This window comes from Podarcis raffonei, chromosome 6 (genome assembly GCF_027172205.1).
Source record: "Podarcis raffonei isolate rPodRaf1 chromosome 6, rPodRaf1.pri, whole genome shotgun sequence".
Lineage (NCBI taxonomy): Eukaryota > Metazoa > Chordata > Lepidosauria > Squamata > Lacertidae > Podarcis > Podarcis raffonei.
In genome coordinates, this window is record NC_070607.1 from 97,020,809 (window position 1) to 97,078,729 (window position 57,921).

Here is a 57,921-nt window from a genome sequence, read left to right on the forward strand (position 1 = left end):
AAAGAGGGGAGGAGAAATAAGCAAAATAGCAAATTGTGATGGTTCCCACATATTTAAGTTTCATATTTAAGTTGGGGGCGTGAGTTTTCTCCAAAGGCTTTTGGGGGGCAGAGGTTTAAATTTAAAATGTGGTGTGAGTCCTAATATTCATGCCTGCCCCCAAACCCAGACATATAGTGCAAATAATGTGATCCCTTTTATTTGACTAAATTTCAATGCAGTCCTCAGCATGGCCATTCCGCAGTCTGTCCCACTGAGAGCTGTAGCCTCAGTCTGCAATCCTGAACATCAAGGGTGGAGAAACTTTGCCCCTCCATATGCTGTTGAACTATAACTCCCATCAACCCTGGCTGGCACGGCCAGTGGCCGGGGTTGATGGGAAATGTAGTTCAACAACATCTGGAGGGCCAAAGCTTCTGTTCACCTGCAATGCGTACTTTACTGGGAGCAAGCCCTACTGAATCCAGTAAATATGTTAAGGATGGTTCCAAATACAGCCTTTGAGCTGTACAGCATTCTTTGTCAAGTGCACATACAGTATTCGACAGCAAAAAAATGAAAACAAAAACTAGATGAAAGGACCTGACCAGACTGATATGAACCTCAGCAGGGTGTGGGAAAAGAATAAAAAGGTACCGTATTTTTCGCTCTATAAGACGCACCAGATCACAAGACGCACCTAGTTTTTGGAGGAGGAAAACAAGAAAAAAAATATTCTGACTCTCAGAAGCCAGAACAGTAAGAGGGATCGCTGCGCAATGAAAGCAGCAAACCCTCTTGCTGTTCTGGCTTCTGGGATAGCTGCACAACCTGCATTCGCTCCATAAGATGCACACACATTTTCCCTTACTTTTTAGGAGGGAAAAAGTGAGTCTTATAGAGCAAAAAAATACGGTAAATGTAAAGGGACTCCTGACCATTAGGTCCAGTCGTGACCGACTCTGGGGTTGCGGCGCTCATCTCGCTTTATTGGCCGAGGGAGCCGGTGTACAGCTTCCAGGTCATGTGGCCAGCATGCCTAAGCCGCTTCTGGCAAACCAGAGCAGCGCATGAAAACGCCGTTTACCTTCCTGCCAGAGCGGTACCTATTTATCTACTTGCACTTTGACGTGCTTTCAAACTGCTAGGGGGGCAGGAGCAGGGACCGAGCAACGGGAGCTCACCCCGTCACGGGAATTCGAACCGCCGACCTTCTGATCGTCAAGTCCTGGGCTCTGTGGTTTAACCCATGGGAAAAGAATAAGAGATCTTTAAAGGAACTAATTTGATTTGAAGTGCTAACGTTGCTCTTTGGGTTCCTATTGGACCTGTGTCATCCTTGGTACAGGCCAGATACATGATTAAGCATCCTTAGGTCTAGGCAGTGGTGGGACTGGCCTCAAGGGGAAGGAAGAATGTGGAATAAGGGGCTGCGCTTTTTGGCCAGTAGAGAAGGTGAATTGGTTGAAAAGGGTGGGAGGAAGCTATTTTAGCAGGGGCAGGGATGAGGCCTGTCAGCTGGGGGCAGTGATATTACTGTTGACAGGAATATGGCTGGTAAAAGATGGGAAAGGGGAACGTTCCAGTTTATTGAGTTGAAAATATTCTGTGCTGCCTTTTTTTGCTGCTGAGGCTTTGGAGGGTGAGCGAGATATTTTTAGAAACTGCCCATCAGTCCTACTGCTGACAAAAGCTCCCACCCAAATTAGTAAGCGATGTGTGCAAAATTGTCGGTGGGCATTTGCTGGGTGTGGAATTTGATTGTCCAGCCCATTTGAATTTGACGCTAAACTTTCCTTAACTGGATTAGAAAACTAGTCTCCAGCTCTAACTGAGCCTTGTAGATTCAGCGCTCAGTGCTCACGCATCCATATTTCTGTGATGAAGTAGCTTGAATTTTGTGATGTGGGTAGATTATGTAAATAGGAACCACTGGTTTTGATGGGGATATGCAGAGCACTCGAACCCATTCAGCCCCTGAGATGCCACCAGCCATTGCGCAGCCGTTTCTGAGTTTATCTCTGGCTCCTATAAGGGCTAGAAACTTGTTTTGAAGAGCTGACAACCTAGGGCCAATATTAAATTCTGCACTGCCGTGGTTCCAGCGCATGGAATGCACATGGCCCTGCCTTTAACTGTGCAAGACCAAAGGGCAGCTACACAGCAGCCGCTTAGAGTCCCCTGGTGCTACATTTACTGCAAAAATATCTGCAGCTGCTAGGGCAGGGATAGGAGGAAGAGAAAAGCAGATTTGTTGCAGAGAGGAGAGAGGTCCCTGGCCCCACCTTAAACTTCCCTGCAAGAACGACGGCTGTGCAAAAGGCCCGGATCCGTTCTGCTTCCATTTCCCCCACCTTGTTTCACCAGCTCAGCTGAAAACAGTTGCCCATCGCTTTGCTTCCGCCCAATGTGAAAAACTATCTACCTCAGGCTGTGATTAGCAGTGTCCATTGAAGCCCCCCACACTACCAGCAGCAGCGGGGGGGGGCCCTTAGGAGGGAGGGGGGCCTTGCCTGCATTCTCCCTCCCCTGAACAGCCTGTGCCATCATGCACAGCTTGGACCGGGCAATTAGCAAAGCATTCCCAGCTTCTGTGGCAGATCAGCTGAGGCCCCCAACGCCTGCCAAGGTGCCGAGACGAAGGGGGTCATTTGAAAGGGACAGTTTTGTCCCTGTTGCTCTACTCTTTGAGGCTCGGCTATCAGGGAGCCTTCCTTGCTGCTAGGGCTTTTTCGGGACTGGGGAAGGATCTGAAAGGCTGGCTCTCAAATCCAGCAGCAGCAGCGCTGTGGAAGCAGAACGGGTGGTGTGATTGTGGAATGACCTGTGTTGCAACGTCATCCCCAGTCTTGTGTCTTCCCATCTGTTAGGAGAGCAGCAGACAAAGTTTCCCCTCTTCTGCATGTGGCAAGCAAGGTGCATTTATGGCTACTAGCCAGGAGGGCTAGGCTCAGTTGGCAGCAGCAATGCTTCTGAATACCAGTTGCTGGAAACCCCAGAAGGGGAGAGGGCTCTTGTGCTTGGATCCTGCTTCCTGGTTTCCCATAATAGGCAACTGTTCAGCCACTGTGAGAACAGGATGTTGGACTAGATGGGCCATTGGATCTTCTTGGGTTCTCTGGAGATATAGGCGGTGGTGTTTCGCTTTTCAGCTTAGCAAAATAAGTGATGCTGCAAAGAATATGGGAGCCCCTGTGTTTTTTTATTACGAAGCGGCAAAATGCACATTGTCGGAAGGGTGGGGTGAAGGCAGGAGCCAGGCACTAAAGGCCCGTGATCTGCTCTCCTGTCCCTGAGAATCTATCCTAATTTATTCTCAAAGCAGCCAAACTGGATCAGGACTACAGCAGCAGGGGGTGGGGGGGAGGTTGAAATAGAGAAGTGAGTTGAAAATGGAGAAGTGGAGGGGTGCCCGGGGGAATAATAATAATAATAATAATAATAATAATAATAATAATAATAAAATTATTTATACCCCGCCCATCTGGCCGGGCTTCCCCAGCCACTCTGGGCAGCTTCCAACAAAATATTAAAGTACAGTAATGCATCAAACATTAAACAGGGCTGCCTTCAGATGTCTTCTAAAAGTCTGGTAGTTGTTGTTCTCTTTGACATCTGGTGGGAGGGCGTACCACAGGGCGGGTGCCACCACCGAGAAGGCCCTCTGCCTGGTTCCCTGTAACTTGGCTTCTTGCAGGGAGGGAACCGCCAGAAGGCCCTCAGCGCTGGACCTCAGTGTCCAGGTAGAACGATGGGGGTGGAGACGCTCCTGCAGATATACAGGACCGAAGCCGAAGTGGGACATCTGGTGGCTCAGGGGCGCTGGCATTTGCCAGACCATGCCAGGTGCAGATGTTTGTCCTGATGGAAGATCCAGTTCTCCTCTGGGCCCTGGGCTTTTCGTAGATATAAGCCACTTAGGAGATCACTCAGCTAAGCTAGGCCAAACAGCACAGTAATGGCTACGGCTGAGGCACGTTCTTTCCTTCTGAGAAAGGATAAGGGCCATAACTCAGGTGCAGAACTCTTGCTTTTCATGCAGGAAGTCCCCAGCATTGCCAGGTAGGTCTGGGAAAGTCCTCAGGCTGAAGCCCTGCAGAGCCAGCCCAAAACTGAGCTAAATGGACCAATAATCTGGTTCACCAGAAAGCAGCTTCCCATCTCACTGAGTTCCATGGTGCCAGTTGGCAGCACCCTGGAAGGGCTCACACAGCTGGAGGTTTGTGATGGGGCCGGGGGCTTCCTCGCCACCACGGAATCATAGAATGGTCGAGTTGGAAGGGGCCCTCCAAAAGCCATCTAGTCCAGCCCCCTACAATGTAGGTATTGCAGCGAAAGGATCCCTGACAGATGCCCACCTGACCTCTGCTTTGCCTCTTCCATTGAGGGAAAGCTCACTTCCATCCATGTGAGTGGGACACCACCACGCAGATGTGGGCATTTAAAAATGACCAAACTGGTTGTCAAAGGGCTTACGGTTTTAACCGAAGTGTGAAGGAAACAAACTGCTGGATGGGGCTGATGTGAGCTGTAGGGCGAAACATCTGGAGGGCACTGGGTCGGCAAAGGAGCTTGCTCGGCCGTGTGTTTGGCAGCTTGGTGATGGTTTCGTTGGCAGCTGCCATTGCTGTGCTCCAGACGTCCAGACGTCTTAGAACTTCTGGGTGCAGCTCATGTGAACCAGCTTCCCCTGGTTCTGTCTGAAGAAGGAAGGCTAAAGTCATTGGCTAATCCTCTTGTGTGTGAAACAAAATTTAAAAATTCCTTCCAGTAGCATAGACCGACTAAGTTTATTATTGGTATGAGCTTTCGTGTGCATGCACACTTGGTATCTGAAAAAGTGTGCATGCACACGAAAGCTCATACCAATAACAAACGTAAAGGACCCCTGACCATTAGGGCCAGTCGTGGCCAACTCTGGGGTTACGGTGCTCATCTCGCTTTTCTGGCCGAGGGAGCTTCCGGGTCATGTGGCCAGCATGACTAAGCCGCTTCTGGCGAACCAGAGCAGCACATGGAAATGCCGTTTACCTTCCCGCCAGAGCAGTACCTATTTATCTACTTGCACTTTGACGTGCTTTCAAACTGCTAGGTTGGCAGGAGCAGGGACTGAGCAACGGGAGCTCACCCCATCGCGGGGATTCAAACCGCCAACCTTCTGATCAGCAAATCCTAGGCTCTGTGGTTTAACCCACAGCGCTACCTGTGCCCCCTATAACAAACTTAGCTGGTCTCTAAGGTGCTACTGGAAGGAATTTTTTTATTTTGTTTTGACTACAGCAGACCAACACGGCTACCAACCTGTAACTAGAACCTCTTGTGTGTGTTAAGGGCGGGCAGGGGGCTGGTTATGGTTACACAGTTATTGGGAAAGGGATTTGGCATAGGATTTGGCACAGGATTTTGGGAGCTCTCCAATGCTTTGTCCAAGGGCTGAAACCTAGCGCTGAAAACGAGGTCCCTAGCATAGCTCTGAATCGGATCACAGCTGCCTCCCTGCACCTTCCTCGGCAGCTGAGCTTGATTTCGCTCCCTAGGAACCGAGACTCTATTGGGAGAGCAAGAAGGAAGCAATATCGGGCCATGTAGTCATAAAGGCAAATGAGACCTGCAGTATGGGGTGGTCCCATTCACTGTGCCAGCCAGCCAGCTGTGCCCTCCTGCGTATGACTCCATTCCATTCCTTTTCCCTCCTGGCTTTCTGTCCCTCCACCCCACCTGCAAGCATCAGTGAGCACCCCATAGCTACTTGGCCCTCAATGGGCTGTTTTCGGAGGTTCCTCCACTCCCCCATATTACTTCCCCAGCCCCCAGATGATTTTTTGTACCTTAGCATTCCTCTGAAGCTGCTGATTCCTGCTGTCCATATCCTGTTGATCCAAAGAGGTGCCTAAAAGGCCTTCTGGCAGCATCTATCAGAACTGCTTCCTCTGCAAGGCTGGTGCGAACCATCATTGTCTCCTGCCTGGTGAATTGGACCAGCTCTTGATGGTCTGGTCTTTTGCCCGAGATGTGCAGTTCTTGGGCTGAGGTCTTGCCACGGGTCCAATTCAAAAGGGCAGGATTCTGCGCTCTTTCTGAGGAGGGTGAAGTAACTGAGCTGCAGAGCATCTGCACTGCATGCAGAAGGTCTCTGGGTCAGGCCCCATTGGCATCCCTATGTGGGGCAGGGAGAGAGTCCACCTGGAGAGCCATTGCTGACAGTACTGAGCTAGAAAGACCATTGCTCCAACTTAGTTCAAGGCAACTTCCTGTGTTCCTGGAGTTTCCAGTAGAAAAAAGACAGTCACGGACCCGAGAAATTGCACAAAACAAATACCGGTATTTCATTTGTTTTGTGCAATTTCCTGGAGTTTCAGCTTCTGTCTGCAGGCTTACGGTTGAAGAGACACGACACAAAAGGGAAAAGGAACAGGGAGGGAAGAGGAAAAATAGCAAACTTGGGCGCCAATCCTTTAAGTAAATAGTAGCCCTTCTAAGCACTTGGGATGCTTACGCAGCCAGGTATGCAGCAGATGTGAAGTCCCTGCAATGCTACTTGTTCTGTTGAGGGGATGGTTTTGGACGGGCAAATAATCATCTCCTTCATCACCACCACCAGAAATCCAGGAGGGCTGAAGCGGAAAGAACAAACCAAGGCAGCTTTAGGTATCTGGTGCTACATGCCCTCGTCACCCAAACCAAAGGCACCATTTCCCCTGGTTTCACATCTCTTGGGTGTCCAGCTGCCCTCCTCCCCCACAATGGTTATGGGTTTTGATAGGGACTGAAGCTTCTGCCTGCTGGGCCTTTCTGGGAAGGGGAACATGAAGGACTGGACAGTCCTGAGCATGAGTGTGCGTGTGTCTTTTGCTCCCTCTCCTTGTGGGGAAAACGGCACGATTAGCAATGACCTTGAAACGCCCTTCTGTGGGTCTTTCAGAAGGGCTGGGGGGAGCCTCCGAGAGCTGAGCAAAGCCATTATTTTAAGATGTGCAGCATCTCTGCAGCATCCTCTACGTGGGGAGCTCTTGCTGGGGGAGAGGGAGATCCTGCTGGCAAAAGGAGGGGGGGTCTACTCTCTATGCACTCTCGCCACGGTCTTCTCAGCCTCTGGGCTGCGAGCTCTCTCAACCTTTGCAATAATCTCAGAGTAGATCCCAAGCAGACACTCCCGCAGCCGGCCAGCGTCATCTCTCCCCCTGGTGATGTGTACAGGTGCGTGAGTTTGGTGTGGGTGCCAGCACATGTCTCTACGTGCAAAAGGCAGCGATGGAAGGGAGATTAAAAGGAGAACACAATAGCATCCAGCCTCTCTCCCCAGACTGAGAGGGACCCCTTCTGAGTTTCTGTAGCTCTGCCATACAGCTCTCCTTGACCTGGGACAGGGAGATGGAGGTCTGCAAATGGACTGGAGCAACCCAGCCGGATGGGCGGGGTATAAATAAAAAAATTATTATTGCCATGGTGGAACATCCATCTGAGATTACGGGGTGCAGCTGGGAAATCAGTGGGGATCATGGGTGGCCAAGGAGCTTTGGAGTGAGAGAGAAAACAATTCCCATCATTCACAACTTTTTCCGTTACTGTTTTCGGTGTTTCATGAAAGCTGAAAATAGGGCTGACTTAACAAAACGGCGAGTGAAACCTTTGAAAAATGTATGCTTTGCTGTTACCTGGATCCTGAAGGAGGGATGCCACAATTCCCGCAAGAGTGCATCGTATCCATGAGGAAATCTATTTTAAAAACCAGACCTTGTATTGCTTCGCTCTTAAGCCGTCTCTCCCCAGTTAAAGGCCACCGTGCAACCCAGAAACGAGGATTTCTAGCCCAGGTTGAAGGCCCACGTGCCGAATTTTGAACCTGGGTGCTTCCGTATAGATTTAGGTCTCTCTGGGATGGTGGCGCGTGTGGAAGGAGAGTGGCTTTGCTTTTTAAGAGAAACACTGGTTTGGGGGTGAGGGGCAGGGCAGGTGTGTCTTCAGAGGTGCTACACACACACACACACACACACACACACACACTTTTCAAAATGAGGATGCTGAACTCCTGGCTTACCCTGGTGCAAATTAGAAGCAGGACTCCCAGGTCAGACTTTCCAAAAAGAGGAAAGGGAGGACAAGGATGCTCTGTGGCTGTGATGTTCTGAGATAAGAGCCATTCAGTATCTTCTGTGGAGTTATGATGCTCAAGGAAAAGCTGTTTTAGAATCCAGAGCCCTGTTTAGGCTTTTTTGGCGGGGCCACTCTGATCTATGCTAGGCCAAGGAACTGGCTGACTTGGGCCAGCCGCTGACCATGGAGGAAGGGGCGGAGGACCCCACATGGACACATTCTCCCCTCCCCATCCGTGCCTCCCTCCCCTTCTCCCTCTGCCTTCCTGGGATCTGGTCCTCTCCACCACGTTCTGTACATACATCAAACGCCTCTTTCTTCTCTTGACTCTCCCACGCAGACACATGTCGGTGGGCGGGAGGAGCCGAGGATCTGTACTGAGACTCTTTTGTATACCACAAACTTTTTGTATATTTTTAATTCTGCTGCAACATGATATTAAAATTCATTTCAATAAAGCCTGCCTGGGTGAGGCTCTTTCTTCTCCTTCCTCCTGCCTGCTTTCTCTTCTCCTCTGCAGGCAAACCACACTTCTAATTGCCATTGAGGAATAGCATGCAATTCACCTGTGGAACTCATTGACACAGGATATGATGAGGATCACTCGCTTAGATGGTTTAAAAACAGATCAGGCTCAGCGGGGGTGGGGCCCTCTGGACAACCTCTTTATTGACAATTCACCCAGATTTGTTTGCAGAAAACTTGCAGGGAGATTATACTCTTTTTTTGTTTAGTTGTTTAGTCATGTCCGCCTCTTCGTGACCCCCTGGACCAGAGCACGCCAGGCACTCCTGTCTTCCACTGCCTCCCGCAGTTTGGTCAAACTCATGCTGGTAGCTTCGAGAACACTGTCCAACCATCTTGTCCTCTGTTGTCCCCTTCTCCTTGTGCCCTCCATCTTTCCCAACATCAGGGTCTTTTCCAGGGAGTCTTCTCTTCTCATGAGGTGGCCAAAGTATTGGAGCCTCAGCTTCAGGATCTGGCCTTCCAGTGAGCACTCAGATTATACTCTACCCAGTGTTTATCGAGCGTTTATTCTTATTTGTTTGTGGGGAGGTCATACTACAACAGCATCTTAAGACAGCATCTTAAAAAGCAGAGACATCACCTTGCCAACAAAGGTCCGTATAGTTCAAGCTATGGTTTTCCCAGCAGTGATGTATGGAAGTGAGAGCTGGACCATAAAGAAGGCTGATCGCCAAAGAATTGATGCTTTTGAATTATGGTGTTGGAGGAGACTCTTGAGAGTCCCATGGACTGCAAGAAGATAAAACCAATCCATTCTGAAGGAAATCAGCCCTGAGTGCTCACTGGAAGGACAGATCCCGAAGCTGAGGCTCCAAGACTTTGGCCACCTCATGAGAAGAGAAGACTCCCTGGAAAAGACCCTGATGCTGGGAAAGATGGAGGGCACAAGGAGAAGGGGACAACAGAGGATGAGATGGTTGGACAGTGTTCTCTAAGCTACCAGCATGAGTTGACCAAACTGTGGGAGGCAGTGGAAGACAGGAGTGCCCGGCGTGCTCTGGTCCATGGGGTCACGAAGAGTTGGACACGACTAAACGACTAAACAACAACAACAACAACAACATACTACAGTACAATGAGCATTTCTCCTGGTGCAACTTCTTGTTGATCATTCATTCATCCCACACTTTTCAGTGCATCTTGGCATCGCTTTCCTCACTCCAAGAAGCCCTTTTTGGGAACGGAGGGCTTGCTTGTTTTAAAGTGGATATATTTTGCTAAAGTGCTTCAATCCATTTTAATTGCACAAAGCTAAATTTTTGGTATGGACGTGACCCTGATGGGTGAGAGCCACAATGGCTAAAGGTGAACCTCAGTGGTCCTAAGCAGTGTATCTGAGGGCAGGATCCTAAATACAGTCCGCAGCTCCACAAGCCAAACAGCCAATTCAATGCTGCTTCTCTAAAGGCCTAAGAAACCCAAACAGCTGCTTGCAGGGGCATTCAGAGTTTCAAGGTGGTCCAAAGTTTTAACATGTGCAAGCATTATTTGGTCATGCGCAACCGTTATTTGTGCATGCACAAACATTATTTGCACATGCATAAGCGTTATTTCCAGTGCACAACTGGGTCAGATGAGGCCCGTGCACATGCGCACAAGCTATTTCCAGTGCTCCTCCGACCCAGAAGTGCGCTGGAAATAGCGTGTGCGCACGTGTATGGGCACGCGCTCCCCTGCCCTCCGGCCCGCCGTGCGATTGGCGCTGGAGACACCGGCCCAAGGCATGTTAAGTTTGTTGACCCCTGGTGTAGATCTTTCTGGTGCCACCATAACTGAAGAGAATGCAAAAGGGGGGGGGAAGTACATCAAAACATAAGAGGCTGCTGGATCCGGCCAATGGCCCATCCAGTCTAGCATCCTGTTCTCAAATGCGGCAGCTGCATGCCTGTAGGAAACTGCAAGCAGGATGCGACCACAAGCGCCCTCTCTCCTTCTGGGCTTTCCAGCAACTGGCCTTTGGAATCATTGCTGCCAACATGACTAGCAGCCTTTGAAAGCCTTTTCTCCTGTACCCTCCTCCTATGCAAATGAGTTCTATAGTTTAAGTATGTACTTCATGAAAAGGTATTATTATTATTATTATTATTATTATTATTATTATTATTATTATTTATACCCCGCCCTTCCTGGTTCAAAAACCGGGCTCAGGGCGGCTAACAACAAATTTAAAACACTTAATTGTATTAACAATTCTGTCATAAGACAAACAAGCGGGACTGCAATGGCAAAAATTTAAATTTCCAATTTAACCAGGCGCCTGGGTTAAAAAAGCACAGAACACTTTGAAATAGATTAAATCACCAAAGGTTTTAGCAGCAGCTCCCATGTCATTTTTCACTTTACAGTATGCAGCTAGGCAGATTTGCCTCGGGTTTTCCTTTGGGGGGCAAATCCAAAGTCACTAGACAAAAAAATGTGAGATTGGTTCTGGCTGAGGGCAACGTCAATGAGAATGATGCCCAGGGATCTTGGAATCAAATCACATCTGCAACTTATGGTCAAGCCCAGTTTGGACAAGTCCCTCTGACTCCCAGCTGCCGGAAACTCCATTGCCTTTACGTCCTGCTTGTGGGAAGCGATGTGCTCTTTAAACAGTCATGGCTTCCCCCAGAGAATTCTGGGAGCTGTAGTTAGTTAAGGGCACTGAGGGTTGTTAGGAGACCTACAATTCCCAGAATTCCCTGGGTTGATTGTTAAACCACTCTGGGAATGGTAGCACCCGGCAGGAAATAGGAGGGACCCTAATTACTCTTTGGTGAGACGCGGGTGGCGCTGTGGGTTAAACCACAGAGCCTAGGACTTGCCGATCAGAAGGTCGGCGGTTCGAATCCCCGCAACGGGGTGAGCTCCCGATGCTCAGTCCCTGCTCCTGCCAAACTAGCAGTTCGAAAGCACGTCAAAGTGCAAGTAGATCAATAGGCACCGCTCCGGTGGGAAGGTAAACGGCGTTTCCAAGCGCTGCTCTGGTTCGCCAGAAGCGGCTTAGTCCTTCTGGCCACATGACCCGGAAGCTGTATGCCGGCTCCCTCGCCAATAAAGCGAGATGAGCGCCGCAACCCCAGAGTCGGCCACGACTGGACCGAATGGTCAGGGGTCCCTTTATCTTTTAATTACTGCACCTTTAACAAACTACTGCTGCCAGAATTCTTTGGGGTAGCCGCGGCTGTTCAAAGTAGTATCGTGGTACTTTAAATGCATGGTATGGCTTCAGCCAGAGCCGAGAGGGCTGTTTTTATGGTCTTCCTTCTTAGGGGTCATTTGCAAGGTCGCAGGCCTTTATTCCAGATTAATGCAAAGATCAGATGCCTGCGACGCAGGAGAGGTCTCTTGGTGGCTACTAGCCATGATTACACTTGTCATCTGACCGGCTCTTGGCCGGCACGCCGTCGTTTCTCATGTCCAGGCTTCCTGCCATTTCACGCAATTAAAAAGAGAGCGAGAGATAAGTTACCAGCTGCGTTCAGAGCTGTTGTCATTTCTGGACAAAGGGACAGTGCCGATCTGTTGCAGGAGGGGAGAGGAGGTGCCGATTCCCAACATTTCTCCCCAAGGAGAGAAAAACAAAATCATCTGTTGTTGTAGGGTGGGGAGGCGAGTGCTCAATGCCTTCTCGCATTCTGCCTCAGCGCTGTGAAAGAAGTCCCTGGATGAAATCCGAATGCGCTCTTCACATTGTCACAGCGCTGGCTCTTTGGCAGGGAGGGAGAGCAGAGTAGGGCCGTAGCTCAGGAGGAAAGGCTTTGCATGCAGAACATCTCCTTCCTGCACTCCCATTCCCTTCCTGGTACTGCTGCTTAAAAAAAGAGTTCAGGTAAGAAGACAGGGAGCCATTGCCAGCCGGAGTCGACAGCACACCAAGATCGTTTTTGCTTGGGACCTTTATAATAATAAAGAAAGAATAAATTTTTATTTATACCCTGCCCTTCCCGGTTCAAAAAACCGAGCTCAGGGCAGCTAACAACAAATTTAAATTGATGCAACAAAAAACAGCATAAAACGTGAATAACAATCATTTCAGAATTCAAAAATCAATTTAGGGGGGAAATCCATCCAATAAACATTAGAAAATCACCAGGGTTAGCTGGCTAAATTAGTCCTACTTGGGCCAGCAAGGAGGCCAGGGGAGAATTAGCTGTGGGATCCCAGAGCAGGTGATATTCATAAAAAGGGGAGGGCGAGGGAAGGAAGGGGAATAAAAGATTCGGCTAAGTTCAAGTTGAAAGCCAGGCGGAATAGCTCTGTCTTACAGGCCCTGCGGAAGGAGGTTAAATCCTGCAGGGCCCTGGTCTCATGGGACAGAGCATTCCACCAGGTGGGAGCCATCACTGAGAAGGCTCTGGCCCTGGTGGAGGATAGTCTGACTTCCTTAGGGCCTGGGACCTCTAAACTATGATCACTGCCTTCCCAACACACGCACAAAATAAAGGCAGCTTTTAATGAATCAAATCACAACAAGGGAAATAAGGGGTGATAGGCGTAGCTTAGTGCGGCATTCGCCAACCTGGTGCCCTCCAGCTGTTTTGGACTACAATCCCCATCAGCCCCAGCCAGCAGAGTGGATTCCCATGTACCTCCCACACCCAGGAGATTCCATTCTTCCTGACTTTTGCATTGTAGGAGGGTTGGACTAGATGACCCTCAGAACCCTTTCCAACTCTACAGTTCTGTGACTCTGTGACTTGACCGGTGTTCTGATCCCACTGGAAAACTTGTCTTTCTTGTTTCCAGGTTCGTCCTCACTTCCACCCAGCCCATGCCTAGAAAGCATGGGTCCAAGCAGCTTTGCTTTCTCCCGGAAAGCCCATTCTTTGGCACTAAACGGTAAAGGTAAAGGGACCCCTGACCATTAGGTCCAGTTGCGAACGACTCTGGGGCTGCGGTGCTCATCTCGCTTTATTGGCTGAGGGAGCCGGCGTACAGCTTCCGGGTCAGGACTAAGCCGCTTCTGGCGAACCAGAGCAGTACATAGAAACAGAGTTTACCTTCCCGCCGGAGCGGTACCTATTTATCTACTTGCACTTTGATGTGCTTTTGAACTGCTAGGTTGGCAGGAGCAGGGACCGAGCAACGGGAGCTCATCCCGTCGCGGGGATTCGAACCGACGACCTTCTGATCAGCAAGTCCTAGGCTCTGTGGTTTAACCCACAGCGCCACCCGCGTCCCTCTTTAGCACTAAATCAGAGCAAATGTCAATCTGGATAAAACATAGTTGGCATTTGCTGTGTTTCAGCAGTAAACAGTGGGTTTACCCAGGGGAAAGTGCCAGGGCAAGAGGAATTGTGGATGAACCCAGAAACTTGACCCTGCCTTGTTAGTCCACCCCCCCAATTGAGGTTTTTGGACAGAGCTTGGGTGGCAACCTAGCATGGATTCTTTAGCTGTGGTTCCTGCATTGCTGAGGGTTGGTATGGATGACCTTTGGGGGTCCCTCTCAATTCTACACTTCGATCCTTCTCTGACATCCAAAAGCCCCTCCGAGCCCCTTGCTGTTCCACAGCAGCTCCCATCTGCTTATCAATCCCAGGAGGGGCAGGAACTTGGCGACTTGACATCAGGGCCGGTTGCTTGGTGGAGTTTCCGACACAGGATGGAGGAAACAAAGGATGGCTGGCGTAAAGGAAAAGCCGCCTTCCTGGGGCAGGAGCAGAGCGAGGACGAGGCATGGAGCACGAAGCAAAGAAAGGCAAGAAGGTGAGTGTGGAGGGGGGCAAACGCCGTATGGGGGTGCTTTTCCGTGAGTGGGTGTTGGGTGCTTTATGGGGTGAAGGGACGACACACATCAGTTTCTACCTCTCCAACCTGACCTGATGAGGCAGGCTGAGTTGTGTTTCTGGGTGCAAAACAGATCCTTGGATCTCTTAAGGGAGCCGACAACAGCCAAGGTTATGGGTAGGCAATTAAGGCCCAGGGGCCGGATGCGGCCCAATCGCCTTCTCAATCCGGCCCGCGGACAGTCCGGGAATCAGCGTGTTTTTACATGAGTAGAATGTGTCCTTTTATTTAAAATGCATCTCTGGGTTATTTGTGGATCATAGGAATTCGTTCATTTCCCCCCAAAAAATATAGTCTGGCCCCCACAAGGTCTGAGGGACAGTGGACCAGCCCCCTGCTGAAAAAGTTTGCTGCCCCCTGGTCCAGGTGTTCGAGACTAAAACTCCCATGTGTTGTAGTCCAAAACATCCATGAGGCACCAGGCTGGCATGGGCTATGTAAGGTGTTCGGGGAACCCCAACTGCCCTATGCAAATGCCACACAGCCTTTTTCCTAAGCCACAAAAAGGATTCGGCCCTTAGAAAAGGGGAGGAGTCAGCAAACAATGGTGCCACCACTGTCAGCATGCCGTGAAACGAGACAGCCATGCACCACAGAATCTATTTTGGAACTGCCGTTTCCATCGCTGTTTTCTGCCCGTCCCCAGCCCCATGTTGCTATCCGGGGACTCCCAGAGCTTTGATTGAGCTGGCCCCAGAATTCCATTCTGCAAGCTGAGTTCCAGGGTTTGCAAAATAAGTGCAATGCATCAGAGCAAACTGAGTAATTACCTGTGACTTTAATCAGGGGCATAGGAGGGGGGGGCGGAGGAGGCGGTCAACCCCAGGTGCCACTCTAAGGGGGTGACAAGATGGCCCCTGCCTCCCCCCGGCTGTAGAGTGGCCGAGGGCGCACACAGTCCGTATGGGCGCCGCTCACACGGTATCTCGCGCGCTGTCCATATGGACGTCTGTATGGGCTACCGTGCGTGCGCACTCCATACGGGATGCCGCAAATGTGCAATCCGTACGGGATGCTGCTCGCACAGCAGTCTGTACAGCAGCCGCGCGTGAGCAGCAGCCCATACGGAGTGCGCATGTGCGGCATTCCGTACGGACTGTGCATATGCAGTATTCCATATGGAGTGTGCACGCATGGGATGCCGCACATGCGCAGTCCGTATGGGATGCTGCTTGCAAAGCAGTCTGTACAGCAGCCGCGCATGTGCGGCATTCCGTACGGACTGTGCATATGCAGTATTCCATATGGAGTGTGCACGCATGGGATGCCGCACATGCGCAGTCCGTATGGGATGCTGCTTGCAAAGCAGTCTGTACAGCAGCCACGCATGTGCGGCATTCCGTATGGACTGTGCATATGCAGTATTCCATATGGAGTGTGCACGCATGGGATGCTGCACATGCGCAGTCCGGATGGGATGCCACCCATGCAGGTCGAGTCAGAGGAAGGGCCATATGGGCCACTTGGCCCGGGCCTCCGATTCCAAAGGGGGCCTCGGTCAGCACATTCACAATCGCAGGGGGTGCACTGGGGCGAACGCAGAGGCACAAAGGTGCTGGTGGTGGGCGGATTCCCTGGGGCCTTGGCTGGCAGCGCGAGAGAAAAGCTTCCCTGGTGGATAAGACTTCAGTTATCCCCAGGGTAAAAGGGGGGGGCACATTATCTACCTGGCCCAGGCCTCTGCCTGGCTCTGCAAGGCCCTGCGCACATGTGCACTCAGTACAGGCTGCCCCGCCCCAGGTGCCGGAAAGGGTTCCTCCGCCACTGACTTTAATCAATCTTGGGTTAGGTGACAGGGCTCTGCTGCTGGGATTGGTTTCCAACACTTTCACATTTTAGAAACAAACTGTTACACATCAGAATGTAGGAATCTGCCTTGGACTGAATCAGATCGTTGGGCCATCTCTCTCAGTACTGCTCACACTGGCTGGCAGCAGCTTTCCAGGGCTTCAGACAGCCTATATTCCCAGCCCGACCTTGGGAAGTACCGGTAATAGTCCTACTCTATTCTGCCTTGGTCAGACGACACCTGGAGTCCTGTATCCAGTTCTGGGCACCACAATTTAAGAGGGATATTCACAAGCTGGAAGGTGTGCAGAGGTGGGTGACTGAGATGGTCAAGGGTCTGGAAACCAAGCCTGATGAGGAACGGTTGAGGGAGTTGAGTATGTTTAGCCTGGGAAAGAGGAGACTGAGAGGAGACAGGATAACCATCTTTAAGTATCTGACGGGCGGCCACATGGAAGATGGAGCAAACTAGCTTTCTCCTGGTCCAGAGGGGGGCACCCAAACCAATGGCTTCAAGTTACAAGAATGGAGATTCCGACCAAACCTGAGGAAGACCTTTCTGATGGAAAGAACTGTTCAGCAGTGGAACAGACTTTCTTGCACTCTACTTAAAAACTGGAGGTTTTTAAACAGAGGTTTGGGGGGGGGATCTGTGAAGGAGTTGAAAGGAGAGAGAGAGAGAGAGAGAGAGAGAGAGAGAGAGAGATATGGGTGTTATGTTCTTACATTTTATTGCATAGTGTTTGTGCAGGTAATTCTATGAACCGGGATTCAGCCATAGACTCCTTCAGAATCACCTGAAAGCTGTTCATGCCTCTTACTTACCTGGCATTGACAGTCTCACTTTGTTACTCACCGCAATTCAGATGCCTTCAAGGTAGAGGAGCGCTGGAAGGGGTGGGCGGATGTGCTCTCTGCACATGATCAGAGGAGCTCCCCAAATAATAATAATTAATAAATTTTTATTTATATCCCACCCTTCCCGGTTCAGAAAACCAGGCTCAGGGCGGCTAACAACAAATTTCATCGTTTAGTCGTGTCCGCCTCTTCGTGACGCCCTGGACCAGAGCACGCCAGGCACTCCTGTCTTCCACTGCCTCCCGCAGTTTGGTCAAACTCATGCTGGTAGCTTCAAGAACACTGTCCAACCACCTCGTCCTCTGTCATCCCCTTCTCCTTGTGCCCTTCATCTTTCCCAACATCAGGGTCTTTTCCAGGGAGTCTTCTCTTCTCATGAGGTGGCCAAAGTCTTGGAGCCTCAGCTTCAGGATCTGTCCTTCCAGTGAGCACTCAGGGCTGATTTCCTTCAGAATGGAGAGGTTTGATCTTCTTGCAGTCCATGGGACTCTCAAGAGTCTCCTCCAGCACCAGAATTCAAAAGCATCCATTCTTCGGCGATCAGCCTTCTTTATGGTCCAGCTCTCACTTCCATACATCACTACTGGGGAAACCATAGCTTTAACTATGCGGACCTTTGTCAGCAAGGTGATGTCTCTGCTTTTTAAGATGTTGTCTAGGTTTGTCATTGCTTTTCTAAAACACTTAATTGATGCAACAAAAAACAGCATAAAATACAGTATAAAACGTGAATAACAATAAATTCAGAATTCAAAAATCAATTTAGGGGGGAAATCCATCCAATAAACATTAGATGATCACCAGGGCTAGCTGGCTAAATTAGTCCTACTTGGGCCAGCGAGGGGACCAGGGGAGTATTATGGTAGCAGTGGGATCCCAGAGCGGGTGATCTTCATAAAAAGGGGAGAGAGAGGGAACTGAGGCGAACAGGTATTGTACTGGCCCAGCAAGTCCCAGGACTCAGCCCAGGCTCATCTCAAGCCTTGCAGAATCTTTCCAAGAGAAGCGAATGTGTTTGCCGTTCTTGGTTTAGCTTTGGGAATTGGGGGGGGGGCGGGCAATGATGTCTTCTCCCCCGCCCTGCCCACATCCTGAGCAGATGGGCCTGGGTGGCCTTTCCCCACCCTGTCACAGTTCCAGCACCATCCGAAGCCTCTGGGGATACATTTCCCCTCCAGCTGTCCAAGGCGAAGCCCAGCTGTCAGCCTGGGCTCCTGGCCGAAAAAACAGCAGCAGCCGATCCCAAGACCAGCATGTTAAATTGGTTTGCTTGGGCATCACCCATGGGGCAAAGAGAAGGCAGTTGTTGGGGGCCTGAAGCAGGTGGTCCCAATGTCTCCCCTGCCTCCACTCTGTCTAGAGCAGGGGTCCCCAAACTAAGGCCCATGGGCCAGATAAGGCCCAAGGGACTCGTTTATCCGGCCCACAGCTACCCCTGCCACCCGCTCTTACCTGCGCTGTGCTGCGCGGCTGCCCACTTCTGGGTCGGAGGAGCACCGGAAATTGCTTGTGCACATGTGCAAGCGTTATTTGCGCATGCACAAGTGTTATTTGCACATGTGCAAGTGTTATTTGCGCATGCACAAGTGTTATTTGCACATGTGCAAGCGTTATTTGCACATGCACAAGCATTATTTGCGGTGCACATCTGGGTCAGAGGAGGCCCGTGCACATGCGTACAAGCTATTTCCGATGCTCCTCTGACCCGGAAGTGTGCTGGAAATAGCGTATGTGCAAGCGTATGGGCATGCACTCCCCTGCCCTCCGGCCCACTGTGTGATCGGCGCTGGAGACACCGGCCCGAGGCGCGGTAAGTTTGCTGACCCCTGGTTTAGAGGCCTCCTGATCCATCATAAGGTTTTCCAGTTCAAGCCCCACAGAAGTGAACGGGAGCTGCAAAAGATCCCACATCAGTGAGATTTTTGCACAGGGAAATTTCCCCAGGGGTGTGTGTCATATCTGCAAACCCCTGCACCTGAAGGATCCATCCACCTCACTTTGTGGCCAGGTGACCTGTTGATGGAGAATTCATCCTGATTTGTTGGCAGGGAGTTTGGGTAACACCGGCTGTTTAATGAACGTGCATTGCAATTTGTTTGCGATGATTATCTTAATGCAGTGGTTCCTGAACTTTTTTGAGCTGCCTTCCCCTTGAATCCATAAATGCCGTGAACCCCGGTGCCCTCTATCCTATAGAAAGCATCATCCAGAATAGTGGTTTGCATGTTATAATAATAATAATTTATTATTTATACCACGCCCATCTGGCTGGGTTTCCCCAACCACTCTGGGCGGCTTCTAACAAAGTATTAAAATACAGTTGTCTGTCAAACATTAAAAGCTTCCCTAAACAGGGCTGCCTTCAGGTGTCTTTTAAAAGTCTGGTAGTAGCTGTTCTCTTTGACATCTGGTGGGAGGGCATTCCACAGGGTGGGTGCCACCACCAAGAAGGCCCTCTGCCTGGTTCCCTGTAACCTCACTTCTCGCAATGAGGGAACCGCCAGAAGGCACTCGGAGCTGGACCTCAGTGTCTGGGCAGAACGATGGGGGTGGAGACGCTCCTTCGGGTATACTGGACCGAGGCCCTTTAGGGCTTTCAATGTCAGCACCAACACTTTGAATTGTGCTCGGAAACGTACTGAGAGCCAATGCAGATCTCTCAGAACCGGTGTTATGTGGTCTCGGCAGCCGCTCCCAGTCACCAGTCTAGCTGCCACATTCTGGATTAGTTGTAGTTTCCGGGTCACCTTCAAAGGTAGCCCCACTAAGGAAAATAATAACACAGTAAAATTCAAAGCAGCGACAATTAATTGCACAAAATCCAATTAAAACAATTAAATTCAATTAAAACTGATGATTTCGAAGTCTGATAGTCATTGACCTCTCATGTCCCCTCCTCTTAGTGTCCCCCACTGCCCCCCAAGGAGTCGCTACTACCCACCTGAGGAAACCACGGGCTCTTTTTAAGGAAAGGGCTGGTGCTGTGATGCTTTTATGATGATATGTATGTTTCAATAGATTATAGATAAATTCTATTGATGCCTGGAATTGGTGCCTGGAAAGCATGGGACGAAAGGTAAATGTGGATGAGCCCTTAACGTGTGGAGCTGGATGAGATTAGCTGGAAGCTGAGGCAAAACTTCTGGAGAGAGGAAGGGGCTACCTAGTTGCTTTCTGGGAATGTGAGAGAAGGGTCTGTGTGGGGTGACAGAGCCTGGGTTTCCTCGCCTGGTATCCTTCCTTCCTGTTGATTGCTGTAGCAGGAGCAAAGATAAATAATGCAAAATAGCAATGATATGCAAATTGCATTCAATTAGGCTGCAGGCTTTTTATTTCCTTGATACAGAACTTAATTTGGCCTTCTGGCAGAGAGCGCGCTCGGAGCCATCTGCATTCATCACGGAGTCTGGACGAAGCCATGGAATCATAGCATTGTAGGGTTGGGAGGGACTCCCAAAGGTCATCTATTTCAACCCCCTGCAGTGCAAGAACTTCAGCTAAAGCATCCCTGACAGATGGCCATCCAACCTCTGCTTGAAAACCTCCACCACCTTCTGAGGGAATCTGCTCCACAATCCACGGTCAAACCTCTCCTAGTGACAGAAAGTTATTCTTAATGTTTAGTCAAAATCTCCTTTCTCGTCATTTGAATCCATTGATTCAAGCCGTACTGTGCTGGTCCCGTGGGTCAACCGAGAGGCGAGGTCCGAGTCCAGTCCAAGGTCGAAGGAGCAATATGGAGGCAGTCTGTAAAAGCTGAAGCTGGGTGCAGGGCAGGGAGTCCGGTGAGGTCAGGAGCGATGGCAGGAGAGCAGGACAGGGTTCAGGCAGGAACTGGCAACCTACAAAGCTGCTCCCGCAACTAGGGACTGGGGCTGGCTGGCTTTTATCTGCCCTGAGGCATAGGGCGGCCCCGATCCTCAGGTGACTCGCCTCTCCTGGCCTGGAGGCAGGCACTCCTCCTGCGGGAACTTAGTTCCCTCCGCCTCTCTGCCCTGAGCCTCTGCAGCTCAGGAGAGGCTGGAGGGCTACCAGACCCAGAGGCAATCTCCTCTTCCCCTGACGGGGCTGAGAGTGGAGCACCTGCAGGCAATGGGTCCTCCATCACCTCAGGAGCCAGAGCAGACTCAGCTGATGCCTGCACCTGAGGACCCAGCACAGGTGAGGACCCTTCAGGCTCAAGCCCCAGCCCCGGCTCAGCTGGATCTGGAGGTGGGGAATCCTGCACAGGCTGGGATTCCTCAGGTTCAGCATCCGAGTCCGAATCCCAGGCCATGACATTTAGCTTCTGCAGCAGCAGCAGCAGGAAACAAGCTTGCCCTATTTTCCATGTGATTGCCCTTCAAATATTTGAAGACGGCTACGTTTCCTCTTCTCCAGGCTAGCCATACCCAGCTCCTTCAACCGTTCCTCATCAGGCTTGGTTTCCAGACCCTTGATCATCTCGGTCGCCCTCCTCTGCACACCTTCCAGCTTGATCTAGACCAGGGTTCCCCAAACTTGGGTCTCCAACTGTTTTGGGACTACAGTTCCCATCACCCCTGGTCCACTGGTTCTGCTAGCTAGGGATGATGGGAGTTGTAGTCGAACAACAGCTGGAGACCCAACTTTGGGGAATCCTGGACTTCTGTTTATGCAGCCTGGGATTGCATCGGCTTATTTTGCTGCTGCATCGCACTGTTGACTCATGTTTGCAACGGGGGCACCTGCCAACATCTGGGCCACATGCAGCCCGTTCTCCATCACCCTCCTGTTGCGACTTTACTGACGGGGCCTCTGCTTCTGCCTGCTTCCCCAACAGGGCTTCGTGTCACCAATCAAGAGGCTCGTCTTCCCAAAGGCAGCCCGAAGGCAGGCCCTCAAGAGCAGCCTCTGCCGCCGCCCTCTACACTCTGTCCCGCTCTACCCTCCGGACTATCTCATCGACCCTCAGATCCTCCTGCACGACTACGTGGAAAAGGAAGTGAAGGTTAGGGTGCCCAAGGGGCAGAGTGCGGAACTTGCTGGTGTCAACGCAGCAACTGAGGACCATGTGATACATTTTCTGCCGGTGTGGATTTTGAGCGGAGGGTTTTCCCCTTGGTTCTGCATTTGTGAGAACTCAAGCTTTTAGTGTGCTATACCTTACGTTCCTAGGGACGCGGGTGGCGCTGTGGGTTAAACCACAGAGCCTAGGACTTGCCGATCAGGAGGTCGGAGGTTCAAATCCCTGCGATGGGGTGAGCTCCCGTTGCTCGGTCCCAGCTCCTGCCAACCTAGCAGTTTGAAAGCACATCAAAGTGCAAGTAGATAAATAGGTACCGCTCCAGCGGGAAGGTAAACGGCGTTTCCATGCACTGCTCTGGTTTGCCAGAAGCGGCTTAATCATGCTGGCCACATGACCCAGAAGCTGTACGCTGGCTCCCTCGGCCAATAAAGCGAGATGAGCGCCGCAACCCCAGAGTCAGTCACGACTAGACCTAATGATCAGGGGTCCCTTTACCTTTACCTTATGTTCCTATGCAATTAAAACTTCCAAACTATTTGACAGCCTAAATTACGAAAACATCCCAAAATGATGCAAAGTGTGTTCTGGTTCTGCGCAATCTGTCCTCCTCACCATAGATCCATCCAGATAGACCCTTCTGCTTTCAGCATAGAACCATCACTTAGGAGATTCCTGCCTTAGCCTTGTCCCACTTTTAACCTTATCTCTTTATCTCCAGTTTTTAGGTCACCTGACTTGGGTAACGACTTCCTTGAATCCCTCCAGCCGCGACGAGCTGTTGCAGCTACTGGACACCGCAAGGGTAATAATAATAATAATAATACCCACCCATCAGGCTGAGTTTCCCCAGCCACTCTGGGCGGCTCCCAATCGAGTGTTAAAAACAATACAGCATTAAATATTAAAAACTTCCCTATGCAGGGCTGCCTTTAGATGTCTTTTAAAGATAAGATAGCTGCTTATTTCCTTCACATCTGAAGGGAGGGCGTTCCGCAGGGCGGGCGCCACCACTGAGAAGGCCCTCTGCCTGGTTCCCTGTAACCTCACTTCTCGCAATGAGGGAACTGCAATGAGGCGCTGGACCTCAGTGTCCGGGCTGAACGATGGGGGTGGAGACGCTCCTTCAGATATACTGAACCGAGGCCGTTTGGGGCTTTAAAGGTCAGCACCAACACTTTGAATTGTGCTCGGAAATGTACTGGGAGAGAATGCAGATCTCTCAGGACCGGTGTTATGTGGTCCCGGCGGCCACTCCCAGTCACCAGTCTAGCTGCCGCATTCTGGATTAATTGCAGTTTCTGGGTCACCTTCAAAGGTAGCCCCACGTAGAACGCATTGCAGTAGTCCAAGCAGGAGATAACTAGAGCATGCACCACTCTGGCAAGACAGTCCGCAGGCAGGTACCTTCCAATGTACTTCAATGCGCTTTGGTGTTGTTCAATTAACAGTCCTATGCTTGAAACGGAAACTGCCCGCTTCGGATGGTCGTGAAGGGATGCAGAGGTGCTGAAGAGACTTGTGACAGGCGCCACTAGGGAGAACCACTAGGATGAAGAAGTTATGTCGCCATGTCTCGGCTGCCAAAATAACTGGGATGCTATATATCCCAGGTGCTCCAGCCCAGGTGACAAAGCATCTTGGGCCAATCCTTCTAATCCCTTCTGAAGCTACCTATCTGGTAGTCATCATCAGCACAACATAAGCATGTGTGTTTAGGCTCAGAGACTATTCTGCCTTTCCCTGTGGTGTGTGGCTTGGCTGACTTGCCTGAGTCATATGAGTCAATTTCATAGAAGTGTGGGGTTGGGAGGAACCCCAAGGCTCATCTAGTCTAACCCCCTGTGCTTTTCTGCATTGATGGGATGGCCTCATAGTCCAGATTCCCCCAACTTGGAGTCCCCCAGGGGCTGATGGGAGTTGTGGTGCAGAGCAGCTGGCCTGGAGGACTACAGCTTGGGGAAGTCCTTCCCAGGGATGCAAAACTGGGCAACATTTAACGGGTTCCCACCCCTTTTTCTCCACCTTTCCTGCAGCAACTGAAGGAGCTTCCTCTGAAGACAGCCCCGGAGCAGGATAGCATCTTGAGCCTTTCGGCCCGCTGCCTGCTTCTTACCTGGAGGGACAACGAGGAACTCATCCTGAGGATCCCCACCCACGAAATTGCAGCCGCCTCCTACCTGCGGGATGATGCCCTGCACCTCCTGGTGCTCAAAACAGGTGTGGGTCGGTTCAGGTAACCTGGAGGATTCCCGACTAGAGAATTCCCACCTGGTTGAAAATGGATCAGGCCACTTCCAAGCCATGGGGCTCAGGGCAGAATGCGTGTTTCTGCATGTGCTGGCTCAGTTGGTACACACTATTAGCAATATCTTTCCCTTTTTCTCTTGCAATAATTTTTTTTATACAGTATATACATTTTTATTAAAAAAATTAACATATCAGTTCCAACAGTCATACAACATAACTTCTCATCTTATACAGTATTTTGGACTTCCATCAAACCTCTGATGATTTCCTGTTTTTATCACTTATTCTGCATTTCTTACATATAATTATCCTTTAATAATAATAATAATAATAATAATAATAATAATAATAATAATTTTTATTAATATCCCGCCCTCCCCAGCTGAAGCCGGGCTCAGGGCGGCTAACAACAATCAAATAATGCAACACTATAAAACATTATAAAAATTAATTAAAATCAAATTGATGGCAACCGTTAAGCAAAAATTCTATGCAGATTGCCAAAGGAGGTTCTCTTCTTGCAATATTTCAAATAATCCACCTTACAAAACTTCTTTTCTCTTGCAATAATTTTTATTGGGGTTTTTATGGAATTGATACAAAGAAGTACCAAGAACAAGTCAAAACATTTCCCTCTAATTTCTCCTGAGTTCAGGGGTTCGGCCAGGATAACCGGCTCTCCTCGGCTGTAATGTGTGAACGCGCAGGATTTGCTCACCTGGTTACTTATAGCAGCATGGGTCTTCCATTCCCAAAACACAGCCTTATTTTGCAGCGAGTTGTTGCCAACTTGAAAGCAAATGAGCATTGCTATCTCTCAGCCTAACCTACTTCACAAGGTTGTTCTGAGGTTAGACCAAGAGAAATCCATTCACTATTATCCTGACAGGTTAGAGATAAGCAAATACAGCCTCTTCTCCATTGGAGTTCCCTAAGCACCACCGCTTGTCATGCATAAAAGCAGAAAATTGCAGAGGTGGAAGGGACCCAGGGGGTCATCTAGATCAACCCCCCTGCAATGCAGGAAAACTTAAAAAACTTAAGTTTTCTGCTTAAAAACTTCCAGAGGAAAGAGAGTCCACCACCTTCCGAAGGAGTCTGTGTTAGAGTTGTTCCCTGATCTGCACCTTGCGTACGAATGGTGTGTCTCCACTGCAGTAAAGGGCTTCACAGTTTTACTGCGGTTCAATAAACTTTCCTCGCTCTGGTCCCAAAGGGAGATTCCAAGCTTGTTCTTCCTTGCAGAACTTCTCTGCAATGAGCTGCTGCTTCTACAGTGGAACTTCAGTTTTCGAACGTAATCCGTTCCGGAAGACCGTTCGACATCTGAAATGTTCAAAAACCGAGGCACAGAGGGCTGTTGGCAAATTGAATTGAGTTAGCAAAATTGACGGATTTAATAAGGCATAAACCCAAAACTATGGTACAGAAACAATGGGAATGTTTAAATGAATAATTACACAAGCAGGGCTCAAATGCAAAAGTTGTGCTTAGACTAACCTTGTGAAGAATATAAAGAATACACAGATTTGATGGATTATGAAAGAAGTAATATTTTAACTAGGATTTATATATTGTAATGTTTAAAGTATAAATTTGGTATTATTGATCATGAAAAATATTTCTTTTCCTTTTCCTTTTCCTTTTCTTTTTCCTTTTCTTTTATCTTTTTCCTTTTTTTCTTTTCTAGTCTGCATTTTTGAAAATACGTAGACAAATGTGTTTACAATGTTATGTATGGACTTTTGTTTCGATTTCCTTTTTCTATTTATTTTCTTGTAATATTTAATAAATAAATAAAAATTTTAAAAAGAGAGAGAAAACTGAAAAACACACACTTCCGGGTTTTCGGCATTTGGGTTCCGAAATGTTCGTCAACGGAGACGGTCGAGAACCGAGGTTCCACTGTAGTAGGTGTCATGGACTGGCTGGACACGGAGGAGGAGTGGAAGGCAGCAGCTGGGGAACCCGCAAGGGAAGAAAACTCAGAGCCATGGGGTTGGGGGTGGGATGGTGATGAGTGGTCAAAGGGAGAAGCAGGAGAAGACTGAGAGGAGGAGAAGGTTTCAGCAGCATTTAGTGAGCTTTTCTTGGACACTGTACTTCTGCAGGTGTAGTCTAGAATTGTTGTTGTTTAGTCATTTAGTTGTGTCCGCCTCTTCGTGACCCCATGGACCAGAGCACGCCAGGCACTCCTGTCTTCCACTGCCTCCTGCAGTTTGGTCAAACTCATGCTGGTAGCTTCAAGAACACTGTCCAACCATCTCGTCCTCTGTCATCCCCTTCTCCTTGTGCCCTCCATCTTTCCCAGCATCAGGGCCTTTTCCAGGGTCTTTTCTCTTCTCATGAGGTGGCCAAAGTCTTGGAGCCTCGGCTTCAGGATCTGTCCTTCCAGTGAGCACTCAGGGCTGATTTCCTTCAGAACGGAGAGGTTTTGTTATGTACTGAGTTGAATAGGATCCAAAATGCAGCAGTCTGATTGGTCCTAGAACAATAGGATTTAGAATGCAGCAGTCTGATTGGTCCTAGAACAATGCAGCAATATGAATGGTCCGCAGGAGCCACCCAATCCAGCTCCAGGTGGAAGTGAATCCACAACCTGATTGGCCTACAGGAGAATCCCAGAATTAGCCAATCACATGCAGCCCATTGCGTAAATAATGTATATAAAGCAGATATTTTGGGAAAACATTCATTCCTCACTACTATGAGCTGAATAAAGAGCATGAAATCCACACTCGACTCCGAGTATATTTCAGGTTTGATCTTCTTGCAAGAGTCTCCTCCAGCACCGTAATTCAAAAGCATCAATTCTTTGGCGATCAGCCTTCCTTATGGTCCAGCTCATGGGCCTTTTTTGCTGCTGCATCACAGCGTTGGCTCAGGTTAAGCTTGTGTTGTTTTTATTATTATTATTATTTCCAGGCTTGGGAGTGGACCCGGTCCCTGCAGGAGGTAGCTCGGATGTTTACCCTGGAAGCACCCAGGAGAAGAGATTTCCCGGAGGGCCAAGTGAGAAGAGACCGGCTGAACCCCGGCAGCTGGGGGGCACAATGGAGCGACGCCACACCATCTGCAGCCTGGACTGGAAGATGGCCCGGGGCGGGCCAGAGGGCAGACCCAGCGGAGGGGGCAGCCTGGAGCGGAAGCAGGGCACGGGCAGCTGGGAGAAGAGGCAGGGTCCCGCAGGCGGCAGGCACTTCGGGAGCTGGGAGCGCAGGCAGACCTACAGCGGCAGCTGGGAGCGCCGCCCCACGGGCAAAGCTGGGGGCAGCTGGGAGAGGAGGCGACAGGCCTACAGCGGCAGCTGGGAGAGGGGCAAGACCTGGGGCAGCTGGGAGCGCCGGTGGCACACGGGGAACAACCCCCTGGACCCCAAAGAGCCTAGCCCCGAAGCCTACTGCAATCTTATCATCCTGGCTGTGGCTAACAGGGTGAGTGGTCAAAAGCCGGGTCTTGTCCACTCTTCAAAATAGACAATCTCTCTCTCTCTCTCTCTTTCATATTTTTAAAAGCTGTTTTTATGAATCAACAAGATAAAAAAAATGATCTGTATAAAAACAAAAGCAGAAAAAGAAGGGGGGAGCATGTATATGAAAACAAAAAAGGAGAAGAAAAAGAAAAAGGCAGCCCTAGATAGGGAAGTTTTAAAATGTTTTATATATGTTAGAAGCCACCCAGAGTGGCTGGGGCAGCCCAGCCAGGTGTGCGGGTTAATAATAATAATAATAATAATAATAATAATAATAATAATAATGGAATAGGACACCCCTATTTTCATCGGAAGGGATTTGGGTGGTGCTGTGGGTTAAACCACAGAGCCTAGGACTTGCCAATCAGAAGGTCGGCGGTTTGAACCCCCGTGATGGGGTGAGTTCCTGTTGCTCGGTCCCTGCTCCTGCCAACCTAGCAGTTCGAAAGCACGTCAAAGTGCAAGTAGATAAATAGGTACCGCTCTGGCGGGAAAGTAAATGGCATTTCTGTGCGCTGCTCTGGTTCGCCAGAAGCGGCTTAGTCATGCCAGCCACATGACCCGGAAGCTGTATGCCGGCTCCCTGGGCCAATAAAGCGACATGAGCGCCGCAACCCCAGAGTCGGTCACGACTGGACCTAATGGTCAGGGGTCCCTTTACCTTTTACCTATTTTCATCAGAGGAATGCCGGAGGGTATGATATACCACCTAAATAACCACGTCCTCTAGACTAGTCACAAATGATGAAGCAACTCTGGAATGCGTATCTGACTGCCCTTTCTCCCTCGGGTGCAGGACATGGCAGAGGAATCATGTGCTCTCATCTGCCAGGTTTTCCAGATAATCTACGGGGACCAAACCATTGAGTGTGTGGACCGGGCTGGCTATCACTACACATCCACCATGAAGCGTCCTTGGCTATCTAGCAGGAGTGAGTACATTTAGGGAAGCTTTTAATGTTTGATGCATTACTGTATTTTAATATTTTGTTGGAAGCCACCCAGAGTGGCCGGGAAAGCCCAGCCAGATGGGCGGGGTATAAATTAATAATAATAATAATAACAACAACAAAAACAACAACATATGCAATCGCCTTAGACAGAGTCAGCTCATTCATTTATTTATTTGAACAATTTATATACTGCTTAGCTGCAAGCGTCTCTAAGCAAATTACAAAGTTGCAATGGGGGGGAAATCAGTTGAAACTATTCAGACAAATATAAATGCATGCTGGAATGAAGAACTTGAGTAGAGAGGGGACATGTCTGAACTCAACTGGAAAGGAGCTCCATTAAATTGGTGCATGATACTTTTGCTTTTTCTTTCTTTGCGATCCCTCGCAGCCGAGTAAGATTGTCTTCCGTGAACACGGTCTTAATGGTGTGTCCATAGGTGACTGTGGAGGCCAATTCTGGATCCACACGTCCTTCCACAGTGAGGACATTGGTTCCCAGGTGGGAGTTGATCACGGTGTGGGTTTGCCAAGCATGCCTTCCGCTTAGCACGTTTCTCCCTTTTGTCTTGAGTTCGAGTGACACCTTTGGTCAAGGCTGTTCTCCAATTGGAGCGCTCGCAGGCCAGTGTTTCCAAGTTGTCAGTGTTTATACTACATTTGTTTTAGATTTGCCTTGAGAGAGACTTTGAACCTCTTTTGTTGACCACCAGCATTACGCTTTCCATTTTTAAGTTCGGAATAGAGTAGTTGCTTTGGAAGGCATCTGAAGAACATGACCAGTTCAACAAAGTTGAAGAATCAATACCACCCCAGTATTATCTGTTGTGACTGAACTGTTGTGCCCAAAACTTAGGTATGGGTCTTCAGATGAGTAGAACAGTGCCATTGGTTCCTGAATCTCATTGCAAGCAAACATTTTTTTAGCATTGCAAACACCCTTTGGTTAGTGATTAAAAAAAACCTGGTGGAAATAGTTTTATGGGTGCCTTCCATATGCTTTAGGCTATGACTTGCCTCATCCCTGACCATTGGGCTTGGCTGACTGTGGATAATGGGATTTGTAGTCCAAAAAATCTGCCAAGTACTGCATGGGCTGTCCCTGGGCCACCTGGTGGGTGCAAAGGATGGAGGGTTGAGGTGTTTCAGCGCAGAAACCTGTTTTCCTATACCCCGTTTAACCCCTTGTGCTGTCTGCTTCCAGGTGAGAGCTGTCGGACGGATGGGACGTACGGCTATGATGCTGATTTCAGCTGCTGTAGCTCTTTGTGAGTCCGCCCCCCCCACACACACACTGGTAACAGGCGGGATGTCTGGCTGGGGCTGATGGGAGCTGTAGTCCAAAATGGCTGCACCAACTGGGGCTGATGGGAGTTGACATCGGAACAGTACCTGGTTGTCGAAGGCTGACCTGATTTGTCATTTAATTGGATATGTTAACCAACTAAGCACCTTTTCATCTGCTAAAAAGGTACCCTAAGGGATTCTTTAATAAATCATTTCTAAAACTAGTGGAGATAAGATAGCAGGTACCATTTGGGAGGGACGAGGGTGGCGCTATGGGTTAAACCACTGAGCCTCTTGGGCTTGCCAATCAGAAGGTCGGCGGTTCGAATCCCCGCAATGACGAAGTGAGCTCCCGTTGCTCAGTCCCTGCTCCTGCCAACCTAGCAGTTCGAAAGCACACCAGTGCAAGTAGATAAATAGGTACCTCTCCAGCGGGAAGGTAAACGGCATTTCCATGTGCTGCTCTGGTTCGCCAGAAGTGGCTTAGTCATGCTGGCCACATGACCCGGAAGCTGTACACCGGGTCCCTCAGCCAATAAAGCGAGATGAACCCCAGAGTCGTCCGCGACTGGACCTGACGGTCAGGGGTCCCTTTACCTTTTTACCATTTGCGAAGAGCACATTTCTTCAAAGGCATCTGCCTTGGACAGCTAGAAAGTGCCCTGCTAGGTGTATGCATAGTCTGAGGTCCCTTCCTGTTCTGTGATCCCGAGGCAGATTTCGCCAACCTGGTGCCCTCTAGATATTTTGGACGACAACTTCCACGAGCCCCTTTGCTCGCTGAGGGGCCTGATGGGAGTTGCAGTCCAAAATGTCTTTTGACAGGAGCGAGCCAGCAGTAAATTGCACTGAGCAAGTTAGAGCTCAATCTTTATTAGCAAAAGCAGGATCTGCACAGGAGTGTCAGGCCTAATGAGCACAGCAACTCATCTCCCGCAGATCTTGCCCCCAAGAAGCAGTTGCTGAGACTGAAGGTCCCTGCCTCCCCATCATCCCCTCCTCTCCAGGGTTTCCCCCAAGCAATCTGAGACTGCGCCTGCGTGAAACTAACTTCTCCTCCACCCTCTTCATGCCTCTCCTGGTTCTGGGAGACCAGCGCGAAGGGGAGCTCATCACAGCAGGAGGAAAAGATACCTGTGCTTCTTCACCAGCATGAACCATCTCTGTCTCTTGGTGAAATATACTCGGAGTCGAGAGTGGATTTCATGCTCTTTATTCAGCTCATAGTGGTAGGAGGAATGGATGCTCCCCAAAGTATCTGCTTTATATGCATTATTTACACAATGGGCTGCACGTGATTGGCTAATTCCGGAATTCTCCTGTAGGCCAATCAGGTTGTGGATTCACTACCATCTGGAGCTGGATTGGGTGGCTCCAGCGGACCAATCATACTGCTGCCTTGTTCTAGGACCAATCAGACTGCTGCATTCTGAATCCTATTGTTCTAGGACCAATCATACTGCTGCATTCTGAACCTATTGTTCTAGGACCAATCAGACTGCTGCATTCTGAATCCTATTGTTCTAGGACCAATCAGACTGCTGCATTCTGGACCCTATTGTTCTAGGACCAATCAGACTGCTGCATTCTGAATCCTATTGTTCTAGGACCAATCAGACTGCTGCCTTGTTCTAGGACCAATCAGACTGCTGCATTCTGGACCCTATTGTTCTAGGACCAATCAGACTGCTGCATTTTGGATCCTATTCAACTCAGTACATAACACCTGGCCTCCCTTCCGCTTCAGCTTCTGCCTCTGGTTCTGGACCGCTCTCTGCCACAGAATCTCCCCGCTCACCAAGCCCTGTTACCTCTTCACCTTCTGACACCTCTTCCTCCCATTCTTCTTCCTCTGACCACTCCTTGCTGTCCCACCACCAATCCCCTGTCTTTGAGCTTTCTTCCCTTGGGGGTTCCCCAGCTGGTGCCTCCTACCATTTCTCTGCGTCCAACCAGTCCATGACAGCTATGTTGGCTGAGGGGACTGCTGGGAGTTATAGTCCAAAATGTCTGCTCCGGCTGGGGACTGCTGGGAGTTGTAGTCCAGAATGGCTGCTCCAGCTGGGGACTGCTAGGAGTTATAGTCCACAATGGCTGCTCTAGCTGGGGACTAATGGGAGTTGTAGTCCAAAATGTCTGCTCCGGCTGGGGACTGCTGGGAGTTATAGTCCACAATGGCTGCACTGACTGAGGACTGCTGGGAGTTATAGTCCAAAATGTCTGCTCTAGCTGGGGGCTGCTGGGAGTTATAGTCCAAAATGTCTGCTCTAGCTGGGGACTGCTGGGAGTTGTAGTCCACAATGGCTGCACTGGCAGTGGAGGCTGATGGGAGTTGTAGTCCAAAATATCTGCTCCGGCTGGGGGCTGCTGGGAGTTATAGTCCAAAATGTCTGCTCCAGCTGGGGACTGCTGGGAGTCGTAGTCCAGAATGGCTGCACTGGCAGTGGGGACTGCTGGGAGTTGTAGTCCAAAATGTCTGCTCCGGCTGGTGACTGCTGGGAGTTGTAGTCCAGAATGTCTGCACTGGCTGAGGACTGCTGGGAGTTATAGTCCACAATGGCTGCTCCAGCTGGGGACTGCTGGGAGTTATAGTCCAGAAAGTCTGCACTGGCTGGGGACTGTGGGGAGTTGTAGTCCAAAATGTCTGCTCTGGCTGGTGACTGCTGGGAGTTATGGTCCAAAATGGCTGCACTGGCAGTGGGGGCTGATGGGAGTTGTAGTCCAAAATGTCTGCTCTGGCTAGGGACTGCTGGGAGATGAAGTCCAAAATGTCTGCTCCGGCTGGGGACTGCTGGGAGTTGTAGTCCAGAATGGCTGCACTAGCAGTGGGGACTGCTGGGAGTTGTAGTCCAAAATGTCTGCTCCGGCTAGGGACTGCTGAGAGTCATAGTCCAGAATGGCTGCGCTGGCGGTGGGGGCTGATGGGAGTCGTAGTCCACAGTGTGGTGTAGTGGTTAAGAGTGGTGGACTCATAATCTGGTGAACTGGGTTCGCTTCCCCGCTCCTCCACATGCAGCTGCTGGGTGACCTTGGGCCAGTCACACTTCTCTGAAGTCTCTTAGCCCCACTCACCTCACAGAGTGTTTGTTGTGGGGGAGGAAGGGAAAGGAGAATGTTAGCCGCTTTGAGACTCCTTCGGGTACTGATAAAGCGGGCTATCAAATCCAAACTCTTCTTCTTCACAATGGCTGTGCTGGCTGAAGGGGCTGATGGGAGTTGTAGTCCCAGGGCACAATGGGGAAGGCTGACCTAGTCCAACACCACCTCTGCAATTGGGGAATGGGGAGGAGGAAACCTTCTTGACAACAGGAGATGGGAAGGGTTACTGATCCGCTTCCTTCCTTCCTCCCTCAGCGACGGTTCCCACGACACCTTTGAGGCCTGTTGCAGCGACACTTCGTCCCCCTCCTTCCACCAGTCCCATCACAGCCTGGCCACGGCCTGCAGTGGCAGCGACCAGAGCAACGCTGGCCTGGAGCAACTACAGGACTACATGATCACAGTGAGTGGGGTTTGCGGGAGTAGCCTGAGGGAGATGCACTTTGGGTGCCCTGAATCCACGAGCCTTGCAGTCACTGGGTGCTTCTAAAACCTGCTCCTGGGAACTGTCCATTAGCATTATTATTGCAAAAATTAAAATCACTACAAAACTATTTCACCTGTAGATGTAAACATAGGCAGCATGATAGAAGTTTATAGCACTGCATAGGCATAGGGCAAGAGTGCTTTTGGGAGGGACGCAGGGGTACACATACCCCTAAACATTTTGTGAATCTTAAGTTTGGCCTCATTGAGGGGCAGTATTTCAATATGAGTAGGAAAATGAGAGTACCCCTAAACATTTTTTTTAGAAAAAAAGCAGTGTCTGTGTGTGTGTATTACTAACTTTTCTGTTTTACAATTTACAATACTCATTTTACATCCTTAAGATATCAATGACTTCCTTTATTCTCTTTCTGTGGTCCATTTTACATATCATAAATCCCTGCATATTTTGGGAAAACTATACCAATCAGTATTCCATTATTGCATCCATCAAAACTTATTTACACCGTTTTCAGGTGTACACAATTATTTCCCCTATTTTCAATAAACGTTTTCCAACCGTTTCCCGAAAGAGGTGCGAGACGTCTGTTTTTACAGTTCCCTCCTTGCAAATGATAAATGTCAGTCGTTTGGCGTGACTGTGCTGCCTCTTTGCCTCGCCCCACAGCTCAGGAACAAGCTGACGCCGCAGGAGATCCAACAGTTTGCCTTCTTGCTGAGAGAATACCGGATGGGTCTGGCGGTGGAGGGATACTGTGCCGGCCTCCTCCAGCTCTACGGAGAAAAGCGGAAGTTCCTGCTGCTGGGTAAATGAAAATCTCTGCTTTTAGTGGGGCAGAAGAGGGAAGAGATGGGAAAATCGCCACTGGGGGAGGCCAAGTCACTTCCATACATCACTACTGGGAAAACCATGGCTTTAACTATACTGGCCTTTGTTGGCAAGGTGATCGGGTGATGTTTTGCCCTTTGGGGGATTGCAGGGACAGGCTCCTGGTGACCTGGTGGGCCAAGGAGCCTTCGCCCAATCTCCCTTGCACCTTTCTCTGTTCTGCCTCTGCAGGGATGCGCCCCTTCATCCCTGACCAGGACATTGGCTACTTCGAGAGCTTCCTGGAAAACATTGGTATCCGCGAAGGAGGGATCTTGACGGACAGCTTTGGGCGCATCAAGAAGAGCATGAGCAACACCTCGGCCTCCGCCGTGCGCAGCTACGACAGCTGGTCCTTGCGCTCAGAGTCGGAGTCCTTCAACCGCATGATCACGGACATCACCCATGACATCGAAGCCCTGGCGAGGGATGAGGACGAAGAGGAGGAAGACGGCGACGATGACAATGGCAGCGGTGACAATGATGGTGAAGACAACTACCTGTGAGGAGGGGAGACCACCTGGGCCTGAAAGGCAGAGGGGAGCCAGGAACACTGAAAGCTCTCTAATATGAAGTCAGACAATTGGTCCAGCTGGCTCAATATGATCTATACTGACTGACTCCAGCTTTTTAGGGTGGGTCTCTCCCCACCCTACCTGGAGATGCTGGGGGTTGAATTTGGGTCTTTCTACAATTAAGGCAGATGCTCTACCATTGGGCTGTAGTAGAGGGGTAGCCAATCCTTATTTGAGCCTTCTACTCAATGAATAGTGGGATGCGGGTGGCGCTGTGGGTTAAACCACAGAGCCTCTTGGGCTTGCCGATCAGAAGGTCGGCAGTTCGAATCCCCACGACAGGGTGAGCTCCCGTTGCTTGGTCCCTGCTCCTGCCAAACTAACAGTTCAAAGTGCAAGTAGATAAATAGGTACCGTTCTGGTGGGAAGGTAAATGGCGTTTCCGTGTGCTGCTCTGGTTTGCCAGAAGTGGTTTAGTCATGCTGGCCACATGACCCGGAAGCTGTACGCCTGCTCCCTTGGCCAGTAAAGCGAGATGAACGCCACAACCCCAGAGTCGTCCACGACGGGACCTAATGGTCAGGGGTCCCTTTACCTTTTTACTCAATTAATATCTGGATCCTGCACAAGGGACAGTCCCGAATTTACAGAAGCCATCCTGGTTTCGAATTTGATCCCAGAATGCCCTGCTTAGCCTTAGGATGTCCCTATTTTCATCAGAGAAAAGGAGAATAAGTACCGAACCAAGGAGATAAGTCACATACAGCCTTTAGAAGACATTTGAAGGCAGCCCTGTATAGGGAAGTTTTTTAATGTTTTATGTTTTTATATATATTGGAAGCCTCACAGAGTGGCTGGGGCAGCCCAGTGTGATGGACAGGATATAAATATTATTGTTCTTGTTATAACTATTATTATCATTGAATAAGACAGCCCTATTTTCATCGGAGAAATGTTGGAGGGCATGGATCCTGGCGAGGAAAGGTGAGCCACCCCTTTCTCTCCCCACCTGCTCCCCAGTTGTGAAACTGATCTGCATTGAACATCCATGTTCCGAGGCAGTCTACCATTCAATATCATTTGCTGAGCGGTGGGGTTGGGAGAAGCCTGTGGAGCTCATGTCCTGCCTTTGAATATCCCAGAAGGATCTGGTTGCGCAATGTGAGAAGCAGTAAGCTGGACTAGATGGACTTCTGGCCTGATCCACCAGAGATCATAGAATTGTAGAGTTGGGACCCCAAGGGTCATCTAGTCCAACCCCCTGCAATGCAGGAATTCTGCCTATGTTCTTGCACCTGTCCCACCTCATGGTTTGTTCTCTGCAGCTCGAGTTTGTCCTGCTGGTCTGCTAGGTTCAGGAGAGTCCCCTTCGGATGGACTTCTGATGTCTTCTCCTCTTGGCTTCTGCCTTGCAAAGTTGGTCAAGCACCAAGCAATTTTTAATAGAGCAAGACTGCCCTCTGCTGGTCTCTTGGGGAACCTATGCAGTGAGCTTATAACTTGATAACCGATCACACTGCAGCCTCGTTTGCAAGTTCTCTTTCGAGACTCAACCTTTTACAATCGGTGCAACGGCAGGGTTTTTATTTTGTTTTTGAAATGAGGTTAGAACCTCTTTTAGGAATTGCAATATTTTTTTTTTCCATACTAACAGAAGCCTTTCTGGACTGGTTTCCAGCCCTCTGCAATGGCCCTCCCACAATAAAATCATTAAAAACTTAGGCGGAACCCAACACGTCTCCACTCATGCAATGGGACTTCCTCCATTCTATCCTTCCCCATTGCCCTACCTCTAACGCAGAGAGGGGAAACTGGGGGTCCCTGAAACATTGCTACACTCCAAATCCCATCGCCCCTGCCCACTGGGCCGTTCTGGCAGGGGCAGATGGGAGGTGGAGTGCGACAACATCTGGAACCCCCTGGGCTCAGCATTCCTGAGGTTTCTGCAATGGCTGCTTTGCAGCTCTGCGGACAGTTCTTGGTTGAGCAAGAGAGTCCAGAGTTCTTTGATCTTGGATCTTGAAATATACTCAGAGTCGCAAAGTGATTTCATGCTCTTTATTCAGCTCATAGTGGTGAGGAGGAATGAATGAAAGTCCCCTCAAAGTATCTGCTTTATATACATTATTTACACAATGGGCTGCACATGATTGGCTAATTCCGGAATTCTACTGTAAGCCAATCAGGTTGTGGATTCACTTCTATCTGGAGCATGATTGGGTAGTTCCTGCCAACCAATCATACTGCTGCATTGTTCTAGGACCAATCAGACCGCTGCATTCTGAATCCTATTGTTCTAGGACCAATCAGACTGCTGCCTTTTGGATCCTATTGTTCTAGGACCAATCAGACTGCTGCAGTTTGGATCCTATTCAACTCAGTACATAACAGATCTCCTGGCATTGTTGGACTACATCTCCCATCATCCCAAACCAGCTAGTTGGGGTTGGTGGGAGTCGTAGTAGTGCAGCGAAACCTGGGGACCAAAGGTTTTCTCTGACCTGCAACAAAGCAGAGCAAGGGTCAGTATGAGTCCGTTTGGTGGTGCTTTGAGAAAGCACGAGAGGGTGCTGTCCTCTCTTCGTAACGCCCTTCCCTTTTAAGGTTTGCATAAGGCAGAATGGTTTGCCCCTTGCAGAGCTACAATTCCCAGCACCCTTAGCAAACTACAACGCCCGGGATTTTTTTGCTGGGTAAGTCATGTTCTTTCAGTGAGTGGCTTGTGTGCTACCTGTGTTTCTTGGCTCAGCAGCGGCCCTTATAACTCATGGAAATAATTCCCGTAAGGTGTTTTCCACATCAAGGTCTGTCGCTGGGAAATGTGAAGGGCAGGAGAAAGGCGCTGTGGCTGGATCAGGCCCAAGGGGGTCCATCTTGTCCAGCACGGATGCTGGAAGCAACAGTGAGCAACAGTGAGCTCTGATGGCTAAGTACTTTCCCTCTGTCTCCTTCTTCCTCAATTCTCGGTTGACTGAGCAGCAAAAGAAAGATTCGTGGGTTGCATCAAAGTGTAAACATGGAGCAATTTGCATTTCAGAAAAGGAAGTTCCCCCTCTTGCAATTTCCGAGAAGCAGCCCAGGCCTCCTGCCAGCTGGGTGGGGCTAAGGTTGCTTCTCGTTTGGTACCTGCTGGCCCCGCAGATGCCCCTGACCAGGCTGGAGGGTGAGTCACCAGAAGGACGCAGTTGTGACATCATTCCGGAATCTGCACCAACTTCCTCTCACCATTTCGGGCAAAGCTTTGCATTTTTGCAACGTGGTAAAAACCACGCTTTGCAGGGAAACTCCGCAGAAATGCTTAACAAAATATTAGTAAAAGTCCCAGGTCTTGAACTCTAATTCCATTGGATCACCAACCCACTGTCCACTCCCCTGACAAAAGTCTTAAATCCCCCTTTTAAATCTATACTGTTAAAAAAAATGCCTGAATCGCTCAGGCAGTAGAGCTATTAATCTAAAAGTCGTGGGTTCAAGCCCCACGTCAGGTGAAAGGATCCTACATTGCAGAGCACTGGACTAAGGTGACCCTCATGTTCCCTTCCAACTCTGTGATTCTGTGAAATTCTAGGTCAAACTGGTCTGGCTAAGCCTAGCCTGGCAGATCTCCTTTGTGAGTTGATCCCTGGCTTTTTGAGTGTTTTGGGGTGGCTAAGATAAGGTTACCAGATTTTTTTCAGAGAATCTGGGGACACTTTTTAAAAAGAGGGGGGGAGATATTAAAAAAAAGTTATTTTAAAAAAAGAAGAAGTAATATCTTCTCTTCTGCCACACAGAAGAAGTAATATCTTCTCTTCTGCCACACAGAAGAAGTAATCTCTTCTCTTTTGCCACACAGCCTTCCTCTGGGCCCCGGCCTCCTCTCTTGGAGCACTAGCCGTCGTGGAGTAGGCTCGGGCCAGGCCTGGACTTGGCCACGTGTCTTTGCCTTCCTGGTGCTCTCCTGCTCCTGAGTGGCAGCAGTGGCGTGGCAAGGTCGGAGCTCCACTCTTTTTTCTCCTTCCTCTTTCTCTCTCTTCCTTCTCCTTCTCCTCTCCTCCTTCTCCCTGCGTCGGCTCTGGGGTTTTCCTGGCCCCGGAGTGCCGCTGGGCAGTTGGCCAGGCACTCTCGTGCCCGGCTCAATTTGGGTCATGGGGGGGTCAGTGGTTCCCCCTCAGCAGTGGTTGCGGCAGTGGCAGTCTCAGCAGCCCGGAGCCAGCCTGGTAGCGCACTTGGCTCTGGCTGGCTTCAGGAGCTGCTCGCTGCCGTGGCGCCCGCCATTTTTCCTTGCCGGAAGTCCTCATACGATGTGTCTTGTGCCGTTGAACCAATCACGCAACATTCATTCTCTACTAATAAATCTACAACACTTAAAATATAAATCTGGTGACATTAAATGAAATCTGGGGACATTCCGGGGACGGATTTTGTCCAGGGACAGATTTGTAAATCTGGGGACTGTCCCCGGGAAACGGGGACGTCTGGTAACCGTAGGCTAAGAGACCGTTCATCCACACTGATTCCCAGACAAAGGCATCTGTAAATACCAGTGTCTGTGGAAAAGAGTTGCAGACCAGCAGTTTTGAGTCAGAAATTGAGGACCAGGACATAGCTGAGTTCTTGAGCTCTGCAAACAGTGTTGGAGGTGCTGGCTGGTCCTGTCAAGCAGGGACGGGAAGCTTGCTTGCCTCCATCAGATGTTGCTGGACTCCAGCTCCCATAAACCCCAGCTTGCATGGCCAATAGTCAGGAAAGATGGGAGTTGTAGTCCTGCAGCCCCTGCCCTAGAAGACCTGATATGTGACCAGTGGACTTCAGGTGTCTGTTGAGTTCTTCGGCCATGTTCCTCCAACTACGCTCAACCTGTTAGAATTCCTCCTCCCTGGTTGCAGTCATGGGATGGTTGTCTTTCACATTATGGTGTACGTTTTTACTCCACAGAGTGGGAAGTGACGGAGACAGGATGTTTGTGCTACTGTGTTCCATGAAGTGGGACTATTGTCCTTTGTTCTTTTTCTCTTTGCTGTCTGATGCTAGAGAGAGAGGGAGCCATGTTGCAGTGCTCCGTGTGTGTTTATATGTAAATAAAGTAGATTAGCCAAAATGCTGAGTTGCTGAGGTCTGTTCCACAAAGCTGCGAAGACTCTGCGGATCCCTAAGTGTGCCAGTGTCGGTTAGCATCGGTCGCTGTGATGTTTGGGCTGAAGAAAGCTTTTGAAGCTCCCGAACGATCGACCAGGAGGGAGAGAACATGCCAGTCGGGCATGTGTCTCTGCCAGGGTCCTACTCGAGTGTAGGACGAGCTCCTGACACAACCTGTGTGCTTGTAAATTAAAGGCAATGTTGCAAGCAAAACACCAGTAAGCCTCCAGTGACCTCCTCCCCAAAAAAGTTGGGTGAGCGATGCACTCCTGTAACTTTTCACAGAAGAAGTGGGCCGTGCAAAACGGCACGTTAGGTCGATGGTGCAGGTGGGTGTAGCGTTCAGTGAAGAGAGAAAAATCCACCACCTCATTTTCTGCAGAAGAGCAAAGACTTTCTGTTTAAACCTTGCATTCAGAGCCTTTGCTAGTTCCTTCTTTTAAACAGAAGAAGGTGTGGGTACTTGGGGGGGGGTGTATTTATATAAGTAGTCCATGAAAATAATAACCAGATTTCAGCAAGAAGGGCTAGACAGGGCTTCTCTCGCAGTGGGGAAGTGGAGGTGGTTTGCATGGCACCAACCTCAGCTGAGTTCTTGCAGGGAACTGATCATCATCATCATCATTTATTATTTATACCCCACCCATCTGGCTGGGTTTCCCCAGCCACTCTGGGTGGCTTCCAACAAAATATTAAAATACAATAGTCTGTCAAACATTAAAAGCTTCCCTAAACAGGGCTGCCTTCAGATGTCTTCTAAAAGTCTGGTAGTTGTTGTTCTCTTTGACATCTGGTGGGAGGGCGTTCCACAGGGTGGGTGCCACCACCGAGAAGGCCCTCTGCCTGGTTCCCTGTAACTTGGCTTCTTGCAGTGAGGGAACCGCCAGAAGGCCCTTGGCGCTGGACCTCAGTGTCCGGGCAGAACGATGGAGGTGGAGACTGAACCGATGGCCTCCTCTCGTTGGATTGCAGGCAGGAAGGTGTCAGGCACAAGGGATGGGGAAGAAATCTGGCTCACTTCACATTTAAAGGCAAACTAACCTTGTTCACACTTTCTGAAACAATATGCAAACCAGTGCAAACCCTTCAAAATGCACACTTCTCTAGGTTTTGCAGCACAGCTCTCCAACAAAGTTGAGTTGAGTTAACCTCTGTCTGCCTTCGGAGACAATCGAGTGCACCTTCTGGCATGAAGTCAAACTGCTGTGTTAGCAGCGCCAAAGCAACATCCCCAGGGCATGAACACAACACCAAGCCAAACCCCATGTGAAAGTTTACTGGTACTTCTTTGGTGATCGTTCGTAGCCAAGTAAGATTGTCTTCCATGAACACCGTCTTAACAGTGACTGTGGAGGCCAATTCTGGATCCACATGTCCTTCCACAGTGGGGACATTGGTTTCCAGGTGGGAGTTGATCATGGTGAGGGCTTGCCAAGTGTGCCATCCTCTTAGCATGTTTCTCCCTTTCGTCCTGAGTTTGAGCGTCTTCAAAGTCCATGACACCTTTGGTAAAGGCTGTTCTCCAATTGGAGCACTCGCAGGCCAGTGTTTCCCAATCATCAGTGTTTATATGACAATTTTTAATATTTGCCCTGAAAGAGTCTTTGAACCTCTTTTGTTGACCACCAGCATTACGCTTTCCATTTTTAAGTTTGGAATAGAGTAATTGCTTTGGAAAGGTGATAATCAGGCATCCACACAACATGACCAGTCCAACGAAGTTGATGTTGAAGAATCATTGCTTCAACACTGGTGATCTTTGCTTCTTCCAGTACACTGGCATTAGTTCGCCTGTCTTCCCAAGTGTTGTGTAAACATTTTTGAAGACACCGGTGATGGAATCTTTTGGGAATTGGAGCTGGCGTTTAAAAGTGGTCCATTTTTCACAAAGGTTACTACCACTTAAGAGCTATGCCTTGCCGATAAGGGCCCGTATAGTTAAAGCTATGGTTTTCCCAGTAGTGATGTATGGAAGTGAGAGCTGGACCATCAAGAAGGCTGATTGCCAAAGAATGGATGCTTTTGAATTATGGTGCTGGAGGAGACTCTTGAGAGTCCCATGGACTGCAAGAAGATCAAACCTCTCCATTCTGAAGGAAATCAGCCCTGAGTGCTCACTGGAAGGACAGATCCTGAAGCTGAGGCTCCAATACTTTGGCCACCTCCTGAGAAGAGAAGACTCCCTGGAAAAGACCCTGATGTTGGGAAAGATGGAGAGCACAAGGAGAAGATGGAGAGGACAAGGACAAGGTGCCACAGGGTTCTGTCTTGGGCCCGGTCTTATTCAACATCTTTATCAACGACTTCGATGATGGACTCAAGGGCATCCTGATCAAATTTGCAGATGACACCAAACTGGGAGGGGTGGCTAACACCCCAGAGGACAGGATCACACTTCAAAACGACCTTGACAGATTAGAGAACTGGGCCAAAACAAACAAGATGAATTTTAACAGGGAGAAATGTAAAGTATTGCACTTGGGCAAAAAAAAAAATGAGAGGCACAAATACAAGATGGGTGACACCTGGCTAGAGAGCAGTACATGTGAAAAGGATCTAGGAGTCTTGGTTGACCACAAACTTGACATGAGCCAACAGTGTGACGCGGCAGCTAAAAAAGCCAATGCAATTCTGGGCTGCATCAATAGGAGTATAGCATCTAGATCAAGGGAAGTAATAGTGCCACTGTATTCTGCTCTGGTCAGACCTCACCTGGAGTACTGTGTCCAGTTCTGGGCACCACAGTTCAAGAAGGACACTGACAAACTGGAACGTGTCCAGAGGAGGGCAACCAAAATGGTCAAAGGTCTGGAAACAATGCCTTATGAGGAACGGCTAAGGGAGCTGGGCATGTTTAGCCTGGAGAAGAGGAGGTTAAGGGGTGATATGATAGCCATGTTCAAATATATAAAAGGATGTCACATAGAGGAGGGAGAAAGGTTGTTTTCTGCTGCTCCAGAGAAGTGGACACGGAGCAATGGTTCCAAACTACAAGAAAGAAGATTCCACCTAAACATTAGGAAGAACTTCCTGACAGTAAGAGCTGTTCGACAGTGGAATTTGCTGCCAAGGAGAGTGGTGGAGTCTCCTTCTTTGGAGGTCTTTAAGCAGAGGCTTGGCAACCATATGTCAGGAGTGCTCTGATGGTGTTTCCTGCTTGGCAGGGAGTTGGACTCGATGGCCCTTGTGGTCTCTTCCAACTCTATGATTCTATGATTCTAAGGGGACGACAGAGCGCGATATGGTTGGACAGTGTCCTTGAAGCTGCCAGCATGAGTTTGACCAAACTGCGGGAGGCAGTGGAAGACAGGAGTTCCTGGCGTGCTCTGGTCCAGGGGGTCATGAAGAGTCGGACACGACTAAACGACTAAACAACAACAACAAGAGCTATGCAATGTTTGCAGGTTGAAGAGAACTGGACAACATTCCAAAACTGCTAATAAAAATATGGCCCTGAGTTTGCCCCACAGCATAATTGAGACGAGATTGAGTAGAGTTGATTTAATATTTGCATTCCTCTTTCCCAAGTGGCTCACAAGAACCCTAGAATTGTAGAGTTGGAAGAACACTGCGATCACTGTAATATCAAACACAATATCATATAAAGCAGACAACAACAACACCTTCATCAGCGCAATCAGTACAATTCAATAAAGTCAAAGTAACTGATCGTATTGCCAGGATACCTCCCCCAGAACAACAAAGAAGTGGACTAGCTGTTGGTTATCAGACGCATTCACTGTACATGAATTATAGACACTTACAAAGAATTATGGGGATGCGGGTGGCACTGTGGGTTAAACCACAGAGCCTAGGATTTGCCGATCAGAAGGACGGCGGTTTGAATCCCCGCGACGGGGTGAGCTCCCGTTGCTCGGTCCCTGCTCCTGCCAACCTAGCAGTTCGAAAGCACGTCAAAGTGCAAGTAGATAAATAGGTACCGCTCTGGCGGGAAGGTAAACGGCGTTTCTGTGCGCTGCTCTGGTTCGCCAGAAGCGGCTTAGTCATGCTGGCCACATGACCCGGAAGCTGTACGCCGGCTCCCTCGGCCAATAAAGCGAGATGAGTGCCATAACCCCAGAGTCGGCCACGACTGGACCTAATGGTCAGGGGTACCTTTACCTTTACCTTAACTGATAGTATTGCCAGGATACCTCCCCCAGAACAACAAAGAAGTGGACTAGCTGTTGGTTATCAGACACATTCACTGTATATGAATTATAGACACTTACAAAGAACTATAGATTTAAAAAAACATTTCAGGGGAGCGGGCAAATTCATTGAATCCATGGTGGCTGGTCAGCTTCAGATGCAGCTGTAGGAAAAGAATTATTCTGGACCTATTTCAGTCCGATTTGCCAATGTAGCAACATGTTAGAGATCTCGAGGAAGCACCACATGGACTGAGCTTTCACTGAGAAACCTTGAACCAGTTGCAATCTCATCACCTGGCCTACCTCACCAGATTGTTGTGAAGGTAAAATGGGTCAGGGTGGAAAATTGCGTGTGCTACTCAGAGGAAAAGAGGAATATATATTATAAATTGATGTACAAGACAGTTTCTTAATCTTTTGGAATTCCAGGAGTCTCAGCTCCATTATCTGAAGTAATAATCATGTGAGCTCCTTTCCCTCATCCCCAAGCAGCCACAAACAATTGTGTGTGATTTGCAGACAACCTCTTGAGCAACTTCCCTTCTAGGAATCCAGGGCATGACTCTGGTCCAACTGGACTGGCTCTCAATTTTTAAGACAAACTCAAGAGCTAAAGGCAGCCCTGCTTAGGGAAGCTTTTAATGTTTGATATTTTATTGTGCTTTTAATAATCTGTTGGGAGTTGGACTGGATGATCTCTGGGGGTCCCTTCCAACTCTACCGTTCTACGATTGTAAAGAAAAATACTTGTGGCCAGTGGGCAGTGATTTCACATCAGTGAAGTGGCACAGTTTGTGTTGGGAACCTTCTTCAGCTCATCGTAATCAGGGCAGTGACCACACAGAGGAGTGGAGCGACTGAGAAAATAACAAAATTGGAGAAGTGCCTTCTTTTTCATGCCAGTGCCTTGTCAAGAGGGAAAAATGACTAATGGTGCTCTCAGACGATGCCCCCCATACCGTCCTGTTATGAAGTGTGGGAACTTGAAATAATAGAATCCCAAACTTTTTCTAGATACCGCCCCCTTGGTTCCATAAACTCATCTCTCACACAGTGCCCCTTATCCGTTTATTCAAAATTCAATTTACACCATACCCTCCAACATTTCTCTGATGAAAATAGGGGCATCCTATTTAGTAATAATAATAATAATAATAATAATAATAATAATAATAGCCCACCCATCTGATTGGGTTGCCCCAGCCACTCTTGGCACCTTCCAACATATATGAAAACATAACATTAAACATTAAAAACTTCCCTGTAGATGTCGTCTAAAGTTTGCATTTATATTTATTTATCTCCTTGGTTCATGGGTCACATAACTCCATACCTGCCAACATTTCTCTGATTAAAATAGGGATGTCCTAAGGAAAAGAGGGACGCGGGTGGCGCTGTGGGTTAAACCACAGAGCCTAGGGCTTGCCGATCAGAAGGTCAGTGGTTCGAATCCCCGCGACGGGGTGAGCTCCCGTTGCTTGGTCCCTGCTCCTGCCAACCTAGCAGTTCAAAAGCACGCCAGTGCAAATAGATAAATAGGTACCGCTCCGGCGGGAAGGTAAACGGCGTTTCCGTGCGCTGCTCTAGTTCTCCAGAAGCGGCTTAGTCATGCTGGCCACATGACCCGGAAGCTGTACGCCGGCTCCCTCGGCCAGTAAAGCGAGATGAGCGCCACAACTCCAGAGTCGTCCATGACTGGACCTAATGGTCAGGGGTCCCTTTACCTTTTTAAGGAAAAGAGGGACATTCCATGATCAAATCAGAAAATGGGAAGACTTATGTAAATCTGGGGCTGGCCCTGGAAAAAAGGGACACTTGAAGGCAGGGCCGTCTTACCCATAGGTGCTAGGGGTGTGGGGCACCCGGGCGCCGGGCTCTCAGGGGCACCAGGATAGGAGTCCGGGGCCAAGATTTGAGGTCCAGGGATGGGGAAGAGCTGACAGCTGCTGCCAAGCAGAGCAGAACCCATCGGAGCACCGCAGCTCTTCTGCTGCAGGCGAGTGAGGCGCTGAGGCAGCTGGCCGGCTCTGCCCTCCTGCGCGCCTGGGATTGGCGGGCCATTGAAAGGCCTGCCCAGCGCATGCTGCGCACAGGAGCCTTGAGCTCGACTGTTGTTGCGCTGGGCTCTGCTTTCCCACCCCCACCCCAGGCGCCCAGCTCTGGCCTAGCTTCTACCGCCATTGCCGCCTCAGACTCCTTTGTTGTTGTTGAGGCGGCCGGTCAGGCCAGCTCTGCCGTGCACACCTCGCCAGCCCGCCCTAAAGAAAGGTCAACAACTTTAGGGTTCCCCCCTAAAAGAAGGTTGACAACTGTGGGCAACCTGGGGAGGGTGCTGGGCGGAGCTTTGCACCCCAGCGCCGCATATGCTTAAGACAGCCCTGCTTGGAGGGTCTGTTTAAACTACTTACCGTATTTTTTGCACCATAACACTCACTTTTTTCCTCCTAATGAAGGAAGGGACGGTTTAGCTCTGTCACAATATAGATTCCAATAAAGATTGCTTAAGCAGGTTTGGCTTGTGACACTGGTCAAGTTTGCAATATAGATTGCCTGAGCAAGCTTTGGCTTTAGATTCCAATAAAGATTGCTTAAGCAGGTTTGGCTTGTGACACTGGTCAAGTAAAGAATAAGAGGAGCCACGTAGGCTCAAAAGACAGGGAAATGGGTAAGGAACGTGCTTAACGTGATTATCCTCCTAAGGTGTACCTATAGGTTGGCAATTGGTGATTGGTGGAAGGAAGGTGTACCTATAGGTTGGCAATTGGTGATTGGTGGAAGGGAGGTGTACCTATAGGTTGGCAATTGGTGATTGGTGGAAGGGAGGTGTACCTATAGGTTGGCAATTGGTGATTGGTGGAGAAATGTGTACCTACAGTATAAGAATGCCTGCCAAATGCCATGTATTTACAGCCAGTGTATTTTCAGGAGCTATCCAACTGGTTGTCTCTGTGTACAAAATGTCTTTGTACACAGATTTCAATAAACTCTTTTTCTCCAAAGAAGATTTTGCTTTCCTGGTACTTTTGTTCCCTCCAAGGTCCGGGGATGGCGTGGCTGATGGATCCCTAGGTAAATAAGGCTTCATTTCTTTGGGGGCTCGTCCGGGATAAGCCCCCTCCCCAAATATGGACCGGAGGGCCAGGCTCAACCAAGGTGAACAGCTCAGCAGCGTTTGCAGGCTCCCGTGCGCACCCCGCCTGTTTCGTGGGGGGAGCCAGCCACACTGTCCTGCAGTGGAGACATCTTGTTGAGGGAGAAAAACAAAGAGGACGGCGCCGAGGGGAAGGGAATCCGCAGCGGAAAAGGTAAGCCCGACGGAAAGGGCAGCCCGACGGAAAGGGCGAGGCCTGATCAGCCTCACCTGGTTATGCAGTAGAGTGCAGCCAGGAAGGGAAAAAAGGGCGTGGCAGGTGGGCCACCAGGAATAAAGGGGATTGGTTGTGCAGTAGAGTGCCAGCCACCAGGAAAAAAAAAAGGGGGGGGGGGACTGGTTGTGCAGGAGAGTGCCACCAGCAAAAATTTGGAACAGAAGAAGGAGGGAAAATTATTTTGGTGTGTTTTGTGTATTGCATGCTGAAATTATTTTGGTGTATTTAGTGTGTTACATGTTGAAATTATATTGGTGTGTTTTGTATGTTGTATGTTGCATGTCAGATACTCTAGTGACTGAATTGTCAAGTGTGGGCCAGGGCTTAGTGTCCCCCTTGGCCGAGCGATTGTAGGGCTGTAGTGTGTGGAGTGTGAAAGAATTTACAACCTGTTAGGAGCAGAGTATTTGGAAAAAAAAAAAAAAAATGGGGTCTGGGGCAAGCCAATATAGTCCTCTGGAATGTTTTTTTAAACAACTGGAAAGCAGCCACAAAGCATGATGATTGGGGAAATTGAGAAGACAGAGGATGAGGACATTGTGTGAAGTTGATTGGCCCCAACAAACTAATTGGCCATCGGAGGGCAGTCTTAATTTGCAACTAATCAACCCACTGTATCAAAATATCTTGAACGTCCACCCAGACCAGATCCCCTACATTTCTACTTGGAAAACCAATGTAGAAAAGAACCCATCATGGTTGAAAGCCTGCCGAGGCAACGCCCCACAAAGTACAGTTTGTGCAGTTCGACCGGCAGGGAAGTCAGAAAGGCCCCCAGTGATACTAGACCCAGAAAATGAGGAGGGAGGAATTATTAAACCACCTCCACCCTATGCTCCACCAACTGCCCCTCAGGCAATTCCACCAGGCCCAGGTCCCCAGGCACTGGGAGGAGCTGGTCCCCAGCCCAAACCCAAGACTGATGAGTCAGAAGGAGAAGAGGATGATGAGGATGAAGAGTTTGTAGAAAGATTAGTCAAGCAGCTTTGTTGAGACTGGACAGCGGAAAGCAGGCTATGCAGTGGTAGCCCTGGAAGACCAGGTGATCGAAGCAAAGTCACTCCCCGCCTGGAACATCGGCCCAGCTGGCAGAGCTAACTGCGCTTACCAGAGCCCTGAGCCTGGCAAAGGGACAGAAGATAAACATTTATACAGATTCTAAGTATGCATTCCTGACTTTACATGCCCATGGAGCCTTATGGAAAGAAAGAGGTTTGCTTACCTCCAGAGGAAACCAGGTGGCCCACCCACAAGCTCTATTGAACCTTCTGGATGCTGTATGGGAGCCCGAGGCAGTGGCAGTTATCCATTGCTATGGCCACAAGACTGGAATGTTAACTCCATATGCTAACTAAGATATGCAATTGAATAACTATGTACAGTCACTCTCCCAAGTTCTCTCCTGTTTCAACAGGTGGACCCAGGCTCGCACCTCATGTGTGTTAACTGAACGGTTCCATCAGTTCGAGCCAGGTGATAAAGTGTGGGTGAAAGACTGGCAGCGAGCCCCCCCTACAGCCTTGCTGGAAGGGACCATACACTGTGCTACTTTCTACACCTACTGCTGTGAAGGTTGCTGGCATCACCCCGTGGGTCCACCATACTCGAGTGAAGAAAGCTATTTCAGACTGGACAGTTACACCAGATCCAGAGAACTCCCTCCGGCTGACTATCGCCAGACGCCTGGCAGACGACCGCTCTGCTGATATCACACCGGAAGCTGATATCTCTACGCACAGCTGAATAATTGGATGGGAGGGGCGCCCACCGGGAGCGCCTCCAACGTTCCAGCCTTGCAGCCTTTGTCCCCTGATAACGTCCAGAACCCTGAACGAACTTTAGTATGCATTATATGGTGTGAGGAGGAAGCAGTGGGGATTTTGACACCAAGCATTTGCAGTTTACAGGCGGCTACCTATTCGTGTGGGTGTGTAGTGGCCCATCCACCGTGGGTACCCTCTCCTTGGGGGGCAAGGTTATCCTCCACCCATCAGGGGTACCATCATCCCCCGGGGATTGAGGGGTTTTATCTCCACACCATAGGGTTTGACACTTGGAGGTATCCCCGACCTTGTTTCCCTAACCAACTCGAGCGTCCGGGTAACCCCAACCCCCCTTCCAGACCCATACCATGACTGATCTGTGGTGGGAAGAGCCCTGGCATTCTTGGCGTTAGTGGGTGGGAGTTATCTCAACTGCCCTTGTCACGTGGATGTCTCTCTCTCTTTTTTGCTGGCACGAGCGCCATAGAATTTGCAGGAAGAAGCGTCCCTCCTCCATCCCACTGACAGTTCTCCTTCTCTTCCTAGTTGGGGAACCCGCCTGCGCTCTGGCCCAGGGGGAAGTAGGGTCCTGGATCTCCCAGGTAAACATTACCCGTATCATGGTCACGCGGGGCATCCACAACCCTTACAACCGCTGGCTGCAAACGGCAGAAATGGTAGCTAAGGAGGAGAATAGGACCCGTTGCCTTGTTTGTGCCTTGGGACCTCTGGATGCGGCTGGGGGCATGCCCCTGCTTCCGTTGCCTCTTAATCGGACCCGAATCCAGTATACTGGAAGTAAATTCCAGTGGGGCCCATACTGGAATCATCCCTATCCCCTCCGGGTTTATCGGATTCCCGGATGGTTCTGTGTCAACCAGACCAAAAATGCCACCCTTGGACACAATATAACTTTTACTGGGCGCTCCTCATGCAAGTGTACGTGTAACCCCACTGATACCACTGAGTGTGGCGGAGCCTGCACCAATTTAAATCTTTTAGCTTTTAGTTCTATGGGTGACCATATGGCCACCCAGAACAAGGATCCTGTATATTGGATTTGTGGGACAAAGGCTTTCCACCACCTCCCCAACGGTTGGTGGGGCAATTGTTATCCAGCCTTCCTTTTACCCCCCATGTGGCTGCTCCCTACCACCTTATTTCCCCATCGCAATCACAGATCTGTTGATATCATGAATATAGCCTCAGGGAGCAAGCAGACGTGGGGAAAGGATGAATGGCCACCTGAGCGAATAATTGCCCACTATGATCCGGCCTCCTGGAACCCTGATGAGTTAGTAGCAGGTGCCAGAGAGCCCATGTACAATCTAAATCGCATAATCCGACTCCAGGCAGTAGTAGAGATTGTGGCCAATGCAACGGCCACCGCCCTTCGCCTTGTTGCTACCCAGCTGGATGAGACCCGCACTGCTGTCCTCCAGCTGCGTTTGGGAATGGACTTTATTCTGGCCAAACAAGGAGGATTTTGTGCTGCCCTCAACCTGACTGGGGAGCATGCTGCTTCAATATTTCAGATCATGGTGAAGCCATCCGTAATCTAGCCGCAAGTATTGAGAAGGTGGCACACGTCCCTGTACAAATGTGGGAAGGATGGAATATGTCTTGGCTAGATAAGCTTTTGCCAAATGGGTGGCTCAGAGGAATGTTTTTTATGCTCTTAGGACCAATTTTATTTTTATTGCTTCTTTGCTTCTGTATTCCCTGCTTGGTGCAATGCTTGCAAAATATGGTGCACAAAACAATGTCGCGCATGATGGGTCCCCGAGTGATAGCTTTGATGCGTGAATACCAGCCTATTGCCTTGGACGAGCCAGAAGGCTGTCCAAAAGAAGAGGAGGGAATGAAGGAAGGGACGGTTTAGCTCTGTCACAATATAGATTCCAATAAAGATTGCTTAAGCAGGTTTGGCTTGTGACACTGGTCAAGTTTGCAATATAGATTGCCTGAGCAAGCTTTGGCTTTAGATTCCAATAAAGATTGCTTAAGCAGGTTTGGCTTGTGACACTGGTCAAGTAAAGAATAAGAGGAGCCACGTAGGCTCAAAAGACAGGGAAATGGGTAAGGAACGTGCTTAACGTGATTATCCTCCTAAGGTGTACCTATAGGTTGGCAATTGGTGATTGGTGGAAGGAAGGTGTACCTATAGGTTGGCAATTGGTGATTGGTGGAAGGGAGGTGTACCTATAGGTTGGCAATTGGTGATTGGTGGAAGGGAGGTGTACCTATAGGTTGGCAATTGGTGATTGGTGGAGAAATGTGTACCTACAGTATAAGAATGCCTGCCAAATGCCATGTATTTACAGCCAGTGTATTTTCAGGAGCTATCCAACTGGTTGTCTCTGTGTACAAAATGTCTTTGTACACAGATTTCAATAAACTCTTTTTCTCCAAAGAAGATTTTGCTTTCCTGGTACTTTTGTTCCCTCCAAGGTCCGGGGATGGCGTGGCTGATGGATCCCTAGGTAAATAAGGCTTCACTAGAAAGTAAGGGGAAATGTCTGTGCGTGTTATGGAGTGAATGCCTACGGATGGCGGGGGGATCTGCTGCAGTCGTGAGCAGAGGATCCATGGTTCCCCTTCCTTCTTTTTTTTTTTTTTAATTTATTCAAAGTTATAACAAAACATATTTTCCAAAAACATATCCTTATTCCCTCCCCATTTTTCCTCTCCCCTCCCCCCACAAAACCCATCCCCCCCACCGCACCCCCCGACTTCCCTCAGTTCCAGTCTTTGGTTTCTCCAATAATGCTATTTTCTGCATGTTACAGAGTTTTATAGATCCTCCAACTGTTTAGCTAATTATTATCAGTAAAAAATAAATAAATTGTGGATGTTTATTCAAAACCTGCCAAGGAGTCCAGTTCGCTTTGTTGCGTCTTCAAATACTTTGTGAAAGGTTCCCATTCATCCTTAAAGTCACAGTTCTCCTTGTCCCGTAGCTTATGAGTCAATTTTGCCAGTTCTGCATAATCCATCAATTTTTCTTGCCATAATTCTTTAGTTGGGATTTCTTCAGTCTTCCATCCTTGTGCTATCAGAACTCTCGCGGCCGTTGTCGCATACATGAAGATGTTTTTCAACTTTTTTGGCAGGTCTTTCCCTACGATCCCCAACAAAAATGCCTCGGGTTTTTTACAAATGTTAGATGGAACATTTTCTTCAGTTCATTGTATATCATTTCCCAAATTTTTTTAATTACCTTACAATCCCACCACATATGATAAAATGTTCCCTCCTTTTCCTTACACTTCCAACATATGTTTGAACTAGTTTTGTACATTTTCCCTAACTGCACTGGTGTTGTGTACCATCTGTACATCATCTTCATGTAATTCTCCTTCAATAGGGAACAGTCTGTAAATTTTAAGTCAGTTTTCCATAATTTAACCCAATCCTCCATCATGATGTTGTGACCTACATCTTGTGCCCATTTAATCATAACTGATTTTACCTCTTCATCTTTCGTCTCCCATTCTAATAGTATGCTATATGCGGCCTTCAGTAGTTTCACTTTCTCTTCAATCACTTCCGTTTGAAACCTAGATCTAGTATAACTGAATCCTTTCTTACAGTCTTCTTTATATGTTTCATGTAGTTGTCGATAATGCAACCAACTCTGAAAGTGGTCTTTGATCTCATCATAATCTCTTAATTTCCATTTTCCATCATGTTCCTTTAATAAATCAGCATATGTGAGCCATTTTCCTTTCTTTCCAAGTGGTTTGAGCAGTAATGCTTCATGTGGTGAAAGCCACCACGGAGTCTTTTGTTCCAATAAGTCTTTATATCTCTCCCATACTCTCATTAATGATTTCCTGATTATATGGTTGTAAAAGCTTCTATGAATCTTCCCTTTCCCGTACCATAAATATGCATGCCAACCAAATCTGTTGTCATGACCTTCTAGTTCTAGTGCCTCTTGCTTGCCCAATCTCATCCAGTCCCTGATCCATACCAAACAAGCAGATTCGTAATACAATTTAAGGTCTGGGAGGGCAAACCCGCCTCTATCTTTTACATCTGGAAGTATTTTATGTTTTATCCTTGGCCTTTTGCCCCCCCCCCCCCGATAAATCTTAAAATCTCTTTCTGCCATTTTTTTAAAGCATTCATCTTTCAGGATGACTGGTATTGATTGAAAAAGAAATAGCATTTTTGGCAACACATTCATTTTAATCACTGATATTTTTCCTAACATTGAGAGATTCGTCATGGTTCCCCTTCCTTCCCTCCTCCGTGGCTCGCTTTGAAACAGCAAAGCGGGAGAAGAGCCACTGAGTGAGGAGGAGAGAGAGACAGAGAGCCTGCTTGCTTTAAAGGAGCAAAGCCGGAGAGGAGAGGAGCCGCTTACACAAGTGTAACCGGCTCCTGTCCGGTTGGCTCCTTTAAAGCAAGCAGGCTCTCTGTCCCTCTCTCCTCCCCACTCGCTAAATAGCAGCAATGTTTTTTTCAAGCAGGCTCTCTGTCCCTCTCTCCTCCCCACTCGCTAAATAGCAGCAATGTTTTTTTCAAGCAGGCTCTCTGTCCCTCTCTCCTCCCCACTCGCTAAATAGCAGCAATGTTTTTTTCAAGCAGGCTCTCTGTCCCTCTCTCCTCCCCACTCGCTAAATAGCAGCAATGTTTTTTTCAAGCAGGCTCTCTGTCCCTCTCTCCTCCCCACTCGCTAAATAGCAGCAATGTTTTTTTCAAGCAGGCTCTCTGTCTCTCTCTCCTCCCCACTCGCTAAATAGCAGCAATGTTTTTTTCTTTTCTTTTTTTATAATATTTTTATTAAACAATTTTTATATTAATACAAACAAAACATACATAAACAAACAACAAACAATAACAGAACAAAAAACAGGTACCATTTCATATCCTAATTTCTTTAACCTTTCTTCCTCGACTTCCTCTTGCCTCCCGTTTCTGTATTCCAAATTCTTATAATTATTCAGCGAATCTTCCCTTATTTTACTATAAATTTATGTTAATCATCCTTATTCTCTTTGTCTTAACCATTACTAATAGTAACCATTTATTTTAATCCAACATCATTTTAACTGTCATTAATTTTGTAATATTTCTTTAAATAGTCCTTGAACTTTTTCCATTCTTCTTCCGCCGCTTCTCTTCCCTGGTTTCGGATTCTGCTCGTCATTTCTGCCAAGCCCATGTAGTCCATCACCTTCATCTGCCACTCTTCCAGTGTGGGTAGATCCTGTGTCTTCCAGTACTTTGCAATGAGTATTCTAGCTGCTGTTGTAGCATACATAAAAAAAGTTGTATCTATCCTTAACACCCCCTGGCCGACAATACCCAAGAGAAAGGCCTCTGGTTTCTTGGGGAAAGTATATTTAAATACCTTTTTCAGTTCATTATAAATCATTTCCCAGAATGCCTTAATCTTCGGGCACGTCCACCAGAGGTGAAAGAATGTACCTTCCTTTTCTTTACATTTCCAACATTTATTATCAGGCAAGTGATAGATCTTTGCAAGCTTGACTGGGGTTATGTACCACCTATAAATCATTTTCATTATATTTTCTCTTAAGGCATTACACGCCGTAAACTTCAACCCGGTGGTCCACAACTTTTCCCAATCAGCAAACATGATGTTATGACCAATGTCCTGAGCCCATTTAATCATACTTGATTTTACCATTTCATCTTGTGTATTCCATTTCAGCAGCAGATCATACATTTTTGACAAATTCTTAGTACTGGATTCTAACAGTTCAGTCTCTAGTTTTGATTTTTCCACCTGGAAGCCTATTTTACTGTCTAATTTAAACACTTCATTTATTTGATGATAATGTAACCAATCTCTCACCTTCCCTTTTAATTTTTCAAAACTCTGCAATCTCAATTTGTCCCCTTCCTTTTCCAAAATTTCCCAATATCTTGGCCATTTCGACTCCATATTTAGCTTTTTAACTGCCTTAGCTTCCATTGGTGATAGCCATCTTGGAGTCTTATTTTCCAGCAAGTCCTTATATCTAACCCAGACATTTAATAGTGCTTTCCTGACAATATGATTTTTGAAACTTTTGTGCGCTTTAACCTTGTCATACCACAAATATGCATGCCACCCAAAAATATTGTTAAATCCTTCCAAATCCAAAATGTCTGTGTTTTCAAGAAGCAGCCATTCTTTTAGCCAGCAGAAAGCTGCCGCTTCATAGTACAATTTAAAGTCTGGCAGGGCAAACCCCCCTCTTTCCTTTGAATCCGTTAATATCTTAAATTTTATTCTGGGCTTCTTGCCCTGCCAGACAAATTTAGATATATCTTTCTGCCACTTCTTGAAACAGTCCATTTTATCCATTATTTGTAATGCTTGAAACAGAAACAACATTCTTGGCAATACATTCATTTTTATAACTGCAATTCGACCTAACAAGGAAAGCTTCAAATTTGACCAGATCTCCAGATCTTTTTTCACTTCTGTCCAAGTTTTTTCATAATTGTCTTTAAATAGGTTCACATTCTTAGCTGTCATATTCACACCCAGATAGCAATGTTTTTTTCAAGCAGGCTCTCTGTCCCTCTCTCCTCCCCACTCGCTAAATAGCAGCAACGTTTTTCGCAAGCAGGCTCTCTGTCTCTCTCTCCTCCCCGCTCCTCTTATAAGAGCCTTCTCCTCTCATACCCCTCTTCTGCATTATTAGCAGCATCCTTCTCCACCCACCCCACGCGTGTTCCTTGTCCCTTGAGTGCTTTTCCTTCCCTCCCCACTTAAAACATGGTTACAAAGCACGGATCCTCAGGATTTTTGCACTGAGTCACCCCAAATTCACCATCAGATCACATAGCATGTCCATGGCTACAGCTTACACCAAAAAAATCACGCACCCACTGTTGCCTGGTGGTGCAAAAACGTGGTTACAAAGCACGGATCCACATGGATCCTCAGGATTTTTGCATTGGGCTATCCCAAACTCGCCGTCAGACCACATGTCTGTGGCCACAGCATGAACCACAAAAATCATACATCCACTGTTTCGTTTAGAATATTTTTTTCTTGTTTTCCTCCTCTAAAAACTAGGTGCGTCTTATGGTTGGGAGCGTGTTATAGAGTGAAAAATACGGTAGTTTGATTAATTCAACAGTGTTAACGAACTTGATCCAGGGATGCCAGCTTTTCAGAGATTGATTGTCATTTACACCTCCAGCAGCCCTTGAAACTCTCTTGCCTCTTTGCCCCCCCTAGGAATTCTTAGCCCCCCCATAGCTATGAATATATATCCTTTGGGCCACAGCAGCGAGGCTGAGGGGGGCGAGATCTTGTCATCTGGGCAGCCCAGGAGCTCCAGAGACCCTGCCCAGTCTTGCACCCGGGAGATCACGTTGGTGCAGCAAACACCCCCAGAGGTGCACTCCATTATCTCTTGAGACAGATAGATGGCAACATTCGTAGCTACATAAATATAAGCAAAATTGCATTGAGAGGACGTGTTGAAGGCCACCCAGCCAGGAGCTGCCGTTATGCACCGGTGCGATACTTCAACCACATTCTGAGTTTCAGTCAGTTAAAAAAGAAATGTTTATGTCGCAGGTCCTTTGCAGGGTTTAGTTCAGAGCAAGACAAGCCGCTGTGTCTCCAGCTTCCAGCACCTGCCACAAGCCTCACACATTGCTCCTTCTTGGTCTATTGCTCTCCATTCTAGGATGAGTTGTGAAAAGTCCCGTCCATTTGCCTCTATGGCAACAGAGCTCACTCTCTGGCCATGTAAACGTCCGTCTGTGCTTAACTGACCAGCTAAGGCCATTGTCTTACCAATAAACCAGTCTGACCAATTCACCATGATTCCTCTTGTAGAATCTAGACTCACAATGGCAGGCTCACAGATGCACAAGGGACTCACGGGTTATGACCCGTGACTAACCAGCCCACAACCTTTAACACTATTTTCAATGTGATCGGCTTGTGCATTTCCTTTCTGTAAAAGGTGTTGTTGTTGCACAGTTAGATGAGAAATGCTTGTTGAAATATACTCAGAGTCGCAAAGTGATTTCATGCTCTTTATTCAGCTCATAGTGGTGAGGAGGAATGAAAGTCCCCTCAAAGTATCTGCTTTATATACATTATTTACACAATGGGCTGCACATGATTGGCTAATTCCGGAATTCTACTGTAAGCCAATCAGGTTGTGGATTCACTTCTATCTGGAGCATGATTGGGTAGTTCCTGCCAACCAATCATACTGCTGCATTGTTCTAGGACCAATCAGACTGCTGCATTCTGAATCCTATTGTTCTAGGACCAATCAGACTGCTGCCTTTTGGATCCTATTGTTCTAGGACCAATCAGACTGTTGCAGTTTGGATCCTATTCAACTCAGTACATAACACTTGTGGTTTTTTTCGTTTGCTTAGTCTTTTCTTTTTGTTTTGTCAACCATACACCCTGGGGCTTATTTTGGTATAATCAGCACATAAGGAACAAATAATGAGCCCTTAAAAATGCAGTGCATTTTGGTGGGGAGGTGGCCTGCAGGAATGCAAGCTGCCCAGGCTTTGCTGCAGCTTCAAATGCTACTCCAGAGTAATTCTGCTTCAAAGTGTAGCAGCCCTTAAGAGCAGCCTCCTCCCTCTATTTTCTGCATGTTCCTGTTTTAAACTTT

General features: G+C 48.6%; 1 protein-coding gene across 2 annotated transcripts; it reads left to right on the forward strand.

The window, feature by feature from the left end:
* The first annotated feature begins 13,960 nt into the window (after positions 1-13,960).
* Positions 13,961-35,076, forward strand: CCM2L (CCM2 like scaffold protein). 2 transcript variants are annotated; one of them, XM_053394688.1, is made up of 10 exons: positions 13,963-14,292; positions 21,821-21,988; positions 22,725-22,808; positions 24,040-24,223; positions 27,179-27,687; positions 28,522-28,657; positions 29,883-29,946; positions 33,320-33,467; positions 34,179-34,317; positions 34,572-35,076. In XM_053394688.1, exons 1-10 carry the CDS (start codon positions 14,263-14,265, stop codon positions 34,883-34,885), a joined length of 1,776 nt encoding a protein of 591 aa, XP_053250663.1. In that variant the 5' UTR covers positions 13,963-14,262; the 3' UTR covers positions 34,886-35,076. The 2 variants fall into 2 exon arrangements, with proteins under 2 accessions (XP_053250664.1, XP_053250663.1); XM_053394689.1 differs by lacking the exon at positions 21,821-21,988 and having other exon boundaries at positions 13,961-14,292.
* The last annotated feature ends 22,845 nt before the right edge of the window (positions 35,077-57,921 follow it).

What these genes read in the sequence shown, in the direction of transcription:
- CCM2L (XM_053394688.1), top strand. Translation starts at nt 14,263, where the DNA reads ATGGAGCACGAAGCAAAGAAAGGCAAGAAG. An exon ending in CCTCCTGGTGCTCAAAACAG is followed by an intron (nt 24,224 to 27,178) that starts GTGTGGGTCGGT and finishes TATTATTTCCAG; the next exon opens with GCTTGGGAGTGGACCCGGTC. An exon ending in GCGGAAGTTCCTGCTGCTGG is followed by an intron (nt 34,318 to 34,571) that starts GTAAATGAAAAT and finishes CTGCCTCTGCAG; the next exon opens with GGATGCGCCCCTTCATCCCT.